The sequence below is a fragment of the Dermacentor variabilis genome, chromosome 1 (genome assembly GCF_050947875.1).
Source record: "Dermacentor variabilis isolate Ectoservices chromosome 1, ASM5094787v1, whole genome shotgun sequence".
Taxonomy (NCBI): Eukaryota; Metazoa; Arthropoda; class Arachnida; order Ixodida; family Ixodidae; genus Dermacentor; species Dermacentor variabilis.
In genome coordinates this window covers 121,503,625-121,575,156 of record NC_134568.1, presented here as the reverse complement: position 1 = coordinate 121,575,156, position 71,532 = coordinate 121,503,625, and the positions used below count along the sequence as shown (strand labels likewise).

Below are 71,532 nucleotides of genomic sequence, written 5' to 3'. Positions count from 1 at the left end.
GTCGTGAGCAGGCGTATAGCGCCACCGAGAAAGAGTGTGCGTGTCTCGTGTGGGCCGTTCAGAAATTGTCATGCTATCTAGCCGGCTCAAGGTTTATCATTGAGACGGATCACTGCCCTCTCCAATGGCTGCAGACCATCTCTCCCAAAAATGGCCGCCTCCTGCGCTGGAGCCTCGCTTTGCAACAATATTCCTTTGAGGTGCGTTACAAAAAGGGGAGTCTCAACGGTAACGCCGATGGCTTAAGTCGAAGCCCCTAACGTAGGAATCAGCCTCAAAATTGTTTGTTACTGATGTTTTTCTTCTTGAGGCAGGATTTTTAACATATTGCTTTTGTTTAGTGTTTCAAAGTGATGACATGCTTTCTAGTGCAATTTTCCAATTTGTGGACGCGTTCTGAATGCTGCTAGACTACTGTAAGGAACTAGGCAGTGGTATAGAAGGGGAAAGAGCCTGGCAGGGCTTAGTGAGGGTTGTGCCGTGCTTGCTGACTGAGCGGTTGAGTTTCGGCGTAGTTCTAGCGCTTGCCGGGAACGAGAACAAAAATGTGAACTCTCCCGAAGTCACTTTGCAGTGGCCTGTGCGAACCTGAACGAGAGAACGAGGCCTTCTCTGTGCGCTGCGCTCAAGAAACGTCGAGGGACGCCCGACTTCGGTTATGAGCATCATCGAGCGATATCCCTCCGGACAGCGGATGCAGTCCCCTGACCATCGGGATCTCCTTCCCCCGGCGGGGCGGTCTGTTACGTTTCGCCTACGACGCGCGTTATAGCCGGCGCGGATGCAACGGACGCTGGGGCTTCGTTCAAAGCGGCAGACATTTTGGCCCGTTCGGCGCCGCCGCTACGCCTCCCCGCCAAGCGTGTCCAGGCCTGTTCTAATGCCACGTGTCTTCATGTGCGTGTGTGTGTGTATGTGCATGTTGGTGCCCACGCTTGTCGAAGCGCGGCAGCCGGGGAGAGGAGCTCCCCCCAACTGTGAAGCGAGGGGGTCTGACCGGCGCCGACACGACGTATGAGCCACCTTCTCTTCCCATTGTGCCCCAGCGGCGCCGGCACGACGGCTGCGCCACCTTATCCCATTGTGCCCGAGCGGCACAGTCACGTGCTCGTCTATAGAGGGGTTCCTTCTTGCCCTCAACTGCGAGAGTATAAAAGCAGCTGCCCCCGGACGCCAAGAGGGGCTCCGATTTCTTCTGTTGAGTAACGTGCTCTCCCGTCTCTCTACTTCGGTCGACCTGACCGCCAACTCTTTGCGATGTTAGAATAAACAAGTTGTTTTGTTGTTACCAGTCGATTCATGCTTTGCCGGGACCTTCGGATGCTTCCAGTTGTGCCCCAGGCCGCCAGGCCAACGCTACCCTTGGGGCTTGCGACCCAGGTGCAACAACGGGCGTCAGCGCCGAGTTCCCAACAACTCGTGCCAGCGGTGCGAATACAACACCGTGCTTTAACTTCGCCGTGGATAAAAATAGTGTTCAAAACACTAGCACCTGAAGGAAGTTGTGGTAGAACCATCTGGTAGTCCGGAGAAGGCTTTTCCGTTGACCGGGAACCGCGGCCAAGGGCCGCTGTAACCGCTACTGGGGAGCAAGACATTCCGCGACCGTTCACTGCGGTGGCCGGAAGTGGAATCTAAGGCCAACGAGCCGACAACAGTTGCGGCGCGTTTACACCTACGTCATATCTTGACGAGCTGAAGAAAAAGAGGAGGACAACGACTACGATTATCCCGGCATTGGTAACACTCGGCCTGAGAGCGAAAAAAAAATGGAGGGCTCGTCCGGGATTTGAACCCGGGACCTCTCGCACCGTAAGCCAGAATCATACCCCTAGACCAACGAGTCCACAACAATTAACATTCGCGGCGCGTTTACACCTACGTCATATCTTGACGAGCTGAAGAAATGGAAGAGGACAACGACTATCCCGGCATTGGTAACACTCGGCCTGGGAGCGAAAGAAAATAGAGGGCTCGTCCGGGATTTGAACGCGGGACCTCTCGCACCTTAAGCGAGAACCATACCCTAAGACCAATGAGCCGACAACAGTTAACATTCGCGGCGCGTTTACGCCTACGTCATATCTTGACGAGCTGTAGAAAAAGAAGAGGACAACGACTACGATTATCCCGGCATTGGTAACACTCGGCCTGAGAGCGAAAAAAAAATAGAGGGCTCGTCCGGATTTGAACCCGGGACCTCTAAACTAAACGCGCGCTCAGTCTTGAGAAGAGGCATGCACGGCGTAATCACATAGATGTAATTGACGTAGATAATTGCGAACTAACCGACTGTGAGGACATAGCGCAAACGTTTTTCCAGCACTTCCAACAACTTTTTCCATCGAGCACTGTTGACGTAGATGCCTCTAGAGAGACGTTTTTGGGACGCATGCCGCAACTCTGCGACGAGACGAAGAACGGACTAGAGGCACCGATATCAGCACATCAAGTTGAAAAGGCAATTGATAATTTAAAACAGGAAAATCGCCCGGTCCGGATGGCATTTGTGCCGCTTTTTATAAACAGTTTAAATCAGAATTGTCACCTCTGCTCGCTGACGTCTTTAACGAAGCGTATGAAGTAAACGCATTGCCATATTCTTTCGGGGAAGCGCACACTGTGCTCATCCCTAAGACCGATGAGCCGGAGAAACTAAAACATGTAACATCGTACAGACCAATATCACTTACCAATAATGATCATAAGGTATTCATGAAGATAATTGCTGGCAGGTTACAATCAGTAATGGAAACCATTGTAGGTAGGCACCAAACATGCGGTATCAAGGGACGTACCATTAGCACAAATATACACATAATGAGATCAATTCTGGAATGTTGTGATGCATTAAGATCGCGAGTTGCTATTCTCCAACTTGATTTGGACAAAGCTTTTGACAATGCCATTTTAATTGCCATTCTGAAACATATAAATGTCGGGTCCATAATTACTGACGGGGTAGCCATGGCGTACCGGAACGGCACTACTAAGCTTATAATTTACAAGTCGCTGGGGGCCCCCATCAGCATTCAACGTTCCGTACGTCAGGGCTGCCCAGCCAGCCCACTTCTGTTCTGTATTTATCTAGAGTCTTTATGCTTGGCACTGATTGAAAACAAATGTATTCATGGGTTTACGATGCAAGCGTCAGAAGTCAAAGTCCTAGCCTATACCGATGACGTAGCCGTGTGTTGCAAAGACAAGGAGAGCGTTTGCAAACCATAAATGTTGTTAAAAACTTTGGCCAAATCACTGGAAGTAGAGTTAACTGGAGCAAGTACCTAGGTATTTGGCATGGGGAGTGGCCTAAGGCCCCCACTATATTTTTTCCAATGTCACATGGTCAACAACGCCAGCAAAATACTTGGGTGTGCCACTTGAAGCTTATAAACAGAGCGACGAATACTGGCAGTGCGAGCTCAAAAGTGCAAAAGAAAAGGCCGAAGCGTGGAAAGCTAAACACCTTTCGGTATTTGCCAGGGCTACTGTGTGTAACCTGTTTTTCGTAGCCAGGCTATGGTATGTTATGCAATTCATTTTCTGTAGTAGGGCCAATGTGCAGAAATTGCACAGAGTTTTTGCTGTGTTTGTATGGGGTTCCGGATGGGAGAGATGCAGCCGCAACAATTTGTTCAGAAGGGTGAAAGATGGAGGATTAGGGCTGGCCCGCTTGTTTGTGAGGCAGTTAGTTGGACGATTCTTTCTCTTCAGAAACAATGATGATCCATTTCTTCAAACAGTCTGCAAGGTTAGGCTAGCGCATTTGTTACCCGAGTTTATTGTATGCTCTCAAAGTATACCGGGGGCAGTGTTTGGTTTCTATAAGGAAATTGTGCTGAGTGTTCGTTTTCTTGCTGTATGGTTTTCCAAAGAATACTTATTTACGGTCACAAGAAAAAGGCTGCGCAATTATCTATTGGACAGCCTTTTTCCCCCACCTCTGTACCGAACTATATACAGTCGAGGCCCAGGCCAGAATGTCTTGAAACGCGTTAAAAAAATGCAGGTACCGCCTGGTATGAAAACTTTCTTTTTCAAACTACACACAGGTACTCTATCAGTTGCAACGTTTTTAGAAGAAAGGGGCTTTCACATGCCATGGAGCTCACATTGCTTCATATGCAAACAACCAGAGACACTAGACCATGTTTTTTTACACTGCTGGGCGGGAGTTTTCTTCTGTGATGTTCTACAGCGAACAATAAAGAAAGAATTTCCTCTTGACCCACAGGACATAAGATATCTACCGATAGATGACGAGGACGGAACACCTTTCGATCAGAGAATGTTAACTGGCCTCTACTGTATATGGCGAGCCCGCATGGCTGGCTTCTACTGCGATCCCGATGCAAGACCAGCCCGTGTTTTCTTTCGAGAACAAATAACATGTTTTTTTAATGTGCTTGCTACACAAGAGTGTCCTCCGCCTTAGATGGCCAGGATAGAACCCCTGGTTAATCTTAAAGAATTTTAAATGACGCCAGCCTAAATAAAACAGGCGGCTTTTACTTATTAATTTGTTGTAACGGATGAAAATTTCGTCTGTTTGTGTATATATGTTCATTATGTTCGCATTATTATGTACTGATGATTACCGGCAATAAAGAAAAAAAAAGATTATCCCGGCATTGGTAACACTCGGCCTGAGAGCGAAAAAAATATAGAGGGCTTGTCCGGGATTTGAACCCCGGACCTCTCGCACCCTGAGCGAGAATCATACCCCTAGACCAAGGAGCCTTTTTTTTTGTTTTCTTTCTTTCATGGTATTTATTAGAGTTGCATTCAACCATTCAACCAGACGTTCACCAGTTCTGTTTCTGAAAAAGAGCCTACTTTATTCAGCTTTTAGTTATCATGTCGACACTGAAGGTCGATATATATGTTGTGATTTTGTGTTGCAGGGTGTGCCATGGCGCATAGTCAACGTCTATGCATTTAATGACGCTGCAAAACGAACTCTTTTATTTGATACTGTGTCTAGTCTATTGGACTGTGATCGCTGCATTGTTTTAATGGGAGATTTCAATTGTGTATGTGATCCCAACGATCGAAGCGGCATTAACACTCAGCGGGACAGGAGTGGTGAAGTTTTGTCTAACATAATAGAAAATGCAGGGCTCGTTGATATAGGAGTGTCGGGACAGGGAGCTCGCTCTTATACAAGAATTCAAGGTCATTCCTACGCCCGCCTTGATCGGATTTATGTTTCTTCATCGCTCCTCTCTCGAGGACTATCCTGCATTACTATCCCCGTTTCATTCTCTGATCATTGTATGGTTATCGCAAACATTGGTGAAAAATTTGTAACTAATTTCCGACCACAGTGGGCACTCTGGAAGCTTAACTCTGAGCTCCTAAATGATCAGGAATTTATTAATCGCGTGCGCATGGCTCTAGCCAATTCTCTTTCTAGTGACTTGCCATTATTTGCTGCTTGGGAACTCTTTAAACAAGAGGTTCGTGCAGTGGCTATAGAAATTGGATCGGTGAAATCATTCTATAGAAAGAATGAAGAAAAAACGCTTCTTAAGAGCCTATGTAGCCTTTATGAGATTGAATGCGAAATGCCAGGCACTTACATTGTTGACATAGAAAACATTAAATGTGAGTTACAAAAGTATGACGCGCTACGTTACAGAGGTGCGCGAATTCGATCTCGAAACAGGCGTGCTCTGCAATCTGAGCAACCAACACGTGAAGCTTTACTTGACGAGCGACGTCACGGTATTTCCAAAGTAATTCCGGAAATATACTCCGAAGGTAGTCTTGTAACAAATACTAATGACATAATTTCTCAGTTCGAAACTTTCTACACTATGTTGTTTAGTGCTCCTCCGGACGATCACGATGCAAAAGTTTTAGAGAGTTTTGTATCTCTTGTCAAACCATTACAGGATGATGACTGTGCAGTGAGCAGTGGTAGCCTTACGATTCAAGAAATTGAGCTAGCTATTGATCAGCTGCCTTTGTCGAAAACACCCGGCCCCGATGGACTTTCATGTGAATTTTACAAAGCTTTCAAATCAATTATCAGCCCCATATTATTGCATATTTTTATTTTAAGTTTAGAGATTGACGCCCTTCCGCAGTCTTTTTGCAAAACCCACACAGTTTTAATTCCCAAAAGTTCAGATAAAGAGACACTGCGTTCCGTTGAAGGCTATCGACCAATCACATTGTCAAACGTGGATTACAAAATTTTTGCGAAAGTTCTATCTAATAGATTACAATTTGCGATGTCAATTCTAATTGGTTCCCATCAGACATGTGGAATCAGGGGCCGATCAATTCAAACCAACATACATATCGCCCGTACCCTTCTTCAATACTGTTATGGTTCCACTGAGCAGCTTGCAATGCTCCTGGTAGACCTTGCTAAAGCTTTTGATCGTGTCAGTCACTCCTATTTATTTTCCCTTCTGGAGCATGTCAATGTTGGCTCCATTGTGCTTAAAGGCGTTAGGCTTTGCTACACCTGTTGTACTACTCGTTTAGTTATTAATGGCCAACTCTCCGAACCCATTTCTATTTGCTCATCAGTAAAACAAGGCTGCCCGATGTCCCCACTACTATTCGCCCTTTACCTGGAACCGCTATGCTTAAGCGTAATTCAGTCGAGTAACATCCATGGCTTCAATATACTGGGTAATGAAGTTAAAGTCTTAGCTTATGCAGACGATCTAGCGTTCTTCTGCACGGATAAGTCCAGTGTTGAAAAAGTAGTATCGAAAATAGAAGAATTTGGCAGCGTATCAGGAGCGCGAATGAACTCCTCAAAAAGTTTAGGCTTATGGTTTGGCTCATGGTGCTATACACCAGAACAGTTTGCAGGCGTTAAGTGGACTGATGTCCCGCCAAAGTATCTTGGCGTGCCGCTAGACGCATATAAATTAAGCGCACACTATTGGAAAGAACGGGTTTCGGTACTGCAAAGTTACGCCCAGACATTCGTTCCACAACGACTTTCTATTTTTGGGAAAGCCGAAGCCTGCAATAAGTTCTTGGCAACAAAAATTTTCTATGTATTGCAAGTTATCCATTGTGCTAGGCTATACATCCAACGCTTTCACCGTATCTTTGCAACCTTCGTATGGTCTTCAACTTTTGAGCCCATGAGGCGCGATAATATCTTTAGGCCTGTTAGTGAAGGTGGGCTGGGCTTAGTACATCTTTATGTGCGGCAAATAGTGTCTCGTTTCTTCTATTTTCGCGATACTTCCCATCCTGTAATTCGTTCATACATGCAAGTCACACTTGTTAATGTGTTACCTGATTTAGTTGTTTCTTCAAGTTTTTCTTCGCGCTTATGCTTGTGGGGGTTCATGCAAGAAGTTTACTTGGCGGTTCGTTTCCTGACAGTTCGGTTTTCCACTGAATACTTGTATTCTGTGTCGGGCAAAACGTTGTACAAAGACTTACTATCCATGCTATTTCCGCCTCCACTTTACCGATCAATATGCATTAAATTGCCAGGCCACGATGTGCTAAAGCGAGTTCGCAAAATGTATTTATCCCCTTGCTGCAAAACATTCTTTTATAAAGTTCATAGTGAAACCATACCGGTTAAAACATGGCTACAAAAAAAAAAATAGACCAAGGAGCCTTTTTCATGTTTATTGCTAGTTCTCAACGCTTTCACATACTCGTACATTTTATGAGCAACACAACCAAAACCAACAAAATAAATAAAATATTCCACACTTCACGTAGAAAATGAAACATTCTGTAATAAAGCGGCCAGCACAACTTGGCTGACTTTGTCTATTAAAATTCTTTGAGGAATGCCAACGCTTCCATCCTCTTTAGCCACTCAGGTAAAACAAATTCTCCTTTTTTTACTTCAATAAAGCGTGAAATGTGTTCACGGAAATGCAGGCGCGCAGGCCGTGCGTCTGGGTCACAATAGAAGCCCTCCATTCGGGCTCGCCATATACATTAGAGGCCTGTGAGCATGATGAGCTCAAAAGGGACGCCGTCCTCATTATCTAATGGCAGAAATCTGATGCCGTACGGATCCAACGGTAAATCTTTCTTTATGGTTCTTTGGAGGACATCCCAAAACAACACCCCCTCCCAACAATGCAGGAACACATGGTCTACTGTTTCTGGTTTTTTGCAAATCAGACAGTTGGAACCCCACGGCATGTAAAAACCGCGTTCTTCCGAGAACGTTCTCACTGTCAAAGTGCCCGTGTGAAGCTTGAAGAAAAAAGATTTCACTCCTGGCTGCACGTCCATTCTCTTTACGCGTTCACGTCACTGTACAATTTCTTTCTTTTTACACTGAACAGATAGTCATTCGAGAACCGTATTGACAAAAAACGGACACTCGCTACTATCTCTTTTAAAAAAACCGAATACAGTACCAGGCATTATTTGACTGCTGATAACAAACTCTGGTAACGCATAACAAAGTCTCACTTGACACGCCGCTCTTAAGAACGGCTCGTTGACGTCACGAAAGAAAAAAAAATCTATTTAGAAGCTGTCGCACGAAAAGGTGTGCCCGACCCAAGCCCCCATCTTTCACTCGCCGAAAAAGATTCGTACGGCTGCAGCGGTCCCAGCTGGACGCCCAAATAAAGACAGCAAAAACTCGATGCAACTTCTGCACATACACTCGCGAACAATACAACACTTGCATAATATACCATAATTTACTAACAAAAAATAAATTGCACACTGTCGCTCTGGCGAAAATTGAGAGATGAGCACCTTTCCACCTCTCCGCCTTTTCTCGTGTTTCTTTTACGTTTTCTAGCCATAAATCATCAGTTTCCTTATAATTTTCAAGTAGAACGCCGAGGTACTTTACTGGTGTTTCAACCCATTTCACGTTAGCAAATCTGTTGGGGGCCGACGGCCACTCGCCATGCCAGAACCCCAGGCACTTTCCCCAATTCACGAGGCTCCCCGTCACTTCCCCAAACCTTCTTACTACCGCAATAGTCTCCAGAAGGCTATCTTTTTCCGTACAACACACAGCTATATCATCAGCATACGCCAAGAGCTTCACCTCCGACGCTTCTAATCGGAAACCATGAACCCGGTCATTTTCAATAATTGCTAGAAATAACGTTTCAATAGAAATACAAAATAAGAGCGGACTCGCTGGACACCCTTGACGTAGACTCCGCTGGACCTCAACTGGGCACCCCAATCTGTTGACTATGAGGCGCGTTTTGCAGTTTTGATACGCTATGGATATACTGTCCGTGATGATTGAGCCTAAATTAACATGTAACCATCGAGCCGACAACAGCTCACGTTCGCGGCGCGTTTACACCTACGTCATCTCTTGACGAGCTGTAGAAAAAGAAGAGGACAACGACTACGAATATCCAGGCATTGGTAACACTAGGCCTGAGAGCGAAAAAAAATAGAGGGCTCGTCCGGGATTTGAACCCGGGACCTCTCGCACCCTAAGCGAGAATCATACCCCTAGACCAACGAGCTTTTTTTTTTAATTCGCTGAATGGCACATCACGTGCAAAGAACAACAGAAGAACAAAAGTATTTACAGAAAAATGACACTGAAAAATGCTTAAAACATCAAACACGCTTTGGTTGTCGTGGGATGATTATAATGAAATGAGATCATTCAGAACGGGTAGCCATTCCGGCTGATCTTCGCCTGCACAATATACATCCCTGGTGTGAGCTATACTTTCTATGATGTATTCTCTGGCTGGGCGTGCGTTTACATCCGCATGCCTCACCGCCGTATGCGTCTTCCAAATTGCGTGCATACTCAACAACATGAACATATCATATGGTATGTCACTTTCACATCGAACCGGCAGAAAACGAATACCGTATGGTGTTACAGGGAGGTCTTTCTTTAAAGTTCGCTGAAGGATGTCCCAGTGAAATACGGCATTCCAACACTCCAAAAAGATGTGATCAATACTTTCCGGCTTACAGCACAAGAGGCAATTAGTACTCCATGGAACAAATAGGCCCTTTTCCTCTAGCCATGGTTTCACGGGCAACGTACCTGTATGTAGCTGAAAAAAAAGGTCTTGGCTGATGGCCGTACTACCATTCTTTTGATTCTTTTAAAGACATCTTTTCCGGGCCCGATTGCATACATGGTGCGATACAAGGGTTCTGGCATCATTACGTCGATAAGATCTTTATACAGCCGTTTTTTCTTAACTTCGCACAAGTACTGCAGAGAAAACGAACCTTTAATATACTGAACGCCGATACTACTTCGCGCAGATAACCACGTATACCCATTCGCCCTGCACAAGAAGTCGATACAATGAATTCAGGTAAATAACAGCATAATCTAACTTGTACCATGCTGCGCAAGAATGGATGACTCTGATCTCGTAGAAAAGTAAACCTCGACACCATCTGTCTTACAAAAAAATGGGCCAATCCCAGCCCACCAGCTCTAACTGATCGAAAAAGATTTGTACGACTCGTGCGTTCCCATTGGGATCCCCAAACAAAAGTGGCAAAGATTCTTTGTATCTTCTGAATGTTTAGCCTATTCATGCACAGCACCTGAAGCACGTACCTAACTTTCGCTGCTAAAAAGATATTGCAGACTGTTGACCGGGCGAATATCGAGAAGTTTTTCCCTCCCCACTTATGTATAATAATAATAATAATATTTGGGGTTTTACGTGCCAAAACCACTTTCTGATTATGAGGCACGCCGTAGTGGAGGACTCTGGAAATTTTGACCACCTGGGGTGCTTTAACGTGCACCTAAATCTAAGCACACGGGTGTTTTCGCATTTCACCCCCGTCGAAATGCGGCCGCCGCAGCCGGGATTCGATCCCGCGACCTCGTGCTCAGCAGCCCAACACCATAGCCACTGAGCAACCACGGCGGGTCCCACTTATTTACCTTCTCTCTCAGCGTTTCTGTTTCGTCCTTCCAATATTCATCTGGATCTTTATATCCCTCTAGTGGTACCCCGAGATACTTTGTGGGTACGTCCCTCCATTTCACATTTTCGAAAAAATCTGGCATTGCCTCCCAGTTGCCATGCCACAGACCTACACATTTATCCCAGTTATTGCACTACCGGACCAGTTGCAGTACTTGTCGACTACTCTCACAGTTTCGCTAATACTTTCTCTGTTTTCACAGAAGACGGCAATGTCATCAGCATAAGACAATAATTTGACCTCCGCCATCATAAGCTTAAAACCACGTACTTTGTTATTGTGAATTATGCTCAAACAAAAGGGCTCTAAGTAAATAGCAAACAATACAGGGGAAATTGGACACCCATGGCGAAAGCTCTTGGAAATATGAATACTTTCAGTGACTTTGTTAATGACAATGTTAGCCTCACAATTTTTGTATGACATTTTCACACCTTCTAAGATAACATTCCCGACATTTACATGTTCCAATACTGTAAAAAGTACGTCATGCACTACATGATCGAAAGCCTTTTTGAGGTCTAATTGTAACATCGCGATTTTCCTGTCCCATGCATCACAGTATTCGAGGATGCTCCTCGCTTTGTGAATGTTCGTTGCTATGGTTCTGCCCTTTATGCCGCACGTTTGGTGAGGTCCTACGATTAATTGTATTACAGTCTGCAGTCTTTTGGCTAGCACCTTCATGAACACCTTATAATCTACATTGGTGAGGCTTACAGGACGATAAGCACTCACCGATAAAACCTTCACTGGATCGTCGCTTTTGGGTATCAGTACAATATGTGTCCTTCTAAAGGATGGCGGTGCATCCTTTATTTCGTACGCCTCAGCGAAGAGCCGCGAAAGAGCCTTCGAGAGTTCATGCTTAAACGCCTTGTAAAAAGCAGCACCAAGTTCGTCTGGACCCGGCGTTTTCCCTTCATTTAGATCGTCTATTGCTCCTTCTATTTCAGTTAAGCCAATTGGCCTTTCAAGGCGTACTTTTGTTTCGTTATCTAATGTAGGCATTAGTGTCAAAAATTCACCGTGTAAAGAGGCCTCACGTTTACCGCTGCATCCCAGTAATCCTTTGTAATATTCGACAAACGCTTGTTGGATCATCAATTTGTCCCTTGTAATCTCTTCACCATACGTTATCTGCGTTATTGCCTTACGTGAAGCGTACCGCTTCTCCTCGCTGAAGGATCGTTTCGTCGGTGTTTCGCCGAGCCAGAGGTGTTCTGCGCGTGCGCGTATAACCGCGCCTCTGTATTTTTCTATATCCATTATTTCAAGCTGATTCTTTATTTTTCTTATTTCTTCATTGAAAGTGCCTGGCTGCGCGCTCTCGACTGTCAACAAGAATTCCAACTGACACTGTAGTTCCCTTTCTTTTCTTTTTCATTCTGGTGTAAAATGGAAGATCTCTCGATAGCGCTAATTTTTACTTCTTCCTTAAACCGCTCCCATGCATCAACAAATCTCCCCGACTCAAACAAGTGCATTTTTTTCTATAAGTGCTTCCACATTGTCTACAAAGACTATCATTAAGTAATTTGTTGTTGAGTTTCCACAACTTCCACGAAAAACTTGACCTACTTTTTTTCACGCCTATTGAAAACATTACGACACTGTGGTCAGAAAACACTACCGGTTTAACCTCGTAACTGTTGCAAAGTGGTACAAGCACATCTGCCACGTATGCTCTGTCTAAACGGGAGTGGAAATCACGTTGGAAATGTGTATAGAAAGTGCCACTTCAGTTTTGCAGTACATTTCCGACATCATCTAGGCCACACTCTTGCGTAATCGTAGATAAAAACAAAGCACTTTGATCCCGAACTGGCAATCCCTTGCTCCTATCTTCCTTCAGGCATACGCAGTTAAAATAACCGAGCAGTATCACTTTTCTTTCACATTTTAAATATGGTTCAACACTTGCAAAAAACCTAAGACGATCTTTAACGCTATTTGGTGCATATATACAAATGACGCGCCATTTCTGAAACGAAAACAGAAAATCACAAACGACAATTCGGCCGTTTTCACTAGTATAAACATATTCTTCCACAAGACCTAAAGAACTACGCAAAAAAAAAAGGCACATCTTCCAGAGGTTCCAAGGGAATGACATACGCAAACGTTGTACGAAGAACTAAAAGGTTCGACCATGCGATCCGTTTGATCCTGACTTTCAACCTTCGTCTCCTGAACAGCTATCAAATCAAGGTCATACTCGCGGAAGAGACGACTGACCTGATATTGCCTTCGTCTAGACCGTAGGCCCCGAACGTTCAATGTGGCAACCCGTAACGCGTTTTTAGATTGCGAAGTCCGCGTGTCAGTAGGAACGGATCGCATGGTTCCTACCTCACACATAGTCCCGGCGTCGCCGGTGCAAAACCTTGAAGGACTTGCGGGTATACACGCACACGGCGTGCGCCCGCCACACACGTCACATGATGCTGAAGCCATTCTAGCCGTGTCCTTTTGCGTCTATGGTTTTAAGGCCCTTCGTTGAAGCACAACCCTCGTTGCTACGAGGGTGGCTTCGCCAGCGGTCGGGTGCCCGCTCCGATGTTCGGTATGGGCTTAGTGCTGGGTCGCCTGCCCGTGGCCACCTTCGTCGCCGGCTCGTCTCCTGCCCCCTTGCCTGGTCGGCCGCCGTCACGAGCGACCTCTTCAATCGGTGGCTTTGTAGTTGCGCCCCTTACACCTGCACTCACGACATCCATGTCTTCTGGCTGGCTGTTTGACGCGCTGTTATGCTTTCCTTCGTCTTTGTCGTTTTCGTCCACCGGAGCACCGTTGCCCGCCTTGGTTGACTCGATACGACGCCCAACATCTCCGGCGCGGCCCACTTTCTTTTCTTTCTCCGTCGACGATTTAGAAAGGGGCGTGTACACGGGCCCCCCATTCTGCTGCTGGCCGCTTCTTCTGCGTCAACTTGGTCCATGATGTGCTCCGAGACACGGTCGGCTGTAATAGCACCTGCCACATTGGCATATGTCTGAGTGCATTCGTTGTCTTCATGACCATAGCGCCTGCACTGACCGCACCGGGGTATGCGACAGTCGCGTCTAATACGCCCCGTTCGGCGACACCGTAAGCACAGTGGCGCTTGGCCTGGCACAACCAGAAGTGTTGTCATACCACCCACTCGAAGCTGATGTGGTAGGTCCTCGATAGACACTCCGGTTTTCAGTTCCAGTGCTACGGTACGAGTCGAAGTTCCCTTGTCCGTGATACCATGGACGCGCCATCGCTCCTTCGATACTTGTGTCACCTTTCCGTAGACCGCAAACGCAGTGCGTACATCTTCATCCGGCACATAATGCAAAAGCCAATGTAGCTTCAGCCGAACGTCTTGCTTGTTTGGGTCGATAACGAGACATCGCCTCTCCTTTATCGTGATGTCACCAACCGCGAGCATCTTCTTCATTGCTTCCGCTGTACTGAAGGTCACCGCCCAGACGTGGTTCATCTGGAAAGCCCCCAAAGCAAGCACCTCCGGCAGCATTCCCAGACGAACCATCGTGTCACGGACGTCTTCCACACGATAAGGTCTTGCCCGGATGTCTTCGTGCAGAAAAACAGTATTTGTAACACACGCACCTTTAGGTAACTGTGGCAAAACGACTTCATATTCCTGGTTTTCTTCGGGAAAAATCCTGTTTCCACGACCCATATGGATCGCTGTATCCGCTCCACCGGAGCTCTTGGTGACACAACCTTTCGCTAGCGCGTCCGGAAGTGGAATCAGACCAACGAGCTTTTTTTTCTTTATTACCGTTTTCATGGTACATACAAAATATACACACTTTACAAATGGTAAAAGGGCCACCAGTCTTTGGTGTGCACGTGGCTTTAAGAACGCCCAAGTTTAGCAAGCTTGTTCAATAATCTAATCCATTCTGGTTTTTCGTTTTGAGCATCGTAGACTTCTTTTATGTAACACACACTTTCAATAAAATATTCACGAGTACTTCGAGCATGTACATCCACATGTCTAACGGCCATGCGCGTGCGCCACAGGCTGTGCAACCCTAATAACATAAACATGTAGTAAGGCACTCCTCCTTCGTTTTCCGTTGGGGAGAAAACGGATGCCATAGGGTGTTATCGGCAAGTGTTTCTCTATAGTTCGCTGCAGAATATCCCAGTGGAACAAGGCGTCCCAGCAGTCTATGAATATGTGTTCAATTGTTTCTTGCTTATGGCATAGTAAACAGTCTAGAGACCAGGGAATAAAAATACCTCTTTCCTGAAGCCATGGTTTTACTGGTAGTGTATTGGAATGTAGTTGAAAAAAGAAAGACTTTGCTGATGGCCTGACATGCATACGTTTTACCCCTTTCAGCACATTTCTTTCAGTAGCTAAACTGAACATCGATCTGTACAGCGGTACTGGTAGTACTACATCAATTAAATCTTTATACAAACGTCTTTTAGGAACGTGACTGAGGTATTCCATTGAAAAGCGTACCTTCAGATACCGAAATGCCCATATCACTTCCTTCAGAAATCCGCTCATAGGGCCATTGTTTACTACACAACTAGATATAATTAATTCAGGAAGAGCCGTAACTAGTCTCAGTTGCATCACATTAATGAGGAAAGGGTGTTTTTGGTCTCTAAGAAACGCAAAACGAAACACTATCTGTTTCAAGAACAGATGTGCCAGCCTAAGCCCTTCTGTTTGGACGGATCGAAATAGATTTGTTCGACTGGTTCGCTCCCACTTTGACCCCCATACGTACACTACCAGTACCCTATGCAAACGCTGCACGTGCAATCTAGTCATAGACAATGCTTGCAATACATAGCACACTTTTGCAACGGCGAATAAATTACAGACCGTCACGCGGGCAAACATTGAAAGACTACGGCCACCCCATTTGACTGTTGTTCCTTGCACTTTCTTTGTTTTGTCTTCCCAGAATCCCGCAGTCTCCTTGTAGTCCTCAAGCGGCACCCCAAGATACTTTGTCGGCGCAACGGTCCACTTCACATTCACAAAAATAGGTGGGGTGTTTTCCTATGTTCCATGCCATATTCCCAGGCACTTATCAAAGTTTATGACGCTACCCGTCATTTTACAGAACGATAAGACGTCCGTTACCGCGGTCGCGACACTTTCCTTATCGCTACAGAAGAAAGCAATATCATCCGCATATGTTAGCAGTTTTACTTCCGCTGACTGCAAACGAAAACCTATAATACTGTTGTTATAAATAATTTTTCTGCAGAATGGCTCAAGGTATAACGCAAATAATAAAGCACTTAAAGGGCACCCCTGGCGCACATTTGAGCGTACCTGAAAGCTCTCACTTACATCCTTAGTTATTATAAGATTAGCGGTACAGTTAGCATAACACATCCTAACTCCATCTAAAAGCATCAAACCAACATTTACATAATCAAGAACTGCGAAAAGGATATTGTGGGATACACGACCAAACGCTTTTTGTAGGTCAAGCTGCAGCATGCTACATGCTCGTCTCACGCATCGCAACATTCTAGAATGGTTCGTGCAACATCAATATTTGTGTAGATTGATGTACCTTTGATTCCGCCTGTCTGATGTGGTCCTACAATTCGTGTTATAACTCGCTGTAACCTCTTTGCCAAGATTTTAGTAAATATTTTATAATCAACGTTAGTCAATGCTATTGGGCGGTAAGGCCCTACTGACAGCTATTTCCCTGGTTCTTCCGTTTTGGGAATGAGCACTATATGCGAGCGGCCAAAGGACGGGGGTGCATATCTTCGTTTATATGCTTCAGCAATTACCTGATGCAAGATTACGCTCACATCTTTTTTGAAGGCCGTATAGAAGGCCGATCCCAACCCGTCAGGTCCAGGAGACTTCCCTCGAGCTAAATCGTCAATGACCTCTTCAACTTCTTTCTGGCTGATCGATTCTTCCAGACATTCGCGGTCAACATCATCTAGTTTTGTCATGCTGGCAAGGAACTCTCGTTCGAACTCTTCCCGGACATCGCAACTTCTTCGAAATAATTCGCTATAGTGCTCTAAAAACGCTCTCTCTATTTTTGCTTGTTCGTCAGTGACTTCATTCTTATAACTTATTTTCCGTATTGCGTTTTGCCTAGCGTAAGCCTTTCATCTGCAAAGGCTCGCTTTGTGGGCTTTCGCCGAGCCATAGCTTTTCGGCTCTTGCTCGGATAACCGCTCCTCTGTACTTATCTTCGTCGATAAGCTCCAGTTGGCTTTTAAGTTCATTGATCTGCTTTGTGAATGTACCAGGCCTATCGGCTTCCACTCTGTACATAAAATCCAATTCTCTTTGTATTTCTTTCTGGTTGTTCCTTTCTTCGTTTTTCATTACGCTCGCATTTTCTATTGCACAAATTTTTATTTTTTCTTTAAAAAGCTGCCACCGTTCTATCACGTCATCATGTCTCCCCAATAGCTGTTCGAACTTTTCCTTGACGCGCTCTACAAATGATGCATTATGCAGCAGCTTGTCATTAAATAGCCACATTTTCCAATTAAAGCGCGAGGCCTCTCTATGCGTACCAATTGTGACTGACACCAAACAATGGTCGCTGAATGACACATGTTTAACGGCATAACTATGGCACGCCGCTACTAAATGCAATGAAACGTATACCCTATCCAGTATCGCGTGGCTCGCACGCTGGTAGTGTGTAAAGACTGGCTCGACCAACGAGCCGACAACAATTCACGTTCACCGCGCGTTTACACCTACGTCATATATTGAAGAGCTGTAGAAAAAGAAGAGGACAACGACTACGAATATCCAGGCATTGGTAACACTCGGCCTGAGAGCGGAAAAAAAACCAGAGGGCTCGTCCGGGACTAGAACCCGGGACCTCTCGCACACTAAGCGAGAACCATACCCCTAGACCAACGAGCCGACAACAGCTCACATTCGCGGCGTGTTTACACCTACATCATCTTGAAGAGCTGTAGAAAAAGAAGAGGACAACAACTACGAATATGCAGGCATTGGTAACATTCGGCCTGAGAGCGGAAAAAAAAACTAGAGGGCTCGTCCGGGATTTGAACCCGGGACCTCTCGCACCCTAAGCGAGAACTACACCCCTAGACCAACGAGCCGACGACAGCTTCTTTTTTCTTTATTACCTGTTTTACACACAACGCACGTACAAAAAAGGTAACACGTTTGCTCTTAGTAGAACATTCCACGCGTTAGAGTTAAAAAAGAAAGAGGTAGTTGTACTTTGGTAAAAACACCGGCTGCATATTGGGTAATGCAGCTTGGTTATGGGAACCGAAGTGTGGCCAATTTGTCTAATATGGGTAGCCACGCTGGTGGCTCCCCTTTGACTTTATGTATGTCACGTAGGTGCAGGATGTTTTCCACGAAATATTCCTGAGCGGAACGAGGATGGAGAGCTTCAGGCCTTACATCCATTCTTGTCTTCCAGACGCTGTGCATGCAGAGCAACATTATTGTGTCGCACGGCACGTCTCCCGTCTCTTCAAAAGGAAGAAAGCGAATACCGAATGGTGTCAGAGGGAATTATTTTTTGATGGTTCTTTGTAGTATGTCCCACAAGAACATTGAGTCCCAACAATCTAGAAATACATGGTCTATAGTTTCCGGTTTATGGCATATACCGCAATCGATACTCCATGGTACAAACAAACCCAGCCATGGTTTTACGGGAAGCGTGCCGCTGTGCACAAGAAAGAAGAAAGATTTGGTAGACGGCCTGATAGACATTCTTTTTACGCGTTTCAAGACATTGCGTTCAGGCCGTAGAGCGTATGTTGAGCGGTATATAGGCACGGGGCACAAAATATCCACGAGGTCTTTATACAATTTCTTCCGGCCGGCAACAGACAAATATTCAAGTGAGAAATGGGCTTTGAGCCAACGAAAAGCGCTTACCACTTCGCGCATATATCCTTTCACCACTACTTGTGGTGTTCCACATGATGTAACGATGAACTCAAATAAGGCATTGTGTAGTTGGACGTGTATAACAGTTTGTATAAATGCATTCCTTTGGTCGCGTAGGAAAATAAACCTTGAGACTACTTGTCTTAAAAACAAATTACACAAACCAAGACCTCCGTTATTCACGGAATGAAATAAGTTTAGCCTGCTTGTACGTTCCCATCCCGATCCCCAAACAAACATTGCGAATATCCTGTGCAATTTTTGGACACACATCCTAGACATACATAATACTTGTAACATATAGAACACTTTAGCCACGAGGCATGAGTTACACACAGTTGCACGCGCAAACATTGAGAGGTTCCGTCCTCCCCAGTTTCTTGTTTGTTCGTTTGCCCGAGCAGTATCTGCTGTCCACTGCTCGGTCGGGTCGCGGTAATGTTCGAGTGGTACGCCGAGGTAAGTAGCAGGTGTCTCGCTGAAATTTATAGCGTCGAAAATTTCTGGCGTAGATTCCCATTCACCATGCCAAAAACCTAAGCATTTTTGCCAGCTTATTGCACTTCCTGTAAGGCTGCAGAAAGTTCTTGCGGTATACATAGCTTCCTGAATACTTTCCTTATCAGTGCAGAATACTGCGATATCGTCAGAATAGATAATACCTTTATTTCACGTGATAAGAGCCGGAAACCGCGTATCTTTTTATTCATTATTAGATTTACACACAGTGGTTCGAGGTAAATTGCAAATAGCAATGAACTGGCAGGGCATCCCTGTTTTACACCAGAATATGCTGTAATGCTTTCGGTTAATTTTTTATTAATAATTAGTTTCGAAGAACAGCCAGTGTAGGCCATTTTTACTCCATCATAAATGATGGTACCTACGTTGATGTGTTCTAAGAGGGAGAAAAGAATGCTGTGGGTTACCTTATCGAAAGCTTTTTCTAAGTCGAGTTGAATCATGGCTACACGTCCGTGCATTAGGCCACATAGTTCCAATATACTTCTGGTCACATGAATATTCGTGAGTATGGTTCTCCCTTTCATTCGACAAGTTTGATGTTCACCGACCAAGTTTGTAATCACGGACTGAAGTCGCTTAGCTATAACTTTCATAAAAAGCTTATAATCCGTATTAGTTAGACTTATGGGTCGGTATGCTTCGGGTGACAGTAATATTACAGGGTCTTTGGTCTTTGGTAGTAGTACGACATGGCTTCTTTTAAATGACGGAGGCATGATTTTGGATTCATAAGCTTCTTCTATAACTCTGAGGAGCGTTTTTGCCATTTGATGCTTAAAGAATTTATAAAAAGCGGCACCAAGCCCGTCGGGCCCCGGAGCTTTCCCTGTAGGCAAGTCATCTATCGCATTTTCCAGTTCACTAACACTTATTGGTCTTTCAAGTTGTGTTTTTACTTCATCTTCTAATCATGGCAATAATTTAAGAAAATGGGTGTCAAAGCCCTCTCGCACATTCGCCCTGCAGCCTAGCAAGTTTCTGAAACGTTGCACTAGCGCTCGTTCGATAACCTTTTGGTCTGTGGAAAGCGTACCTTGGTAGCGCAGCTCGGTTATTGCATTTCTCGTAGCGTAGCTTCTTTCGTCGCTTAACGCTCGCTTGACATGTGTTTCGCCCATCCAGAGCCGCTCGGCACGCGACCTTATCATCGCACCTTGATATTTTTCCGTATCAATAATCTCAAGTTGCCTTTTGACTTCTTTAACTTTGTTTGCAAGCAGGCGAGGAACAGTGCTTTCCGCATTCAAGAGGTAGTCTAGAGTACGCTGCAACTCGGTTTCTTTCTGTCTCGCCTTGTAGCGCACGACACTAGCTCTTTCGATTGCCCTCATCTTAACTTCACACTTAAAGTGCTCCCACAACTCGACAGGGCTGAGGAAGTCATTTTCCTGCATTTCTTTAATTTTTGCCGTTATTACTTCGATAAAGGTTTCATCTTGCAGGAGGCCATCATTGAATTTCCAGAGGTCCCAATCAAAGGTGCTCGTTTTACGCTTTGTGCCTATTGTAACAGTTACTAAGCTATGGTCGCTAAAGCTTACATGCTTAACGGCATATGTTGTGCAAAAAGATAAGAGGCTTGCTGTCAGATACACTCGGTCAAGTCGGGCGTGGCTTGTGCCTTGGAAATGCGTGAACTGAACTCGCTTTTCTCGCAGTACATCGCCTATATCAATTAGGTCGTATTCCTTAACGATTGCGAAAAGTTGCAATGCGCTCTTATCATGTATCGGTAGGTTCGGGGCGTTGTCTTCAGCCATGCATGCAAATTGAAATCTCCTAATAGTAACACATTTCTTTCGCATTTCAAGAAGGTTTCGACGTATCGGAAAAAATCTAAACGCTCACTAGCTTTGTTTGGTGCATAAATGCAAATAATTCGCCATAGTGCCTCTTTAACATAAAAGTCGCAAACTACTAACCGACCACTTTCAGAAGCGATGACAGACTGCTCTACAATTCCGACGGAGTTACGCAAGAAAATTGCGCACCCCCCTGATTTACCCACGGCGTGGCACACACAGAGATTATATCTTGACCGAAAGATTTCCACCATCTCATCAGTTTGTTCCTCGCTGTCAATTTTTGTTTCCTGGATAGCTAGAATATCGATATCATTTTCTAATAACAGGCGGCTCAGTTGAAGTTGCCGCCTTCGGGCACCGAAACCGCGTACGTTTAGTGTTGCAACACGAAGGGCTATTCCAGGATTAACGGCCATTGTAAGTAAAGTTTACACAAACCGACACAAGATACTGTTCAGATGAGTGGAAACTTACAACGCTAGACCAGTGACCACTGCTGTCTTTGCTGCTCTCGATGCAGCCCATCGCTTGGTTGAGTTGCCATCCGTGATTGTCCATTCTAGATGTAAGTCTTTCACCGGTCCCGCAACGAAGTGATTAGCCGAACCATGCTCCCGCTAATGCGGGGGCATAGACGGCGTTGGTTTCTTGTCTGGTGGCACGGTAGGTTTTGGCTTGAAGCTAGACCTACGGGTGGACGCTGTTTTGGAGGGAGGTTCTTCTGCACACTTTGAGTCAGAGCGCTGGTCGTCGCTGCTCGCTTTTCTCGAGGGCGCTTAGTAACTGCCGTAGCCGGCATTCCCATAGTGACGTCGGTGCACGTTTCTTCCTTCCTGCCTTCCCGTGTTTCGCTGGGCTCAGGCTCTTTGACAGTAGTTACGCTTACGGTATCGTTTGCAGGTGTAAGCTTTTGCGGTAGTTCCTCAGTGGCACTCTGAAGTTTCTGCGCTTCGTCTATATCGGGGGGCGTGGCCTCAGGCGTCTTGTCCTCGCAGGGATGTGTTTCGCTTGCTGCTGCTGTCTCTTCGGCGTCGACCTGATCAATCAGGTGTTCGTCTAATATCTCACTACGACCCGGCCCAGTGATGTTCGCGTAGCTACGCACGCATTGGGTCTCTTCGTGGCCGTAGCGGTGACACAGCCCACAGCGCGGCACGCGACATTCGCGACGTATATGGCCAGTACAATGACACAGGAGGCAAAGCGGAGGCCTTCCTGGCACGATGACTAGAGCATGATCCTCCCCTACTCGCACCTGGTGCGGCAGTTCTTCGACTGCCGTCCCTGCCTTCAAATGCAACGACACTAGGCGTGTATGTGACCCCTTGTCGTTGCAACCGGTAACACGCCATTTTTCTCTGGAGATTTCGGTCACGGTTCCGAATGGTGCCAGGGCTGCTTTGACGTCTACGTCGGGCGTGGTGTGGAGAGGCCAGTACAACTTCATTCTCACATCTTGGTTGCAGGGGTCTATCACAGCACAACGGTGGTCTTTCACGCTAAAAGCTTTGGAAGACAAAAGCTTCTTCTTGCCTTGAACGTCTTTGAAGGTGATGGCCCAGACGTGGTTCATTTGGTAGGCTCCGAGGGTAACCACTTCCGACATGAGCTGATGGCGGACTAGTGCATCGCGAAAATGCTCGACGCGATAAGGCCTTGCCTTCAAGTCACCGTGTAAGAACACATTAGTAAGTACAGTAGTTCCTGATGGCAGCTGTGGCAAAGCAAGTTGATAATCCTGTTGGGTCGTTTCCGAAAACCTGATTCCGCGGCCCGAACGGGCCGCAACAGCCGTTCCTGCGGAACTCTACATTGCACGACCGTACCGGACGGAAGCCGGTAGTAGAATCCCCGAGCCGACGACAGATTCGCGGCGCGTTTACACCTACGTCATATCTTGACGAGCTGAAGAAAAAGTAGAGGACAACGACTACGAATATCCAGGCATTGGTAACATTCGGCCTGAGAGTGAAAAAAAAAGTAGAGGGCTCGTCCGGGATTTGAACCCGGGACCTCTCGCAGCCTAAGCGAGAATCATACCCCTAGTCCAACGAGCCGACGACATCTCAGATTCGAGGCGCGTTTACACCTACGTCATATCTCGACGAGCTGAAGAAAAAGTAGAGGACAAAGACTACGAATATCCCGGCATTGGTAACACTCGGCCTAAGAGCGAAAAAAATAGAGGGCTCATCCGGGACTTGAACCCGGGACCTCTCGCACCCTAAGCGAGAATCATACCCCTAGACCAACGAGCCCACAACAGCTCACATTCGCGGCGCGTTTACACCTACGTCATATCTTGACGAGCTGAAGAAAAAGTAGAGGACTACGAATATCCAGGCATTGGTAACAATCGGCCTGAGAGCGAAAAAAAAAAAACTAGAGGGCTCGTCCGGGATTTGAACCCAGGACCGCTCGCCCCCTAAGCGAGAACCATACCCCTAGGCCAACGAGCCTTTTTTTTCTTCTTTATTGCCGGTAATCATCAGTACATAATAATGCGAACATAATGAACATATATACACAAACAGACGAAATTTTCATCCGTTACAACAAATTAATACGTAAAAGCCGCCTGTTTTATTTAGGCTGGCGTCATTTAAAATTCTTGAATATTAACCAGGGGTTCTATCCTGGCCACCCAAGGCGGAGGGCACTCATGTGTAGCAAGCACATCGAGAAAGCGTGTTATTTGTTCTCGAAAGAAAACACGGGCTGGTCTTGCATTGGGATCGCAGTAGAAGCCAGCCATGCGGGCTCGCCATATACAGTAGAGGCCAGTTAACATTATCTGATCGAAAGGTGTTCCGCCCTCGTCATCTATCGGTAGATATCTTATGCCCTGTGGGTCAAGAGGAAATTCTTTCTTTATCGTTCGCTGTAGAACATCCCAGAAGCAAACTCCCGCCCAGCAGTGTAAAAAAACATGGTCTATTGTCTCTGGTTGTTTGCATATGAAGCAATGTGAGCTCCATGGCATATGAAAGCCCCTTTCTTCTAAAAACGTTGCAACTGAGAGAGTACCTGTGTGTAGTTTGAAAAAGAAAGTTTTTCATACCAGGCGGTACCTGCATTTTTTTAACGCGTTTCAAGACATTCTGGCCTGGGCCTCGACTGTATATAGTTCGGTACAGAGGTGGGGGAAAAAGGCTGTCCAATAGATCATTGCGCAGCCTTTTTCTTGTGACCGTAAATAAGTATTCTTTTGAAAACCGTACAGCAAGGAAACGAACTCTCTGCACAATTTCCTTATAGAAACCAAACACTGCCCCCGGTATACTTTGAGAGCATACAAAAAACTCGGGTAACAAATGCGCTAGCCTAACCTTGCAGACTGTTTGAAGAAATGGATCATCATTGTTTCTGAAGAGAAAGAATCGTCCAACTAACTGCCTCACAAACAAGTGGGCCAGCCCTAATCGTCCATCTTTCACCCTTCTGAACAAATTGTTGCGGCTGCATCTCTCCCATCCGGAACCCCAGACAAACACAGCAAAAACTGTGCAATTTCTGCACATTGGCCCTGCTACAGAAAGTGAATTGCATAACATACCATAGCTTGGCTACGAAAAACAGGTTGCACACAGTAGCCCTGGCAAATACCGAAAGGTGTTTAGCTTTCCACGCTTCGGCCTTGTCTTTTGCACTTTTGAGCTCGCACTGCCAGTATTCGTCGCTCTGTTTATAAGCTTCAAGTAGCACACCCAAGTATTTTGCTGGCGCTGTTGACCATGTGACATTGCCAAATATAGCGGGGGCCTTAGGCCACTCCGCATACCAAATACCTAGGCACTTGCTCCAGTTAACTCTACTTCCAGTGATTTGACCAAAGTTTTTAACAACATTTATGGTTTGCAAAACGCTCTCCTTGTCTTTGCAACACACGGCTACGTCATCCGCATAGGCTAGGACTTTGACTTCTGACGCTTGCATTGTAAACCCATGAATACATTTGTTTTCAATCAGTGCCAAGCATAAAGAGTCTAGACAAATACAGAACAGAAGTGGGCTGGCTGGGCAGCCCTGACGTACGGAACATTGAATGCTGATGGGGGCCCCCAGTGACTTGTTAATTATAAGCTTAGTAGGGCCGTTCCGTTACGCCATGGCTACCCCGTCAGTGATTATGGACCCGACATTTATATGTTTCAGAATGGCAAGTAAAATGGCATGCGCAACACAGTCAAAAGCTTTCTCCAAATCAAGTTGGAGAATAGCAACTCGCGATCTTAATGCATCACAACATTCCGGAATTGATCTCATTATGTGTATATTTGTGCTAATGGTACGTCCCTTGATACCGCATGTTTGGTGCCTACCTACAATTGTTTCCATTACTGATTGTAACCTGCCAGCAATTATCTTCATGAATACCTTATAATCATTATTGGTAAGTGATATTGGTCTGTACGATGTTACATGTCTTAGTTTCTCCGGCTCATTGGTCTTAGGGATGAGCACCCAGTGTGCGCTTCCCCGAAAGAATATGGCAATGCGTTTACTTCATACGCTTCGTTAAAGACGTCAGCGAGCAGAGGTGACAATTCTGATTTAAACTGTTTATAAAAAGCGGCACAAATGCCATCCTGACCGGACGATTTTCCTGTTTTTAAATTATCAATTGCCTTTTCAACTTCATGTGCTGATATCGGTGCCTCTAGTCCGTTCTTCGTCTCGTCGCAGAGTTGCGGCATGCGTCCCAAAAAACGTCTCTCTAAAGGCATCTACGTCAACAGTGCTCGATGCAAAAAGTTGTTGAAAGTGCTGGAAAAACGTTTGCGCTATGTCCTCACAGTCGGTTATTTCGTGATTATCTATTTCAAGTACATCTACGTGGTTACGCAGTGCGTGCTTCTTTTCAAGACCGAGCGCACGTTTAGTTGGAGCCTCATCTGCTGTGAATGCCTCTGCCCTTGGGCGTATAATCGCTCCTCGATATCGTTCTTCGTCGCATAGCTCCAATTTCGCTTTTATGCTGCGCAAATCGTCTTTGTATGCGCCCGGTTGGCTGCACTCTAAGGCCGTTAATTTTTCCAACACCGTCCTTAGTTCTTTTAATGCGATAGCGTTAAGGAGCTCGTGTCGCAGAAAAGCCGGTGTTTGTGTCGGCGTCGGCGTCCGTGGCGTTGGCCGTGAGCGATAAATCACGGCAGGCACTTCATAAATAAAATGCAACTTCCAAGATGGGCTGGGTGGGAATCGAACCAGGGTCTCCGGAGTGTGAGGCGGAGACGTTACCACTGAGCCACGAGTTCGATGCTTCAAAGCGGTACAAAAGCGCCTCTAGTGAACGCGGTGTTGCCTTAGAAACCAGCTGTTTCTAAGGCTCAGGCGTGCGTCGCTTGCTCAGGCGCACATTTCGTTGTCGCGCCGAACGCTGCGTTGCTCGACGCTCACCGCGTCCGATGCGGGGCGCGTAGTCGCTGCGCCGTAGCCCATTGTCTTACACCCCTTGGCGGGTCGACGGGAACGCTGTCGCGTTCCACTCTTGAAGGCGAAGCTTAAGGGTCCTCCAATTTTTTCTTTAGCTTTGTCTTCATACTTTATTTGACAGGAGCGATCGATTGCGGCTAGTTTAATTCGTTGTTTAAAGTTTTCCCACTTTTCTGTGACTTGCGCAACGTTGTTATTTTCTAGTTCCTTAAAATGATCCTGTACATTGCTGAGAAAAACCTTATCCTTTAACAATTTGGAATTCATTTTCAACATTTCCCACGTGAATGTGTTGCGTTTTCCTTTACGTCCAACAGATGTCTTGACCAGACAATGATCAGTAAATGAAAGAGGCACGACGCCGTAGCTTTGACATTGGGGTATTACGTCTAGTGAAATGTATATCCTGTCTAGGCGAGCGTGACTATTGCCCTGAAAGTGTGTATATTGAACCTTGCGTGTTCCAACCAGGTTGTCTGCCACGTCATCTAAGTCGCACTCAGCTAATAATTCGGTAAGGACATGACAGCTTTTGTCATTTTTTTCTCCGGCCTGTTCTATCTCGATTTGTTAGTACACAATTAAAATCCCCCATAATAATCATTTTTCTATTCAGGCAAATGTGCGACCTTAAAGTTTCAAAAAAGATAGTGCGCTCTTCACAAACATTGGGTGCATATACACACAAAACACGCCAGGAATCATCACCAACAGTAAAGTCAGCATGCACTAATCTGCCTAAAGGGCACGAATAATAATCTTCAATAGATAGCCCCAGACAGTTTCCTAATAAATAAAATAACGCCCGCTGACGTTCCTTTAGCATGGCTCACTACCGCGTAATACAATGACGTGAACCTTAGCACCATGCTCCGGGTCTCCTTCTCCCCTTCGACCTTTGTCTCCTGCACGGCCAGAACATCGAGGTCTTGGTCCACCATCGTCCGGTACACTTGGCTTTGTTTACGCTTGGCGGCCAGACCTCTCACGTTTAGAGTGCCTAAGCTAAGCGTAGGGTTGGTTGCCATTGCTAATACGGGAAGTAAGAGAGGCCCGGAGCACGGTGCTCACCACAACGTCTAGCCAGCGGCTAGACGCCTCCGGGACTGTCCGGTGTGGTCCGCAGACGGCTGTGGCTTGTCGCCGGCCTTCCTACCACGGTGAATGTTTGGAGAGGGCTTGAAGCTGCTCCTTCTCACCAAAGATATCTTTGCAGGCGGCCCGTCGGCGTGGTTCTTTGCAGCTATTTTCCCGTCGGTAGCATCTAGCGGCCTCTTAAAGGTAGCGTTGCCGCTCGTATCAATAGGGTCGATGCTTGGGGGCGGATCCCCACGTTCTGCCTCGCCTACGGCTTGATTAACTACTACGCAGTTTTCCTTGCCTTCCTGATGCTTTTCTGTAGGACCCATCGTGGCCCCGTCTTTTTTTCGGGGGTAACGAACACACCTTTCGTTGCCTCCGATGTCCCTTCCGCATTGTTGGCGCTGTCCTTGCCACCAGCCTCCTTGGCGGCGTCCTCGGCTTCAGCAGCATCCATCGTCATCTGCGCGACGACCTCGTTCGCTGGTGGCCCCACAGCTGCAGCGTATGTACGCACGCACTGATCTTCGGAGTGTCCAAAGCTACGACATCGAGCGCAACGCGGCACCTTGCACTCACGACGGACGTGTCCGACAACCTTGCATCGTAGGCACTGCATCGGCCGTCCAGGCGCTACGACAAGGGTCAGTTCACCGGCAACTCGGATTTGGTGCGGGAGGTCATCTACTTTCATCCCGCTCTTCAACTTCAGCAGAATGGTCCGAGATGTTGAGTCTTTGTCGCCTACTCCTCTGACCCGCCATCGTTCTCTCGTCACTTCCACGACCTTGCCAAAGGCCGCCAGCGCTGCCTTTATATCTTCGTCAGCCACCCATTACAGCAGTCAATGAAATGGGAGGCGTACCTGTTGGTCTTGAGGGTCGACGATTACGCAGCGACGCCCCTTCACGTTGAGCTCTCTCAACGCCAGCATCCTTTTCGTTGCCTCGCCACTGGAGAAGGTGACTGCCCATACGTGGTTGATCTGGTAGGCTCCTAGGGCCACGACCTGCGGCAGCAATCCAGTCGGGGCGAGCGCATCCCGAAAGTCTTCGACCCTATAGGGCCTCGCTCGCACGTCGCCATGCAAAAACACGGTGTTTTTTACGACAGATCCCTTGGGCAGTGGTGGCAAAATAATCTGGTATCCCGCTTCCTCGTTATCGTCGATAAGCCTGTTACCGCGGCCGGTGGCCGCAAAAGCCGCTCCCTCGGAGCTCATGATCCACACGTCCGTACAGCTCGGCTGCCGGAAGCAGAATGATCAACGAGCCGACAACAATTCACGTTCACCGCGCGTTTACACCTACGTCATATCTTGAAGAGCTGTAGAAAAAGTAGAGGACAACGACTACGAATATCCAGGCATTGGTAACACTCGGCCTGAGAGCGAAAAAAAAACTAGAGGGCTCGTCCGGGATTTGAACCCGGGACCTCTCGCACCCTAAGCGAGAATCATACCCCTAGACCATCGAGCCCTACCTTTTTCTTTATTTCCAGCTTGGCTACAAGCTTCAAAAGAGTTTGTGATCATAGATCACACTCGTTTTATATGTGTCAATGTATCAAGCATTGACACCACAGCTTCATCACAGTCATTCGTCTTGTACACGTCACGTACCTTCGCAACCATTTCCACAAAATATTCATACACAGATCGGCCTTTAACGTCACAATGTCTGTATGCCAACAGACTACGCCAGACTGCGTGCATTACAAGTAAAAAGATGACATCCATCTTTCAAAATCGTGTTCAGGTGGTAAAAAACGAATGCCATGTGGATTGAGGGGTAGGTCTATCTTTAACGTTCTCTGTAATATATCCCAAAAGAATATGGCATTATAACAATCAATGAAAACATGTTCGATCGTTTCAGCTTTGTTGCACAGAAAGCATCGGCTTCCCCATGGCACATAAATTCCTCTTTCCTCCAACCACGTTTTAACAGGCAAGGTTCCCGTGTGAAGCTTGAAGAAGAATGTTTTAACGTTTGCCGGTATCCACATATTTTTAACCCTTTTAAGTACGTCTTGCCCAGGCCCTTCTCGAAACATTAACCGATACAATGGAACAGGGAACACACTTTCAATGAGATCCTTCATAAGACGCTTTCTTTTTACATTGGAGAGGTACTCAAGAGAGTATCGCGCCCTAAGGAAACGATAGGACGTTACAACTTCGCACAAGAACCTTGAAATTGTGTAATGAGGGCCAATGGCTGAAGAAACAAAAAAATCAGGCATAGACACTGCTAACATGGTTTGAAAAAAACTGCACAAAAACGGGTCTCTCTCGTCCCTTATCAATATGAAACGTGATACAACTTGCTGAAGAAACAAGTGGCACACCGACAGACCACCTTTCTTTACTCGACGAAACAAATTTGTCCTTGATGTTTGCTCCCACGTAGAACACCAGATAAACGTGGCAAAGATTCGGTGAAATTTTTGAATGTGCTTACGTGTACAATACAGTGCCTGCAGGAGATACATAATTTTTGCAGCGAGAAAAACGTTACAAATAGTGGCACGTGCAAAAATTGACAATTCGAGGCCACCCCATGCTTCGGCCATCGCACGCATTTCATCCGTTTTTTCGAGCCAGAGTGACTCGTTCTCACGATATCCATCCAAAGGCACCCCTAGGTAAGTGCTAGGTGTCGTGAGCCACCGGATATTTTCAAAAACACCGGGCGTGGCACTCCAGTGGCCATGCCAGAGACCAATGCACTTTTGCTTATTGATTTTACTACCGCTTTTCTCGCAAAACCTATCAGTAATTCTTAATAATGCGCTAACACTCTCCCTATCTGTAGCAAATAGGGCAACGTCATCGGCATAAGCTAGAACACGTACTTCACAGAACTGTATCTTAAAACCCCTAATTTCTGTACTATTAACTATTTTTCTACAGAGCGGCTCCAAAAATAAAGCAAAAAGTAAAGGAGAGGGCTATTGAGCAACTAGGCTCGGGCAAATCTCCTGGTCCGGATGGGATTACCGCGACATTTTACAAGGCGTTCAAGATGAATATGGCAACAGCATTGCATGAAGTATTTTCAGAGGCACTCGAGCGGGGGTCTTTACCTCCATCGTTCAATCGTTCCGTTCGACAACCCTGTCGAACGGAAGAGAGTACTTGTATGCGTTGTGAAAGTTCACCATTAACAATTAAATTGGTACCTGAGCTTTGATATGCCATTTTGATGCCTTTACAGATGATGGAACCAAGTCCTACATAATTAATTAATAAAAAGAGAACACTATGTGGTACCATGTCAAAAGCCTTAGCTAGATCTATTTGCAGCATCGCTACCTTGAGGAGAGCGCTATCGCAATATTCTAAAATGCTTCTAGCTGTATGAATATTTGTAAATATTTTCCTACCTCTGATGTCGCATGTCTGATGCGGCCCAACTAACTTCCGTATACCTCCCTGCAGCCTTGCTGCAAGAAATTTCATGAAAACCTTGTAGTCTACATTTGTCAACGTGATTGGCCTGTATCCTGTTACCTTAAGTAACACATTTCTATCTTTGCCTTTTGGGATTAGTACTGTGTGCGCACGATTGAACGATGGAGGTAAAGACCCCCGCTCGAGTGCCTCTGAAAATACTTCATGCAATGCTGTTGCCATATTCGTCTTGAACGCCTTGCAAAATGTCGCGGTAATCCCATCCGGACCAGGAGATTTGCCCGAGCCTAGTTGCTCAATAGCCCTCTCAATCTCTTCGATACTAATATTCATTTCTAATAAATTCGTTTCCTCTTTGCCTAGCGTCGGCATTTCTGCCAAAAAGTCATCCTCGTAGCCCGGCACCTTTGGATCACGACAAGCAAACAACTCTCTATAGTAACTTTCAAATGCCGTCATGATAACTTTCTGTTCTTTGGATATCTTACCATTATATACTATTTCCAATATTTCATTTTCTCGAGCGTACGCCTTTTCATCTGACAAAGCTCGCTTTGTTGGTACTTCTCCCGCGAAATATTTTTCAGCACGTGCACGTATAATTGCACCTCTGTATTTATCCTCCTCTAAGCTTTCTAGTTTTCTTTTAATGACTTGCAGTTCTTGCGTTACAAAAGCCACAACAGCTCACATTCGCGGCGCGTTTACACCTACCTGATATCTTGATGAGCTGAAGAAAAAGAAGAGGACAACGACTTCGAATATCCCGGCATTGGTAACATTCGGCCTGAGAGCGAAAAAAAAAAAACTAGAGGGCTCGTCCGGGATTTGAACCCGGGACCTCTCGCACCCTAAGCGAGAATCATACCCCTAGACCAACGAGCCTTTTTTTTTCAAACATGAATAATAAAAGGAAACACTTGGATCACGTCTTGATCCGGTGTGCTCACATTAAAATTTCTTCAAGTTACACAATTCGTCCAAGAGAGGTAGCCAGTCAGAGGCTCTGGTTGCGCTTTATACAGTGCGCGTATATAATCCACGTTTACAATGAAATTTTCCCTGACAGGACGTGCGTGAAGGTCGGCATTGCGAACCGCCATTCTAGTCTGCCAGATGCTGTGATGTGCTATCAGCATGAACATGTCGTACGGGACGCCGTCTTCATTGTCCACACTCAGAAAACGAATGCCATAACTCGTGATGGGTAGGTCCCTTTTCAATGTGCGCTGCAGAATGTCCCAATGGAATACGGCGTCCCAGCAGTAAAGAAATACGTGTTCTACCGTTTCGGGCGTCTTACAAAGTAGACAGTTTGTCGTCCATGGAACGTAGAGTCCCTTATCAGCTAACCATTGCTTTACTGGGAGCGTTCCAGAATGAAGTTTAAAGAAGAAAGTTTTTGTTCCCGGTTTTACGTTCATCTTTTTAACCCTTCTTAGCACGTCCTGTCCGGGTCCGACATTGAATAAGGTTCTGTACCGCGGTGTTGGCAACAAACAGTCGACAAGGTCTTTGTAAAGTGTTTTCCGTTTTACAGAGGACAAATACTCCAGTGAAAAGCGCACTTTCAGAAATTGAAAAGAATGCACTACTTCACGCAAGAATCCAGTCACATAATGGTACATATTGTTATTCGATGACACAACAAATTCTAGAACGTGTGAACACAGCCTTAATTTTATTACCGTTTGTAAAAAGCCATTTCTTTGGTCGCGGAGAAAAATAAAACGAGACACAACTTGCCTAATAAATAAATGACACAAACCCAATCCACCGTTTCGGACCGGTAAGAATAAATTTGAGCGACTTGTTCGTTCCAAGGTTGATCTCCACACAAACATGGCGAAAATCCTGTGAAATTTCTGTACATTCACCCGCGACATACAAAGGACTTGGAACACATACCGTATTTTGGCTATTAAAAACAGTTTGCATACATTCGCCCGTGCAAAAATAGAGAGCTCCCGTCCACCCCAGGCGTTTGTTTTTTGCCTGATTGTTTCTGCTTCGTCCTTCCAGTACTCGTTGTCACGATAAACCTCGAGTGGCACCCCTAGGTAATTCAGTGGGCGGGTTTCCCATCTTACATTTACGTATACATCAGGCTTCATATCCCAATTACCATACCAAAACGCAGTTGTTTTATCCCAGTTAATCATGCTACCTGTCATGGAACAAAATTGTTTGGCTGTATGAACAACTTCACGTATGCTATGCCTATCTTGACAGAGTACGGCCACATCGTCGGCATATGCAAGGATCTTCACTTCAGTACTCTGTAATCTAAATCCGTGCACGTTTGAATTTTGGATAATTGATAAGCAAAAGGGTTCTAGGTATATGGCAAAAAGTAAGGCTGAGGCCGGGGATCCTTGTCTGATAGAACTGAGTATGTCAATTTCTTCACTCAGCGTCCTATTGACTACCAGGCGTGTTACACACTGCGAGTACGCCATCTTTAATCCATCAAGAAACACAGTTCCAACTTGCACATGTTCTAACACGTTGAACAACAATTCATGGCAGACACGGTCAAAAGCTTTTTGTAAGTCTAATTGCATCATTGCTATTCGGTATCCAAAGTCATCGCAAATCTCTAAGATACTTCTTACTACATGTATATTTGTCGTAATGCTATGACCTTTTATGCCACATGTCTGGTGCGGTCCTACAATGTTTTGAACGACATTCTGCATTCTTTTGGCCAACACCTTCATGAAAATTTTGTAATCCGTATTTAAGAGGCTAATGGGGCGATATGACGTCACAGACTGAAGTTTGATGTCATCGCCCGATTTGGGGATTAAAACAGTGTGCGCTTCAGTGAAAGACCGTGGTAGCTTCTTTTTATACCCCTCTTCGATAACTTCGAACAGCGCGCTGGCAATCTTTTCTTTAAACGTTTTATAGAAATCTGCTCCGATTCCATCTGGGCCAGGTGTCTTTCCAGTGCTTAAGTCATCGATAGCTTTTTTAATCTCCTGTATACTGATAGGGGCCTCCAAACTTTTTTTAGTTTCGTCGTCAAGCTTGGGCACTAAAGAAAGGAAATCTTCACTAAATCCACTCGCCATCGGAATACGTTTTCCAAGCAAATCGCGATAGTGTTCAGCAAACGCGTTCATTATCTGACTTTTTTCTTTCGTCAGTCTGCCATTGTACATTATTTCCTTAACTTCTTTTCTTTGTGCATATTGCTTTTCGTCACTTAGTGCCCGCTTTGTCGGTGTTTCGCCCATCCAAAGCTTTTCTGTTCTTGACCTAATAATAGCACCTCTGTACTTTTCTTTATCTAAAAGTTCCAGCTTGTTTTTGGTATTTTTTATTTCTGCAGTGAACGAGCCCGGTTTCACACTCTCTCCCTTTAATACTGCTTGCAGTTGCGACTGCAATTTCTTCTCGTCTTGTTCTCAAAATTAAGGATAGTCGTACGTTCTATAGCACTCAATTTAACATCTTGTTTAAAAACTTCCCACCTCGTTTCCCAGTCGTCTTTTCCAACTTCATACAGCATCGTTAACGCTTCACTTGCTTTTCTAGAAAAAATTTTATCTTTCATGATGCTATTTAATTTCTAGAGGTGCCAGTTGAACTTATACATTTTTTCCTTTGTCCCAAGCGTGAATTTTACCAAACAGTGGTCGCTAAAAGACACTGGTATAACAACGTATTCGTCACAACACATCACAAGGTCAAGCGGGATGTAGGCTCTATCCAAACGCGCGTGACTTTGTCCCTGAAAATGTGTGAACTCAACCCCGCCATTATACATGCAGAGAGCCACATCTATTCTATTCTCTGCAATCAATTCCGTCAATAACATGGCGCTTTGATCGCGCAAATTTACACGTTTAGAGCGGTCCTCAATCGCGCACACACAGTTGAAGTCACCAATTAATATCACATATTTACTACAATCAAGGAAACCGCCAATCTCTTCAAAGAATGCTTTCCTTTCGTTGTCACGATTTGGGGCGTACAAGGAAATCACGCGCCATTCAAAATTCATTAAGGACAAATCACAAACCACGAAGCGTCCGCTCTCACTGCTTCTTATACTTGTCTCAACTGCGCCCATCGATCTTTTTATAAAAATTGCACACCCTCCCGATAAACCATCAGCATGTGACACACAAACATTATACGTTGTGCTGAAAGGCGCAACCATTCGATCAGTTTCGTCCTCCCTGTGTACTTTTGTTTCTTGCACGGCGATCACGTCTAAATCATGTTCCGCAAATAGCCTACTTAATTGCTATTGGCGTCTTCTAGACGAAAGCCCGCGCACATTTAGAGTGGCGAAACAAACTGCTCTCTCAAGTCTAACAGCCATCTTTATCTTTAAAAGGGATGCGCTCACCAAACAGTCTGTGCCCCGATATTGGGGTACACCCTCGGTGCGTTAGCCGTGCTGTCAAGTGGGCAGCTTAGCCGCCCTCTTCTCCCCCTCCGTAACGTTTGGCTTTGGGGTGGGCCGCAGCCGGCGACTGGTGAACGCTTTCGTCGGCGGTTCACTGCTGTTGGCGTCCTTTGTCGCTGCACCGGCGTCGTCTCGTGGTCTCTTTCCCAGCGCACTGCTGTCTTCTGCTTCACGGCAATCCATGGCGTCCACTTCGGCACTCTTGTGGTGAACTCCCGCTGTCTCTTTATTTCCACTTGTGCTGTTGGCACCACCCTCGATGAATTCCGAGCTCTGTATCTTGGCTTTTGTGTCTGCTGTAATTTCTACCTGTACAGTGGCTGTCAAATTTTCCGCGGTAGTATTTTCCGATTGCTTACTTTCTTTGGTGCTGGTGCCTTGTACTCCTGATGTTGTTGCAGAATGCAGACATTCTTCTGCTTCCGCTTCGTCCATGGTGAGCTCGGATTTCTCCTTGCTCAACGTGGCCATGGCAGCTGTCGCATACGTCCTCGAGCAGTTTTCTACGGCGTGTCCAAAGCGTTTGCAGACGTTGCACCGCGGCACGCGGCAGTCCTTTCTTATGTGGCCAATCTGTTGGCAGCGCAAGCACGTTGGCGCTCTTCCGGGCGCTACGACAAGGGCTAGCTCACCTCCGACGCGCAGCTGATGTGGTATATCATCCAACGTAACGTCAGCCTTCAGTCGCACCACAACTGTGCGTGTCATGGTGTTCTGTTGGCTGTAGCCGTCAAGGCGCCATTTATCCAGTCCTATTTCCAAGACTGTTCCGTAGGGGTTCAGGGCGTTTCGCACGTCTTCTTCGCGTACATGGTAGAGCAGCCAGTGAAGCTTCAGACGGACGTCGCGGTGACTTGGATCAATTACGATACATCTCCGACTCTTGACCGTCAATTCCGGTTCGGCCAAAAACTTCTTGGCGCCTTCAGCAGTCTTGCAGGTAACCGTCCACACATGATTCATTTGATATGCGCCGAGCGGAAGAACGTCGGTGGGCGGAACACGTTGAAACAGTGGCTCACGAAAATCTTCTGCGCGATATGGTCTACCTTTTACATCAGCATGTAGAAAAACGGTATTTTGAACAACGTACCCAGTTGGCAGTGGGGGCAAAATGATTGCATAGTCCTGGTAACATTCGGCCTGAGAGCGAAAAAAAAAACTAGAGGGCTCGTCCGGGATTTGAACCCGGGACCTCTCGCACCCTAAGCGAGAACCATACCCCTATACCAACGAGCCTTTTTTTTTTCTTTATTTCCGAAGTTCACATGAGGAACAATAAGTCACAAACAATAAAACACTTCAGCCACACTTTAGCTGAGGCGAGCAAAGTTAAAATTTCCTCAAACTCACAAGGTCATCAAGGAGTATTACCCACTGAGGTGGGTCTTGCTGTGCCCGGATACATTCCCGAAGGTAAGCAGCGCTCTCAATAAAGTTTTCACGTGCACTGCGCGTATTAACATCTGCATGCCTTACTTGCATTCGTGTTTTCCACAAGCTGTGGAGGCCAAGGAGCATGAACAAATCATATGGTACATCTTCGTGATCAACCGGTAAAAACCTGATACCATAAGGGTCTAGTGGTAACTCTTTCTTTATAGTTCTGTGTAGGACGTCCCAGTGGAATATCGCGTCCCAGCAGCCCAGAAAAACATGTTCGACTGTCTCTGGCCTCTTACATAAAAGACAGTTCGTTGTCCAAGGGACAAAGATTCCCTTTTCTTGAAGCCACGTTTTGACAGGTAATGTATTAGAGTGTAACGTGAAAAAGAATGTTTTCACGCCTGGCCTAACTGGCATCTTCTTCACTCGCTTTAAGATATTCTGCCCTGGGCCTCCACGATAAGGCGCACGGTACAATGGCACCGGCAGCATGATATCCACAAGATCTTTGTGCAGCTTTTTCTTGGGAACACTGTGCAAATAGTCTGGGGAAAAACGCACTTCTAACAACTTACAAGAAAGCACAACCTCGCGCAAAAATCCGGTTACAGCACCGCACATGTTTTCACCAGAGGACACTATGTTTCTTGGGAGTAGCCGCTGCAATCGGACCTGTATAACCATTCTTAAGAAGGTGTCATTTTGATCACGAAAGAAAATAAGGCGTGATACCACTTGACGCAAGAACAAATGAACCAGTCCAAGGCCTCCACTCTTCGCTGAAAGAAACAGGTTTGTTCTCCTCGTTTTTTCCCAGGTCGAAGTCCAAAGAGAGACGGCAAATATACGATGCAATTTTTGAATAGAAGTCCGCGAAGCACACAGCACATTCATGAGGTACCATATTTTTGAAATGAGAAAAACATTGCAGACAAAGGCACGTGAGAAGATTGACAGATTCCTTCCTTGCCACGCTCCCGCTTTCTCTCTCGCCCTTGACATCTCTTCGTTCCAAAGTGGGATGGGATCGCGATAACGTTCTAGGGGCACGCCAAGGTATCGCGTTGGCATGGGAGACCATTGCAGCCGTGAGAAAAATTGCGGTGTAATATCCCATTCCCCGTGCCAAAATCCAGAGCTTCTTTCCCAGTTTACTTGACATCCGGTCTGGTTACAAAACCTTTCCGGAATATTTCTAAGTTCACAAATGCTTTCTCTGTTCGTGCAAAATACCGCTATGTCGTCCGCATACGCAAGAAGTTTAACCTGAGCAGATTGCATCTTGAAACCTGTGACGTAATCACAGTTGATAATGGCCAGACATTAAGGCTCTAGATACGCTGCAAAAAGCAGGGGAGAGAGCGGTCAACCTTGCCTCACCGAAGAACGCACTCTGAGGCGCTCAGTAAGGTTACCATTAACTATAATGCGTGTCATACAATTTGCGTGCGCCATTTTTACTCCTATTACACTACCCAGGTTAACATGCTCTAGAATGGAGAAAAGAATGTCATGTGAAACGCGGTCGAACGCTTTAGCCAAGTCCAGCTGTATCATAGCTACCTGGCTTTCAAGCACGTCAACACATTCCAGTACGGTTCTGGCCACATGTATATTTGTTGCAATGCTGCGACCTCTGATGCCACAGGTTTGGTGCGGCCCTAATAATTTGTCGATTACACTCTGAAGTCGCCTGGCTAGTACCTTCATGTACACCTTGTAGTCGACATTAGTGAGGCTGATAGGTCTGTAGGAACTCACTAACATTCGTTTCTCCGGATCATCAGACATGGGAATAAGTGCAATGTGTGAAATACCAAAGGAGAATGGAACTTTTTTGCGTTCATAGGCTTCTGTTATCACTTGTAACAAGAACTGAGAAACATAATGTTTAAAGGTTTTATAGAAGGCAGCGTTCAGCCCATCTGGCCCCGGCGCTTTTCCAGACGGAAGATCATCTATTGCTTTCTTGATTTCTTCCAAAGTAATAGGCAATTCAAGACGCTCTCTTACATCATTGTCGAGTGTTGGCATTAGTCGTAGGAAATCCCCTTCGAACCCTTGCGCATGCTCGCGCCTATTGCTAAAAAGTTCAGCAAAGTATTCCGTAATAGCGCGCTGAATCTCACTAGGGTGGCTTGTAATGTGCCCCTCGTATCTTACTTGCCTGATTTCCTTCTGGCAAGCGTACCGCTTTTCATCTGATAGCGCCCACTTTGTAGGCGCTTCGCCTGCCCACAAGTTATCGGTCCTTGAGCGTATTATTGCTGCTCTGTACCTTTCAGTGTCAATTGTTTCGATCTGACACTTCACGTCTTTTATTTCTTTACTAAAATTTCCTGGCTTATTGGTTTCCATCCTAACCAAGCACTCGAGTTGTTCGCGAAGTTCCTTTTCTTTTTCTTTCTGTTTATACCGAATTGCGCTACTTTTTTCTATCGCTTTAAGCTTCACTCGTTCTTTGAAACTTTCCCATTCAACGGCAAAGCAGTCCGCTTGCTCAGCTAGGACACCGTCAAGATCGCTTTTAATTTCCTTGACAAATCCTTCATCGTCTAAAATTTTCTCATTTAGTTTCCAAAGGTACCAATTAAAGCGTGATTTCCTTCCCTTCGTTCCAAAAGTCGCGCTCACAAGGCAATGATCACTAAACGACACAGGTTTTACATCATAGGCTTTGCATAGTGGCACGAGATCAGCAGAAACATACCGCCTATCTAATCTTGCGTGACTGTCGCGTTGAAAGTGTGTGTAATCAGGTCGTGTTCCAGCCGAAAACACACTTCCAACGTTCTTCAATAAATAATCGTGCACAAATTCAATCAACAGTTCCGCGCTCTTACCCCTCACTGGTCTACACTTCACTCGGTCAGTAGCAGCACATACGCAGTTAAAGTCTCCCAATACAAGCAACACCTTGTCACAATTCAAGTACGGCTCAATGGAATAAAAAAAACATATACGTTCACTTTCAACATTGGGGGCATAAACACATACAACGTGCCAGTGTAAGTTTGAAAAAGAAAAAAATCAAGAACCAAGAGGCGGCCACTTTCACATGCAAATACAGACTCCACACTTATACCTAATGTTTTGCGAATGAAGAGAAAGCATCCACCCCATGTCCCAACGGAGTGACACACACTCACTTCAAGGTTGGCGCGGAAAGGGGGCACCATGCGGTCAGCATGTTTTTGCGACTCTATCTTTGATTCTTGCACAGCTATTAGGTCAAGGTCATTATCAATAAGCAGGCGATTAAGCTGACATTGCCGCCATCGTGCTCCCAGCCCTCTAACATTCAAAGTTGCTACACGCAATGGGGCTCTTAGCGGAACTACCATACGTTTACGTAATAAAAAGGGGCGCGATCCGCATGGTGCCTACCTCTGTCGACCATGTGATTCTCCCGACTGATGTTCCGCAATGATGTTCGGGGAGTCGTCCGGCCACCCAAAGGGTTGTCTGGTGTTTGTCTCGAAGTGGTCCGAGGCACTTCCTCGTCGCATCCTCCACTTTGCATGCGCGCAAACTCGAAATGTCAGCCAAAAACACTGTGTCGGTCGATACACAACCGACGCTGATATTCCACAGAACACAGAAAAAAATTACGGAGGCAGTTTACCTGCCTGCCGTAACTCGGCCAAAAGGTTTGGCCGCGGCTTCGACGATGAACGTCGACTTCCTGTCGTTTTTGGAGGCGGCTCCCCACTGCTACTACCACCAGGCTGCAGGTTCTCTCCGGCGCTCTCTTCGCGGGACCGTTTTCCAGCGATTAGGGCAGCCGCTTCATTGTCAGCGTCCATGGCGTCGGCAATGCGAGGCTCCACGCGGTCCGGGGTTTTCAGCGAAACTTTCGTATCGGCCACCGCACTGTGACCGCTGTCGCTTTTGGGGCCACGCTGCGCTAGCTGAGATGCCACCACTGCAGGAGACGTCAACGTTGTCGTTGTCTTCTGCTTAACCAGAGGCGTAAACGAAGGCCCATCTTTCGTCTCCGTTTTCCCAGTTGTCCTCGCTGCCTCTTCTGCGTCCACTTCATCCATCAAATGCTCCGAGGCATCTTCACTGGTTCCAGGGCCGGCGATGCTCGCATAAGTACGGGGGCACTCACCGTCTTCGTGACCGAAACGTCGACAAGCTCCGCATCGCGGGACCTTACACTCCCGACGAATGTGTCCCGTACCTCGGCAGCGAAGACATAACGGAGGCCTTCTAGGCACAACGACGAGTGCCAACTCATCCCCAACGTTAAGCTGGTGCGGCAAGTCGTCCAGTTTAACGCCAGCATTCAATTTCAGCGTGACCATCCTGCTCGTTGAGCCTTCCTCTGACACGCCGTGCACACGCCAGCGCTCCCGGGCCACCTCGGAGACCTTTCCGTACGGTGCGAGCGCGACACGCACGTCCTCATCCGGCACGGTGTGAAGCAGCCAATGGAGCTTGAGACGTACAGGTGCCCCCAGAATAATTCGGAACGCCGGACACGCAGCTGCTCGTCGGCGGAGCGCGCCGGCGGATAAATACAGGCAAGGTCTGCGCATGCGCAGTCTCCCTAGCGAGCAAGTTTCGCTCCCTAGTGTTTCTAGATTGGCGTTGTCTTGCTCCAAAAAGGTAGCGCTAGGTGCCCTTTAGCATTGTGCAGGGGGGGCTGGGCGAATGAATGTCTGTAGCGCAGCATGCACCATAATCTATAAATAAAGGCTTGTGGACGCCGTGTAGCGTATTCTCGCCATGGTCTGCATCCCGTGTGGGAGATAATAGCAATGCTTTGCGTGATTACGTGCTAGTGAGGCGGCTTGGCTACAACGACCTCGCTGCCCTATTTTTTCAACCGTGTTAGCCTGTCCTGCGAAGTATTAGTTCTTATTAAATTATCTCCCGCTCCGTGGTACTAATGGCTTCGTAAAACGAGGACAATTTCCACTTATACATGACCCCTCTTAAAGGGTGTGTCTGCGATAGTAGCAATAAAAGAGTTTACAAAATGAAATAACGCGGCACGTTCCTCAAGGCCAGTTTCATGTATAGGAGGCCACCTCATTCCTTTTCCTCGTGGGAGGCCGCTCTTCGGGCCACTTGCTCGCATGACCAGCTCTGGCTGGTGGACCGTGCTTGCCTAGAGATGTCCGCCAGGGGGCTCCCGGACGTCTAGGGGCCCAACCACATTTAAATAGATCCAGTAAAGTTTTATCCATCCATCCATCCATTCGAAGGGCACTGTAATGAACTCTTCACGACTCCAGTCATTTATTGGCGCACCACATTACGTGGTTCGCATATATTGTGCGCCAATCAATCACGGAAACTGGATCATTGGAAGCGAGTATTCTTACGTATTGATCGCGTGTCGGCGTTTGTTGGTGTAGATATTCATTTTCATACTCATTTTCTTTTTGCTCAGAGGGGATATACAATGATAATCAAGGGTAGGCTGTTTGAGCTGAATGAAAAAAATGTAGTAAGGAGAACATAGTAAATATAAATAACAGGAAGAACACTGGGTTAATTTTTTCCACATAAAACAAAAAGAATCGAAACGTAACTTTGTTTCGTCTAAAGCGCTTGGCATGTTCTGCTATCAACATCTCGCGATGTCCACGCGAAGCGCAGCTTGTAGGCAGCGTGGAATTCACTCGCAGAGCGCATCTACGAAGTCCCTCCTCTCACCAAAGCCCTTCCACTCGCGCGTTATGGCGAGCCAGAGCTCGTCGGCACTTGCCCCTCCAAGATTCAGCTTGGATAAACTTTCCTTCATCGTGCCCCACACGTTCATAACATTGAAGTCTGCACCTTTCGGAGGCAAGTAAAGAACGCGAACACCACATTTTTAAGAAGTTTTTCCACAGCTCTGGCCATGTGCACCGGCTCAGGTCTTGTTGGAACAAGTAGCAGCCATCTTTAGATGGCCCGTCAAGAGCGTATGGCAATATGTGGAAGTCCTGAATTTCGCTGTAAACTTCAGCTGTGAACAATGGGGACAGCCGGATTATCGGACCGAGGCCCTCTTTGCTAATTGCTCCCCAAACGTTGAGGGCAGAGTGGCCGCTGTTGTAGATCTCGGAAACATACTCAGGCTCATATCTACACGAAAAGGAGGCAATGGATAATGGTCTTTTCAGATGAAAGACCTCTTGCGCGTCCGAAGAATTTGTGCTTAAAAGGTCAGAATGAAAAGGAAAATACCTGCAGTTGTATGGTCTCCATACCCGGCGCTCTTAATCCCATCTAGATGAAAATGTCAATTCATCTGAGAATATGACTTCCTTCCATTCTTCACAGTCGTCCAGCGCTCATATGCCCTGCCAAACTCAAGGCGCCGGCGTTCTTGGCACTCCGTAATGTGTGGCTTTTGTGCCGCGACAAATCCACGAAGACCAGCCTCTCGCATGGGCCTTCTAATTGTTTCCTCACCGGCTTGCAGGTTGAGGGCTGTCTTGATCTGGCGGGCGCTCTAAAAAGGATCGGCAACGGCTGCAGCAACAATCAGAAGGTCGGACTCTTGCAACATGCATCGGTGTCGACCCGATCGCACTGCATCTTTGAGTCGGCCATCTTCATCCCTGTATGCTTGGATTATTCGGTTGATCGCACTTATAGACTTTCCTGTGAGGCGGCATATCTCACGTTGAGGTATACCTTGTGAACTAAGCTTAATTATATTTCTCCGCACATTCATCGGCGCTCTTTTCGGCATGTTGCCTCGATTGGAAAAGGGCGGAATTCGCGTAACTGTCATTGTTTAAATATGTTCGTATCCCTTTATCAATCGAGCCGCCGATTTCATCACGGTTGCATCAGACGCAAACGCCGCCCTTTGCCAGCGCTAGTCACGGTCACCTACCATAAATATTTTGAGCAAATGATAAATACGGCCCACATGAAAAATGAAAAACAAAGGCGCCCAAGCACCCGACCATGCAGACACGAGCGCTTATGCTCCAACGCGAGTGCATGCGCAGACACAGCTTGTCACGGACACCATCGGCCCAGCCCCCTTGACAAAACGTTAAGGGGCACCTAGGGCTACCGTTTTGGAGCAACGCAACCCAAACTAGATGCAATAGGGAGCCAACCCTGCTCGCTAGGGAGACCGCGCACGCGCAGACCATGGTACTACTTTTTTCCACGGGCGCGCTCCGTCGGCGAGCGGCCGCGTGTGTTGCGTTCCGAATTATTCTGAGAGCGCCTGTACGTCCTGGTTCGCCGGGTCAATAACCGTGCAGCGGCGTTCTTTGACGCGCAGCTCACCGGCGCCTGCAATCTTCTTAACGGCATCCGCATCCTTCAGCGTAATGGTCCAGACATGGCTCATCCGATACGCCCCCAGGGCGATAACATCAGAGAGCAGCGACTGCCTAGCCAACGCGTCTCGAAACTCTTCCACTCGGTAGGGGCGGGCCCTGATATCCGCGTGCAAAAAACAGTATTTAAAACTAAACGCCCGGTTGGGAGACTTGGCAGAACAACCTGGTAGTCGTTTTCCATTTCCATAGCCCTGTTACCGCGACCAGAACTGGCCGCTGAAGCCGCTCCAACGGAGCCCGTCATCATACGTCCGTCACGCTTGGTGGCCGGAAGCAGAATCCCCCTAGACCAACGAGCCCACAACAGCTCACATTCGCGGCGCGTTTACACCTACGTCATATCTTGACGAGCTGAAAAAAAGAAGAGGACAACGACTACGAATATCCAGGCATTGGTAACATTCGGCCTGAGAGCAAAAAAAAAAAAAGACTAGAGGGCTCGTCCGGGATTTTAACCCGGGACCTCTCGCACCCTAAGTGAAAATCACACCCCTAGAAACGAGCCGACGAATATCCAGGCATTGGTAACACTCGGCCTGAGAGCGAAAAAAAAACCAGAGGGCTCGTCCGGGATTTGAACCCGGGACCTCTCGCACCCTAAGCGAGAATCATACCCCTAGACCAACGAGCCGACAACACTTTTTTTTTCTTTATTGCCTTTTCACAAATGAAAACAAAAAGGTCAAATACACGACATGTACATATGCTAAAGAACACCAGCCACAGCTCGGCCAGTGTAAGGCGTTTAAAAGGGCTGCACAGAAGCCAACTGGTCTAGTACCGGTAGCCATTCCGGGGGTTCACATACTGCTCTGAACAAGTCCCGTGTGTATATAATACTCTCAACAAAATAGTGTCTTGCTGAGTGAGCCTGTGTATGAGCATGCTTGATATCCATTCTCGTCTTCCATACGCTATGCATGCAAAGCAGCATTAGCATATCACTCGGCACTTCCCCTGTTTTTGCACGTGGAAGAAACCGGATTCCAAAAGGGCTTATCGGCAACTCTTCTTTAAGTGTTCTTTGTAGGACGTCCCACAGAAATACGGCGTCATGGCAGTCAAGAAAAATATGCTCTATTGTTTCCGGCTTATTACAGATTAAGCAGTTTACCGACCGAGGTACAAAAAGACCTTTACTTTGTAACCATGGCTTTACAGGGAGAGTGTCGGTATGTATTTGAAAAAAGAATGTTTTAACAGAGGGTCTCACTGGCATTTTTTTAACACGCTTTAGCACATCGCGCTCAGGACCTAGCCTGTAGGCAGCTCGGTAAACCGGTAATGGTAAAAATACATCGAGAATATCAGAATACAAACGCTTTTTCGTGACATCACACAAGTATTCATGTGAAAACCTTGCCTTGAGCAGGCGTACAGAAGTAATCACTGCACGCAAATAAGGACTGAGCGGTCCAGCTTCCAAAGAAACAGATGATACGACAAAGTCATATAGATAATCCTGCAATCGTGCTTGGATCGCAGTTCTCAAAAACACATCAGTTTGCTCTCGCACAAAGAAGAATGTGCTCACCAGCTGCTTGAAAAATAGATGTGAGAGCCCTAGCCCACCATTTTTCACCTTACGAAACAAATTGCACCAGCTTGTGCGTTCCCACTGCGATTCCCAAATAAAGGTCGCAAACACTCTGTGTATTTTCTGAAACGAAGTTCTTGCCATGGTCGTCACTTGCAACACGTAGAACACTTTTGCAATTAAAAAAAATATTACAAACGGAAGCTCTTGCAAATATTGAAAAGTTATGGCCACCCCATTTATCGGTAGCACTTTTGACGCGTTTATTTTCCTCAGACCAATATTCCTCAGCATTGCGGTAGTTTTTTAGCTGGACACCGAGGTGCTTTCCGGGAGAGACGGTCAAATTCATATTACAGTACACCGCGGGTGTGCTCTGCCAGTTGCCATGCCAAAATCCAAGGCATTTCGGCCAACTGATCACGCTACCAGTTGCTGTGCAGAACGCCTTAGCAACACTGACAACTTCCTGCACGCTTCTTGCATCAGTGCAAAACACGGCTATGTCGTCCGCGTAGGCTAAGACCTTAATTTCACTGCTCAAAAACGCTTAGCCTCGTATACATGGTGTTGCAAACAAACGTAAACAAAAAGGCTCCAAGTACATCGCAAAAAGCAGAGGGGACAACGCACATCCTTGTTTCACGCTCGACCGTACAGGAATTGACATACTTAATTCTTTGTTGATCACTAATTTGGCTGTGCAATCGTGATACACCATTTTAACACCTTCGGTAATTACAGATCCAACATTTACGTGCTCCAGCAATAAAAACAGAACTTCATGTACCACTTTGTCGAACGCTTTATGTAAGTCTAGCTGAATCATAGCCACGCGATCATGCACTGCGTCACAACATTCCAGAATACTTCTTGCTATGTGTATGTTTGTAAAAATTGTTCTATCTTTATTGCCACCGGTGAGATGCGGGCCAGCAAGGGACTTATTAACGTTTTGGAGCCTTCTAGCTAACACCTTCATGTATATTTTATAATCTGTATTGGTCAAACTAATGGGACGGTAGGACTCAACTGAAAGTAATCTTGCAGGATCGTCAGTTTTGGGGATCATTACTACGTGCGCTGTCCTGAACGAGAGAGGCGCTTGCTTTTCTTCATAGCATTCAGCTATCACTCGGTATAAAGCCACTGCCATTTCTGCCTTAAAAAATCTATATATGGCAGCACCCAGTCCATCTGGCCCAGGTGACTTGCCATTACCCAAGTCATCGATTGCCGCTTCAATTTCGGCCACGGTAATTTCAGATTCCATTTATTCTCTAACCGTGTCCTCTAACCTTGGCATAAGGGCCAGAAAGTGGGTTTTGAAGTACTCGGAGTCATAAATTCTTCCTCCTAGAATTTCGGTATAAAATTCAACAAAAGCAAGTTTTATCTCTTGACTTTGTCGTGTAATTTTGTTGCGATATCGAATTTCATTAATCTCCTTATTTGCAGCATGTTTCTTTTCTTCACTAAGCACACGCTTAGTGGGCGTTTCGCCCAGCCACAACTTTTCAGTGCGCGCCCTTATCATTGCGCCGCGGTACTTATCTTCGTCGATCAACTCGAGTTTTGCTTTCACCTCTCGTATTTCTTTTTTAAACGCTCCAGACACTTCATGTTCTACCCCTAACATGTACACCAGCTCACTGTGTAACTGTTTCTCTTGTTGCCTTTCTTTGTGACGCAATAAACATGCTCTATCGATGGCAGCAATTTTAATGTCGCATTTAAACTGCTCCCACACTTATATGAAACTGTTGGTTTCCGTATGCAGGGTATTTGAAAGATACTCATTGGCTCTCGTGACAAACAATTCATCTTGCAGCAGTTTTTCATTGAACTTCCACAGGAACCAATTAAACTTGACACTCTTTCGTTTTTCGCCAATCGTAATCGAGACCAAACTATGATCGCTAAAACTGAGATATTGTGTTTCATAAGAGGAACACAGTGGTACAAACTTCGCCTATGTATATTCTATCAAGCCTCGCATGGGAATTACCTTGAAAGTGCGTATACCGTGCTTGGCCATCTCGCGTCATTGCATAACCAATGTCCCCAAGCTCTCTCTCAATTACTGTCGCGTTCAACAGCTCAGCGCTTCTATCGCGTACTTTGAGGCTCTTCGTTTTATCTTCAGCTGTACCGACGCAATTGAAATCCCCAAGAAACACAACATGTCGTTCTGTTTTCAAAAACCTTTCAGCATACTTAAAAAAAATCACGTTCATGAATTTTGTTCGGTGCGTAGATGCACACAGCGCGCCACAGTAGTCCAGCAAAATAAAATCACATGCGACAAGTCTCCCACTTTCGCAGGTGGACACTTTTTCAACAACCGATATGCTATTGCGAATAAAAATGACGCAGCCTCCTGACCGTCGAACAGCATGGCACACACATACTCTGTATCTAGAGCGAAAAACTTCAACCACTTGTTCTGTTTGCTCCTCGCTCTCAATTTTTGTTTCTTGTACAGCCAGAAGGTCAACGTCATTCTCTAAAAGCATGCGACTAATCTGGCATTGCCGCCTGCGCGAACACATTCCTCGCACATTCAATGTCGCAACGAGTAGGCTAGATTTAAAGTTAGCCGCCATCTCATGGGGTTGCTTGGCCAAGTGTCCTACTCACATCGAAACTGTGGGGTTCTTGTGGTCATCGTTGAAGGCCACTGGAACGGGTCCTCCGCTAGGGCGGATGCCTTTTAGGGGCCACCCTACTGCCAGGCGGCACGTTCGGCTTCGGTTTAAGCAAAGATCGCCGCGTAGTCGATGCTATCGTTGGGGGTTCGCCGGTGCCTGACGCAGCAGTTATTCCTGTATTGCCAGTGTCTTCGTGAGCACGCTTTGCAGCGATGCTTCCGGCCATGAGCATCTCGACGTCCGTTGCTTCCTGGCCGACTTCTTGCGGCAGTGACGATGACGCGCTTGCTGCCTTCAAGCCTGCGTCACATGTTGCAGTTTCTGGCTTCGTTTCCGGGGCTGCAGCGAAGGGCTCACCCCCCAGGTTCGCTTCCTGGACAGCTCCTGGGGAGGGTTCAAGGGGCTTTGCAGGAGTCTTCGCCACGTCGTTGTCCTCCCTGCTAGCTTCTTCGGCATCTGCGGCGTCCATCAGATGTTCTGATACTACGTCCCTTTGGAGTGGGCCTGTAACGCTGGCATAAGAGCGCACACATTGGGAATCATCGCGGCCGAAGCGACGACAGACCCCACATCGTGGAACGCGGCACTCTCGCCGGATGTGTCCGATGCCACGGCATCGGAGGCAGAGCGGCGCTCTGCCAGGAACGAAGACGAGCGCCATATCCTCAGCAACACGCAGTTGGTGTGGTAGGTCGTCCACAGTGAGGCCCACATTTAATTTCAGCTTCACCGAGCGGGCGGTTGATCCTTTGTCGATGCAGCCCTTGACCTTCCACTTGTCTCTGCTGATTTTCGTCACTTTTCCAAACGGCGCCAAAGCCACTCGCACGTCTTCGTCCGGTACGCCATGAAGCAGCCAGTATAGCTTCAGTCGGACACCTTGGTCCCGCGGGTCGATGACCATGCAGCGGTGGTCTTTAACGTTGAACGCTTCAGCTCCTAATATCTTCCTCTTGCCTTCCTCGTCCTTAAACGTCGCTGCCCACAGGTGATTCATTTGGTATGCCCCGAGGGCAACCATTTCCGGCAGCAACGAAAGACGTGCAAGGCTATCTCGGACATGCTCCACTCGATACGGCCTGGCTTTCACATCGGCATGCAAAAAAAACGGTGTTTAAAATAGAAGCACCTGTGGGCAGATGAGGCAGAACAACCTGGTAGTCTTCAGCCGGCTTTTCAGTACACCTGATACCACGGCCCACACGGGCCGCTGAAACCGCCCCTACGAGGGAGCACACGTTAGCACGTCCGTACGCTGTGAAGGCCGGAAGTAGAATCGAACGAGCCGACAACACTTTTTTTCTTTATTGCCTGATCTTCGGTACAAACCTTTTCACAAGAGACAACGATCACCGTAACGAAAACCAAAGTACAATATACATTTGCTGTGTGCGCTCGTATTCAACCAGTATCGTACTGACTTAGTCTAATCGAAATTCGCGCAAATCCACCAACGGCTCTACTCTTGGGAGCCACTCGGGTATTTCCTCAGTCGCTTTATGGAGAGCGACAAACCAGTGCATCTGTTCTCTGAAATACATCCGTGCAGGCCGCGCATCTTTATCAACATGGTATCCCGCCATTCTCGCGCGCCAAATACAGTGGAGGCCTATGAGCATAATTAGATCAAAAGGCACCCCATACTCATTATCTATGCTTAAGTAACGAATTCCATACGGGTCTAGTGGAAATTCTTTCCTTAGGGCCCTCTGCAATACATCCCAGAAGAACACGCCTTCCCAACAGTTTAAAAAAAATATGATCTATTGTCTCTGGCTGCTTGAAAATTAAACAGTGCGTTCCCCACGGTAAAAAAAAAACTCCCTTTCCCTCCAAAAACTTCTTAACTGGTAACGTTCCAGTGCGTAATTTAAAAAAGAAGGTTTTTGTTCCTGGCGGAACCTGCATTTTCTTCACTCTTTTTAAAACATCGCTGCTTGGACCTCCACCGTACAAGGACCTGTACAACGGCACTGGGAAAAGAATGTCGCACAAAGCACAATACAGTTTCTTTTTGACAACACCGGACAGGTAATCATTCGAAAAGCGCACTGAAAGAAATCTGACACTCGATACGACTTCTTTGTAAAAACCTCGTATCCCTCCCGAAAACTCTTCGGTTGAAAAAACATATTCTGGCAGCCGTCTACTGAGCCTCATTTGGCATATCGTGCGCAAGAAAGGGTCTGTTATGTCCCTAAAGAACAAAAACCGGTTTACGAGCTGCCGTACAAAGAGGTGGCCCAATCCCCGCCCCCCGTCTTTCACCCGCCGGAACAAGTTGGTCCGGCTACAGCGCTCCCATTTCGACGCCCAGACAAAGACGGCGAAAATCCTGTGTAGTTTCTGAAAATTTGACCGTGAACAGTGAACCTGCATTACGTACCAAAGCGTGCTGATAAAGAAAAGGTTGCAAACGGTGGCTCTGGCAAAAACAGAAATGTTAGCGCCTTTCCACTTCTCAGATCTCTCCCGCGTCTCCTTGACCTGCCCTTTCCAGTACTGCTCGCTATCACGATAAGAATCGAGCGGGACGCCCAAATACTTGCCCGGGGTCGTCACCCATTGTACGTTGGCGAAATGATCTGGATCGGACGCAGGATCATGAGCTCCGCTGGAGCGGCGTTTGCGGCCCTTGCCGGCCGCGGAAACATGAGCAGCGTCGAAGACGAAAAGGACTATGAGATCGTGCTCGTGCTGCCTACTCTGCCCACCGGTCGTGTTGTTTTAAACACGTTGTTCTTGCACGGCGACGTGCGGGTGAGGCCCTACAGGGTCGAAGATTTCCGAGACGCCCTCGCCAGCGCTGGTGTGCTCCCCGAGGTCGTGGCGCTGGGAGCGTACCAGATCAATCATGTGTGCGCGGTGACGTTAAACAGCGCGGAAGCCACAAGGAAACTGGCTGCTTTCAAGGAGCTGCAAGTTAAAGGCCGCCGCTGCATTGTTATTGACCCTGAGGACCAGCATGTTAAACTACGCCTGCATTGGATGCTCCACGGAGTGCATGAAGACATCCGGACTGCTTTTGCGGCGTTCGGGAACGTAACCGAGGTGACGCGGGAGCGTTGGCGTGTCCAAGGCATGAGAGAGAAGGGCTCAACCACGAGAACCGTGCTGCTCAAGCTCAAGCCGGGAATGAAGGTGGACGACCTGCCCCACCAAGTTCGAGTCGCCGGTGAGTTCGCCCTTGTGGTGGTACCCGGGCGGCCGATGCAGTGCCTGCGCTGCCATGGTACGGGCCATGTTCGCCGTGACTGCAAGGTGCCCAGGTGCTCGAAGTGCAGACGCTACGGACACGCGGACGCTGACTGCGTCCGTACCTACGCGTCGGCTACCGGGCTGGGAAAGACGCACGAGAACGCGGAACTCATGGACGTCATTGAAGCCGAGGATGCAGCGAGGGGAACGGACGAGGCAGGCAAGCAGACGGGGCCACTCGACTCGTCAGCGTCTACCGGCGGTGACGCCCTCACTGGGGAAGATTCAGCGAGCCAACTACCAGCGGACGACTTGCCTAGGTCAAACGAGACAACCGAAAATGATGGGGAGAAAGCTCCGGAGCCCAAGGTCGTCGAGCCCAAGGGCCCGAGCGAGCTGCATCCGGACAAGAGTGGGGCCCGCACGCCGACCAGCGTCTCCGCTGCGGCGAAGCGTTCCCACGCCCAAACCAGCGCTGACGGTGACCAGACGGCGACGCCTGGAGCCGAGGAGCCCCCGGCAAAGGCGCCTCAAGCCCGGCAGTCATCTTTTCGGCCGCGCCCTAACGTTCCGGTAGACAAGCGCGCCGGAAATTCGGAGTCCCTAGGACACGCTCATGTTCTTCCGCCGGACCGCACTGGCGGCGATGGCAGCGTCTAGCCTTGTGCTAGACGCGAGAGGTAAGCACCATATTGCCGGTCTCTTCCCCTTTTGTTGAAATGGCTCCAGCGTGTCCGTTGAAAGTCGCTTCTTTAAATGTTGGAGGACTGGCAGGGAAAAGAAAGCAAGGCCAGCTGTACCGGCTTATAATGGGGCACGACATTGACGTGCTAGCCGTGCAGGAGACGAAAGTCGATGGTGAAGAAGAGACCAGCGTTGTGGTGCGGCGTTTCACGTCTAGGTTTTCTGCCGTAGTTAGTCATGTGGTGGGCACATCCGCTGGCTGTGTCCTTTCTGTTAAGAAGTTGCCGGGACTAGAGGTGCATGCAATTTATTCGTGTGTGTCGGGCCGGTGTGTTGTCGTCAATTTTTCGTTCAACAACAACGAGCGGCGTACTGTGTGCTTGTACGCGTCCAATAAGGTGGATGAAAGGGCTCAGTTTTTTGACCACATTGAAGAGCGTCTATGCAAGGGAAGACAGCTCATAGTAATGGGCGATTTCAACTGTGTCCTCAGTGCGTGGGATAAAACAAGCGTTCGTGGGTTTAGATACAAAAGCACGGAAGTGTTGTCGCGAATTGTAGAGAACTGGGACGTTGAGGATGTGGCAGAGTGCCTGGAAGGAGCGCGTGCTCTGAAGTACGCACGGTTTGAGGGCTCTAGTCACTCACGGCTCGACCGCATTTATGCGACTGTTGACATCCTTCCGGAATGTAACAGTTACGAAGTAGAGCCAGTGTTATTTTCTGACCATTGTTTAGTTCAGTGCTTCATAGGAATTCCAAAGCGAGGTAACGCTTTCTCATGGGAAACGTGGAAATTAAATAACAAGCTTCTTCAGGATGAACCGTTTAACCGAATAGTAAGAGAAGAAATAAGGAAAATAGACCCCAGTAAAAACCTTCACGTATGGCAACAGTGGGAGCTGAGTATGGAAACCCTAAAGATAAAGGCTATAGAGAGGGCTACCTGTATTCGTTACGGAGAGAAACAAAAAGAGACCGAGTTAAAGACGCTTCTTCATAAACTGCTCAGGCAGGAATCTCAGGCACCGGGCAAATGGATAGAAGACATAAGAAAAGTGAAGCAACAGTTAGAGCAACTCGAAGAGCAACGCCATCGGGGAGCCCTGGTGAGGGCAAGGGCTGAAGACACAGCTGCAGGTGAAGCGCCTTCGAAACGAGCGCTAGGGTTAGAAAAAGCATGCGCTGAAAGGAACCACATCGACGGAATAGAAAGGCGCGGGACCTTATCAACAGACACAGACGACATCAAAGCAGCTTTTCATGAGCATTACCAGGCGTTATTCTCGTACCACAAAGTAGACGCTACCACATTTGGGAATGAGTTTTTGCGTGCTATACCCCGACTGGACGACTAAAGAAAACAAAGAGTGGAACTAGAGATAACAGAATGCGAAGTTGAACAGGCCATAGACAACTTAAACCCCGGAAAATCACCTGGACGAGCCGACAACACTTCATGGTAGCGGAGCGTTTACACCTCCGTTATATCTTGATGAGCTGCAGAAAAAGAAGAGGACAACGACTATCCAGGCATTGGTAACACTCGGGCTGAGAGCGAAATAGAAATGGAGGGCTCGTCCGGGATTTGAATCCGGGACCTCTCGCACCCTAAGCGAGAATCATACCCATAGACCAACGAGCCTTTTTTTTCTTTATTGCCTGTTTTGAGAAATGTACATATAGTGATATGCAAGGCACCAATTCAATCTCTGAATTCAACAAATGCCGTGATGTCAAAAAAAGAAGCCGCTGAACATTGAAATGTAGGGCTTGGTTAAAAATGCTTGATCGTTGCTAGCTGATCAAGGATAGGCAGCCAGTGTGATGGCTCTGTTTGGGTTTTTATCACATCGCGCACATAAATAATATTTTCAACGAAATAGTCCCCGGCTGGTCTTGGATTCGCCTCCTCATTTCTTGCAGCCACCCTAGTCTTCCACACGCTGTGCATACAGAGGAGCATCACCATATCAGACGGCACGCCCTCTAGGTCAGTCAATGGCAAGAACTTAATACCAAAATTGGTTAACGGTAATTCCTTCTTAATTGTTCGCTGCAGAATGTCCCACAGAAATACTGAATCCCAGCAGTCTATGAATATGTGCTCTATTGTTTCAGGCTTTTGGCAAATGTTGCAGTTAACGCCCCAAGGAAGGAAGAATCCTTTCTCTTGGAGCCACGGCTTGACATGGAGCGTACCAGTGTGCAAACAAAAGAAAATGATTTAGTGGTCGCCTTCACAGGCATCTTTTTCACCCGGTTGAATACGTCCTTCTCGCGTCCTAAGTTATACAGAGCTCGGTACACAGGCACTGGGCACATAATATCTAATAAGTCTTTATACAATCGTTTTGGTTTTGCAGTATGCAAGTAATCTGCGGAAAAATGGGCACTGAGGAGGCGATAAGCATTCACCACCTCTGACCAGAAGCCTTTAATCGCTTCCTTAGGTCCAGCATGTGACGTCACAGTGTAATCGGGCAAGGCATCACACAATCGCCATTGAATTACGGACCGCAAAAAACCATCTCTTTCGTCTCGTAGAAAAGCGCATCTAGAAACTACCTGCTTCAGGAATAAATGAGATAGGCCCAAACCCCCTTTGCGCAAGGGATGGAGCAAATTTAAACGACTTGTGCGCTCCCATGACGATCCCCATACATAAACAGCAAAAATTAGGTGCAACTTCTGCATGCATACTCTGGACATACATAGAACTTGCAGTAAGTAGAACACCTTTGCTACCAGAAACAAATTACACAAAGTTGCACGTCCGAACATAGGCAGGTTGTGACCACCCCACTTCACCGTCTGTGCTTTGACTCGTTGTATTTCACCTACCCAATGCGTTTTTGCATCGCGGTAGTGTTCCAATGGGACTCCTCTGAATGAATTTGATGTTTTCCACATAAGCAGGCGTACTTTCCCATTCTCCGTGCCAAAACCCAATGCTTTTCTGCCAGCTTATGGCACTAACAGTAAGGTTGCAGAACATTTTTGCATCTTTCACTGCCTCAACAATGCTGTCTTGGTCGCCACAAAAGATCGCTATGTTGTCAGCATATGACAGGATTTTAACTTCGTGCATATGAAGTCGGAATCCATTGACCTTCTCGTTGTGCAACACCTTGAAACAGAATGGCTCTAGAAATATGGCGAAAAGCAAGGGCGAGGCCGGACATCCCTGACGCACACTCGACCGAACCGGTATACTAGTACTCAGCTTCTTGTTAATTATGAGCCTTGCACTGCAGTCTGCGTATGCCGTCCGCACCCCTTCTTGAAGAACTTTTCTGATGTTGATGTGTTCGAGCAGAGCGAACAATATTCTGTGGGCAACCTTATCGAAGGCTTTCTCGAGGTCTAACTGTACCATTGCCACGTGTCCGAGGGTTACGTCACAGCGCTCGAGAACGCTTCTCGCTGTGTGGATGTTTGTTAATATCGTTCTCCCCTTAACACCACATGTTTGATGCGGGCCAACAACAGATGTAATAACTGACTGAAGCCTTTTGGCCAGGACCTTCATGTACACCTTACAATCAACGTTCGTGAGGTTAATTGGTCGATATGCTTCCACCGACTGCAACTTGGCAGGCTCATCAGTCTTTGGTATCAGGACGATATGGCTGGAACTGAAAGATGGAGGCAGTCGTTTAACTTCGTACGCTTCAGTTATGATGGTGTAGAGTATTTCTGCCATTTGACGCTTGAAAAACTTGTAGAAGCTAGGCCCTAGGCCGTCGGGTCCCGGAGCCTTTGTCTCACTAAGCTCATCGATTGCTCGTTCTAACTCTTCTATACTTATAGGTCTCTCGAGTTCCGTCTTTACTTCGTCTTGCAGTACTAGCACGAGTGGCAAAAGACGTGTCTTGAACTCCTCAGTTATTTCTACTCTACTGTTAAACAATTTAGAATACCTTTCTTCGAAAGCGCTTTAAATGGTTTCTTGATCACGTGAAAGAACGCCATGATAGCAAATTTCTTTAATTTGTTTCTTTGTCGCATATCTCTTCTCGTCTCCGAGTGCCCGTTTCGTCGGGGCTTCATCTAACCAGATGCGCTCGGCGCGTGATCTTATCACCGCTGCCTCGTATCTTTCAGTCTGAATTGCTTCCAGCTGCTCTTTTGTTTTTTTTATTTCAGTTGCAAAATGCCCAGGGACTGCGCTTTCAACATCTAGAAGATACTTCAGCGTACTGTTTAGTTCTTTTTCTTGTTGTTTAGCCTGACGGCTTAATACACACGCCCTTTGAATTGCTATATTTTTAACCTCGCTTTTAAATTGATCCCACGCATATAACCAATGTTTAGGTTCTCTCGCGCGCAATTCTTTAATTTTTTCCTTTACTTCGTCCACGAATCTTTCGTCCTGTCGCAACTTTTCATTGAGCTTCCACAGCTGCCAATTAAAACGGTACTCCTTCACTTTCGAACCGATTGTGAACATCATTAAAGTATGGTCACTAAAGCTAACAAGTTTAACCGTGTACTGATTACAAGTCGGTACCAATTCCGCGGACACATACGCCCTATCGAGCCTTGCGTGACTCCGCCCTTGAAAATGAGTGAACATTACTTGGTTTTCACGTAGTACATCACCCACAGCAACAAGGTCATACTCTTGAACGGTGGATCGGAGCATTTCTGCACTCTTGTAGTTCATGAACACATCTTTAGAGGTGTCCTCGGGCAAATATACACAATTAAAATCACGTAATAAAAGAATTCTCCTATCACAATTTATGAGGGTGGCCATATATTCAAAAAACACTTTTCGCTCGCCTGCTTTTTTGGGGGCGTAAATACAGATAATTCTCCAGTCTACTTCATTGCAAGATAGGTCATACATAACTACTCGGCCATTATCGAGCGCTACTACAGTCTCCTCAATAATACCGACAGTGTTACGCAGAAAAATAACACATCCTCCAGACTTCCCGTTAGCATGACTAACACAAACATTGTAATTTAATTTAAACATTTCGACCATTCTATCCGTCTGTTCCTCACCTTCAATTTTCGTTTCCTGAACTGCAAGAATATCAATGTCATGGTCAATTAACAGCCTTTTAAGCTGAGCTTGCCGCTTTCTCGTCGACAGGCCACGCACATTGAGTGTCCCTATTTTGAAGCCGTGTTTAGAAAGCTGAGGGACAGACGGACTAGCTGGCGCCTGATGCAAGTTTACTGCTAACGGACTTACAGCCCTGTACTGGACGACATCGTTAAATGGCTCCACCACACTGGTCGAAGCCCTCACGTCTTCCTTGTCGGCACACATCATGGAAACTGCAACCTACACGTCCACCCTCAGTTCATTCGTTCTTCACCACCAACCAGCGGGCCCCCTATGAGAGGGGCACTGCTGGCGGTGTCCTCTTGTCCGGTGGCACGTTCGGTTTGGGCTTCAGCGAAAGCCGCTGAGAGGTGGTAGTCTTGGCAGGCGGTCCTTCAGCTGCCCTCCGGTCTTCTCCTTTTCCAGCATTTCCAACGCTTTCGTCTCGTGGTCGTTTTGAGACAGCGGTTGAGTGGCCGCAATTCATCGCCTCTACGCTGCCCCCGACGATTCCAGGGCTGTTGTCCATGGTGTCCTCGGCGGTTCCCAGCACAGCTTCGCCTTCTTTGCAGCTTTCTGTCGCCTGCTTCTGTGCCATCTTGTCTTCTTTGCTGGCTTCCTCGTGCTGCTCTTTGTCATGGCTCGTAGCGGCTGGCGCCTCGTCAGAGTTAGCCTGGACCCCGCCCTCCCCAGCTGTGTCCTCTGCGTCAGCTTGGTCTATTAGATGCTCGTTTATCACGTCGCTCTTGCCAAACCCTGTCACATTCGCGTATCTTCGCACGCACTGGGTATCTTCGTGGCCAAAGCGACGACAGATCCCGCAGCGTGGAACGCGGCACTCGCGCCGTATATGACCGGTACCGCGACACCGGAGGCAGAGCGGTGCTCTGCCAGGCACCAACACGAGTGCGTGGTCCTTGCAGACACGTAGCTGATGCGGAAGATCTTCTGTGGTGAGGCCAGGTTTCAAGCATAAGGACATGAGTCGTGTGTGCGACCCTTTGTCACTGCATCCGGCTACACGCCACTTTTCCTTTGACATCTCGGTCACTGTTCCGAAGGGTGCCAGCGCCGCTCGCACGTCCTCATCTGGTGTTGTGTGCAGCAGCCAGTAGAGCTTCATGCGTACGTCTTGGTTGCGTGGGTCAATCACCAAACATCGCTCCCCCTTTACAGTTAACGCTACCGTAGACACCAACTTCTGCTTTCCTTTTTCATCTTTGAAGGTGATAGCCCATACGTGATTCATTTGATAGGCTCCTAAAGCCAACTCTTCCGGCATCAACTGCAGACGAGCTAGCGCGTCTCGAAAATGTTCTACGCGATAGGGCCTCGCCTTGACATCCCCGTGCAAAAAGACGGTATTAGAGACGGCCGTACCTTTCGGCAATTGCGGCAAAATAATCTGGTACTCCTGTGTAGCAGCATCCATAAACCTGATAGCGCGGCCCTTTTGGGCCGCAAACACCGCCCTTGCGGGAGCCGAAATTCCTCGTCCGCACGCTGTGGTGGCCGGAAGTGCACCAACGAGCCTTTTGTTTCCTTTATTACCCGCCGTGGTTGCTCAGTGGCTATGGTGTTGGGCTGCTGAGCACGAGGTCGCGGGATCGAATCCCGGCCACAGCGGCCGCATTTCGATGGGGGCGAAATACGAAAACACCCGTGTACTTAGATTTAGGTGCACGTTAAAGAACCCCAGGTGGTCAAAATTTCCCGAGTCCTCCACTACGGCGTGCCTCATAATCAGAAAGTGGTTTTGGCACGTAAAACCCCAAATATTACTGTTTTCTTTATTGCCGACTTCCACGTTCTAAATCAAGGTTTACAAAGGATAAAATTTGTGAGCCAAACTTGGGCCAACACGGCACTGAAATCTTTTCAACAACGCTAATTCATCAAATACAGAGATCCATTGCGGTGAATCAGGCAGCGCTTTCAAAGCATCTCTCATCCACACAACATTCTCAATTAAATTTTGCCGAACCGGTCGAACAACAATGTCTCCTCTTTTCCCCATTGCGTGGAGGCTCAGGATCATAAGATCGTATACGGGACATCCTCGGTGTTATCAATCGGTAAGAAGCGTATTCCATATGGGTCCAGGGCTAAGTGTTTTTTCAATGTTCTCTGCAGAACATCCCAGAGAAAGATGGCGTCTCAGCAGTCTAGGAATGCATGTTATATTGTTTCCGGTTTTTTACATAATAAGCAGTCGGTGCTCCAGGGGATAAAAATACCCTTTTCATGAAGCCATGGCTTAACGGGAAGTGTGTTTGTGTGTAATATGAATAATAAAGATTTAGCTGACGGCCGTATTGGCATTTTTTTTTCACTCTCTTTAGAACGTCTTGTCCTGGGCCTCCACGGTGTGGAAGACGTTACAAAAGGTGCAGGGCACATTGTGTCCACGAGATCTCTGTAAAGTTTTTTCTTTGTAACAGTTGGCAGGTATTGCTGTGAAAAACATACATTAAACATCCTATATGAACATATCACTCACGCAGGTAACCAATCACGGCTCCTGGCATATTGTGAACAGTCGAAACAATGAATCCTGGAATTTGTCTACACAGCCGTACCTGTATCACCGTCCGGAGAAAAGGATCGTTTTGATCCCGTGAAAACACAAAGCGAGACACGACTTGTCGCAGAAACAAATGAGCTAGACCAAGCCCACCTTTCTTGACAGGGAGGAACAAGTTCGTTCGACTCATCCTCTCCCAGGTATATATAGAGGCCCAACGTTCATAACGTACCATATCTTAGAAACTAAAAAGTGGTTGCAGACAGTGGCTCGAGAAAACATTGACAATTGCTTTCCTCTCCACCCGTCAGCCTTTTCCTTTGCTTTCGAAACTTGATCGAGCCAGTACGATTCAGTTTCACGGTAACTTCTGAGAAGAACAGCCAAGTATTGCGTTGGTAACGACGACCACTTCCATCGATAAAGGGTCTCCGCTGTGTCCTTCCAACTTGCTTGGATTGCCAGATTATTTTGCCTCGGCTACCTACAGGACGCATCGTTTTAAACACAGTTTTTTTACACGGCGACGCTCGTGTTCTCCTGTTCCGCGTAGAAGATTTCCGGGACGTGCTTCAAGCTGTTGGTATGCTCTCTGGCGTTGTCGCCCTTGGAACGTACCAGATCAACCATGTATGGGCGGTAACGATGAAGACAGCCGAGGCTGCTCAAAAGCTGGCGGTACTAAAGGAGCTGCAGGTGAAAGGGCGTCGCTGCCTGGTCATAGACCCCAAGGAACAACGGGTGAAGCTTCGTCTCCACTGGCTTCGGCATAGGGTGGATGACGAAGATGTGAGGACCACGCTGGCCTCCTTTGGCAAAGTGACGGAAATGACCCGCGAGCTCTGGCGAGTGGATGACGTTTCCGACAAGGGCTCGACGACCCGAACAGTGCTGCTGCAGTTGAAAACTGGGCTGAAAGTTGACGACCTGCTCCACCAGATCCGTGTCGCCGGCGAGCTTGCGCTGGTGGTAGCCCCTGGTCGTCCCATGCAGTGCCCGCGCTGCCGGGGCTCTGGCCATGTTCGTCGAGAATGTAAGGTTCCCCGTTGATCCCGGTGCAGGTTTTTCGGACACAACGACGCGGACTGTGTACGTTCTTACGCAGTAGCCGCGGGCTCGGAGCAGAGCGAGGCGTCGTCATCAGAATTTATGATGGACGTGACCGAGGCGGAGGAAGCGGCCAAGGAAGCTGGAAACGGCAACTGTAAGGGTAACTGGAAGGCAGCGGCATGGTCTTTCAAGAGACGTTAGCCTCAGTAGGTCAACGTAGGCGTCGTTTCGGCGGCATACAGAAATGGCGATACCCTGTGTGGCTGAGGTGCCGAAAAAGGTATCCTGGCGTCTGGGACTTTAGAATGTTCGGTGAGGGTGTTTTAAAAACAAATATAATAAAAACAGACGAAAAGGGGGGAAACGAAACCGGAATAACAAATAGGAGGGTGATATTAGTAGAAGCGGGCAGGGGCAGGTGTACATGGGCAGAGGGGTCGTGCAGCTGATATAAACGTAAAAACATGAACGAGTATATTAAGTTGAGTAGTAGGCAGGACAAAATTGTAAATGGAACAATAGGTGAGGTTAAGAATTAAGGTTAGAGAGAGAGAGAAACAACTTTACTGGTCCATTATGAAATGAAACGCGTTAAGGGTCTGATGGAGTGGCTCCCTCTTCGCGGGCTCCATATACTTCCAGGGCCGCCTGGCCCCTGTGGATCAGTCGGAGGTGGTCTTCCAGGGCGGGGCTGGACAGCATGATCTCCCATCGCTCGTAAAGGGTGGGGATAGCAGGGGGGTTAGTTATGGGTATAGTTGGGGGTGGTCTCTGGAAAAATTGCACTCCCCTATGATGTGCCGAAGGGTGCCTAATGCATTGCAGTGAGGACATGTGTTCTTGTATCTCTCTGGGTATATTTTGTTCTGGAGGCAGGGGTGGGGAAAGGATCCTGCCTGGATTTGCCTGTATATTGTTTGTTCGGCTCGGGTCCAGGAGTGGTGGGGGTGCGGAAATGTCCTCCTGCCTTCCCTGTAATATTTGACTATATCTCTGAAATTTGTGATGGGTTGCCATCCCCTTGCCTCCTCCTCCTCCTTGGCCCGGGAGTTGAGCGCTCGGGCCTGTTGATGAGCACATTCATTGCCCTCAACTGAGGAGTGAGCCGGGAACCAAACTAATTCGATTGCTTGTTTAAGAGGCGTAGCTTTACCAAGGATTTTTAGTGCCGCAAGGGACACCCAGCCGGATCTGTAGTTCCTGTATGCAGCTTGTGAGTCCGTGACGATTTTGGTGACGTTAGGTTGCAGGAGTGCGAGAGCTTTCGCTGCTTCTTCTGCTTCCTCCGAAGACGGAGTGTAGATTGATGGGCAGGTGGCCAGCTTTTCTAGCCCGGTGACCACGACTGTTGCCCTCGTGGAGCGTTTGGATAGAGAGGCGTCTGTATATAGAACATTGTCGTCTTCCTCCAGGGTTCTGGAGAGGGCTCTTGCCCGGGCGTCGCGTCGCCCGGCATGCCTTGTGGGGTTCATGTTGCGTGGTAGTGGTTTGCATTCCAGCTTCTAACTCAACTTTTCAGGTAATTGGCCGTGGCGGCTGTAGTGCGATTCTTGCCATCCTAGCTTGCGGAGGACGCTTCTGCCGGCCTTGGTCTGGCTAAGGCGTACCCTTTCATTGGATAGGTGGGCTTCTACGAGCTCGGCTACTGTGTTGTGGACTCCCATTTGAAGTAATTTTGTCGTGGATGAATTTATGGGAATACCCAGGGCCTGCTTTGTGGCTTTCCTGATTTTTGCGTCAAGTTGTAAGACGTCCTTCTTGAGGAGCTGCAGGTACGGCGCTGCGTAGACGATTAGTGAGATAACAAAGGCCTCAACGAGGCGCGAGGTGTCCGATTCCTTCAGACCCCTCCGCCTGTTGGCCACTCGTCTGATCATGTTCAAGATTTGGTCTGACGTGAGCTTGATTTTTCTAATCATGGCTGTTGCCTTTCCGTCTGCCTGGATCAGGAGGCCCAGGATCCTGAGTTGAGGTACCGGGAGGATCCGGTTCCCTTCCAAAGTGAATTCTATGTTTTCTGCTTGTTTCCTTGATGCACGTGGTCTGACAATGGTCAGCTCCAATTTTTGAGACGAACAGCAAAGGCCACATGTCTTCACATAGCTGTTGATTGTGTCAGCCGCTTTTTGGAGCGTGTTTTCCATCCCGCCATGCGACCCTGCCCTCGCAGTCAAGAGGGTGATGTCGTCGGCATATAATGCGTGGTCCAGACCATCTATTGATTCGAGGAGCTTGGGCAACGGCAGGAGAGCCATGTTAAATAGGAGGGGGGAAAGGACCGAACCTTGCGGCGTTCCTCTATCCCCCAGGGAGATCGGTTGGGATGTCCCCTCTCCTATTCTGATCCTTGCCGTTCGGTTACGAAGAAAGTCTTGGATGTAGTTGTAAGTTTTCACTCCACAACCCGTGTTGCGCAGGTTGCGGAGGACACTTTCATGTGTGACATTATGAAAGGCACCTGTGAGGTCTAGCGCTAGTATCGCTCGCGGCGCCTGCTTTGTTGCTCGCTTAATTACCACTTCGCTCAGTTGTACGAGAACATCCTGGGTGCCCAGGTGTTGCCTAAAGCCATACATTGTCTCTGGCATCTGATCGGTGGCATCAAGATGTCGCTGCAACCTCTTAAGTAGCATACGTTCCATGACCTTCCCCACGCAGGACGTGAGGGATATCGGTCGCATGTTGTCGATGTGAGGTGTCTTCCCAGGCTTGGGTATGAAGCGGACTTCTGCCTCTTTCCATTCGTGTGGAAGTTTGCCAGACTCCCTAACCCGGTTCATATACTCGAGCAGCTGTCTGCGGGCCTTGTGCTGGAGGTTGTTAAGTAACTTGTAGGTAATGGTATCGGGTCCCGGCGCGGTGCCCCTGTTGCTCTCGGAGATTGCCGAGATCAACTCGGTGTCAGTGAATGGTTTGTCTAACGCTTCATTGGTAGGTCCTGCGTTCTGGTAGGTGCGATATCACCCTCCTCCGTTTTCAGGTACTTGGCCTTCAGGTCGTTGATGAGTTTGTCGGCACCCTCAGTATAATTGTCGAGGGTGCGCGTGAGGCTTCGATTTGTGGCGCTCTTGCTGCCGAGAGGATCGATCAGGTGACGAAGGAGGCACCACGTCTTCCTAGGTAGAAAGGGTGCCCTTCAGTCCATCACACACGCTCAGCCAGTTCTCTCTGCACAGCTTGGACGCGTATTCAGCGGCGTGCTTTTTGAGATCATGGATGCGTTTGCGAAGTTTCTTGTGTCGTCGTTTCTTCCAGCGTCTGGTCAGGCTGTGTCGTGCTTCCCAAAGGTGGGCAAGCTTTGCGTCAACACAGGGTGTCTGCAGTGTGGTCGCAATTTTCTGGGTGTATTTTTCTACCAGCTCGAGTTGTTCCTTAGCCCATTCCCCATACGGTTTGGTGCTGTTCCTGTCCTCGTCTTCATCGGCTGCTTGCCTTTTTCGAAGTTTGTCCCAGTCAGTTATCTTTGTTGTTCCCATTCTGGCCTTGAACGTTGGCCCCCTGATCGTAATATTGAGGATATCGTGGTCCGACCTTAGGTTCACGCCTGTGTTCTGCCACGACACGCCCAAGGTTCCACTCAGGAGGGTAAGGTCTGGAGTGGTGTCCCGGGTCGTACTTGGGCCCATGCGGGTGGGAGTGTCTGGTTCGTTGAGTAGGGCTAATGTGTGCTGATCCATGAGGTTCGCCAGCACCCTGCCTCTCTTGGAGCAAAATTTGTAGGCCCATATTGTGTGAGGCGCATTGAAATCTAATATCTTCTAATCTAGGCCCCTCGCTACACCCGAGGCTGCCGCGAGGGGCCTGCTAAGCTCGCGAGAATCATCGGTCGATAACGCTGCCACGTATTGGTTGCCGAGACAATCAACGGTGGCAAGGCAAATACCTTGCGGTAGAATTTGCTTTGCCAATCCAAAGTTACAGACAGGCATTCGAGTGCGGTTCCCAGTAATATTAAGTATACTGTGAGGCACTGTAACGTCATACCTTATTGGAATGTCGGGCAGAGGAGTGACGAGGTACTCGCCATCAGGAACTGGTGGGAAAGACAACAGTTCAATGTAGGCTATTGACTTTGGCTGCAGGCGAAGAAAACCGGTGGGACGTAAGCGGCTGTGGGGTGCGTCAGAAGGTTCTGCGAGCATCGGCAACTCAAGGCGAAGGGTACCGGAAGAGCACTCAATAAGAGCAGAATGTGCGGAGAGAAAATCGAGGCCGAGAATGAGGTCGTGGGGGCAATGAGCAATTACGGTGAAGAGGACAGGAGTGTGGCGGCCGGCGATGCTGACGCGTGCCGTACAAATGCCGATGATAGGCACAGTACCGCCATCCGCAATGCGTACGACGCGGGCCGACGCTGGGGTGAGGAGCTTTTTGAGTCGTCGTCGGAAGGCAGCACTCATAATTGAAAGATGTGCTCCTGTATCGATGAGTGCCGTGACAGGATAGCCGTCAACGTCAACGTCAAGAAGGTTTCGGTTCGTGGGTAACCTGAGCAGAGGATTTGAGGGCAGGGTCGATAATGCAGCTTCACCTCCAGAAGCTGCAGTGCCTAGTTTTCCGGCTGGATCCGGGAGGTGATAGGCGGCGAAGGGAAGCGACGGCGTTGGGGCGAACGAGACTGATGGCGTCGAGGTGAGGGCGAGCGGCTGTACCGAAGGTTCGGAGCAGGAGCATCAGCGGCAGTGGATTCATGGCGGCTGGTATAGGGAACGGAAGCTCCAAAGGTGCGGGAATAAGCGGCGGTGTATGTCCTAGGAGTTGGTGGCCATCGGTTGCGGCAGTGACGAGCGACGTGGCCGATGCGACAGCAGTGGAAGCAGATGGGCCGGTCATCAGGGGTACGCCAATCGGACGGGTTGCGGCGAGATGTGGCGGAAAAGGACTGCCGAGGACGAGGAGGGCCGCTAGAGAACTGGGAAACGCTGGGTTGAGACGTGGAACACACAGAGTTCAGACCCATGTTCTGAAATTCCTGTCGGACGACGGCCTGGATCATCGCAATGGTGGTTGCTGGCGGATCGGGAGGCGTCGTGGAGAAAGCTGGCGAACAGGTGGCCTCTAGTTCGCGGCGAACAATACTGGTGACGTCGTCACAGGTGGTGGTCTGACGTGGTCGACCCTCACATGTCGACGTAGCAGCAGTGTTGGGTAGCCGTGTGATGTGGTGTGTAATACGGCGGCTCTTAGCTTGCTCAAGGCGACGGCATTCTTTGATGATGGCGTCGATAGTCGAGACGTTGCCGAAAACAAGCAAATTGAAAGCGTCGTCGGCGATGCCTTTTGGAATATGTGACACTTTATCGGCTTCGGACATACCATCGTCAGCTTTGCGGCATAGAGCTAAGACGTCGAGGATGTAGGAAACGTACGGCTCCGTAGATGACTGTACACGAGACGCAAGAGCCTTTCTCGCGGAAGCCTTGCGCCCAATGGGGTCGCCGAACAGTTCCCGTAGCTTCTCTTTGAAAATGTCCCAACTGGTTATCTCGTCGTCATGCGCTTGGTGCCACACGCGTGGGGTGCCGCCGAGATAAAAGATGACATTGGCGAGCATAATCGTTGGGTCCCACCTGTTATTAGCACTGGCGTGTTCAAAGAGTTTGATCCAGTCGTCAACATCCTGGCCCTCCAGGCCAGAGAACACACCTGGGTCGCGATGTGGGGTGACCGTGACGATTGGAGCAGTGGGACATGCCGAAGCCGTTGCAGAGGTGGGCGCGTCACCGGGAGGCATGGTGACAAGCTCGGTGTGCCGACCACTTCTGAGTTCCGTGGTGGGGACGGGGATCGCTGACCTCCACCAGAATGTTGCGTGTGGAAAGACACAGGCAGAAGAGGCTATTTACAGGCTATTTACACTGGAGCCAGGCAGCCAGGCTGACACTTGCTCGCGCCTAGCGCACCGACCAACTTCGTCGTTGTTCTCGCGGCGGCTCGTTTCTAGAGCATCGCTTGAGCATATCGTAATAATATCAATAGGGGTCGGCTGCCCGCCTCTCCCTTGCTGTCGAGTAATGTACCCTCAATGTCCAGGTTCTTCTTGGAGGGCCGACAGTATGCGTTAAGTATAAAAATGTTGTCTTTGCTTCCTATGCCTCTGCTGTGAATTTCCAAGAGAACGTGTTCACACCCTCTCTGGCTGGTAATGTGCTGCGTCGCAGCTATGTGGCTTTGGACTATAGGATCGCTGTGCTTTCCTCACTGGGATCGGTGTATGTGACGTACCCAGCGAGTTTTGGTCGCGAGTTCGTTTCTTGTATTGCAAGGATATCCGGTTTGTGTTCCGCATTATCTATGTATTGCTGTAATTCGCCTATTTTGTCCTTAATTCCTCTACAGTTCCATCGGGCTAAAATCGTTGTATCTTCCTTGCTATTTTTAGGCCGGGCCGCCATCTTGGCTCAGGTTGGTAGTCGTGAGACTACTCCCCATGCACGGTTTCCCATACGGGGCTCCCTTTTTAGCTTTTTGAGTGGTTAGTATGAGCTGGTTGACATTAGCTTCTAGCGCGTCGAACTTGGCCATCTTGGACGTTATCAAGCCGATTTGGCTGGCAAGCTGTGTGACCATCTCGGTGAGGGCTTGAATGGGCTTTGGAGAGAGAGAGAAACAACTTTATTGAGCCGAGCTCGACATCTTAGACACCGTCGACGGAAGTGGTTCCCTCTTCAAGGGACCCATATGCTTCCCTAGCCGCCTGGCCCCTGGAGATCAGGACGAGCTGGTCTTCCAGGGCGGTGCTGGTTAGCAAGGTCTCCCATCGCTCGGTAAGGGTGGATGAGGGATGGGGTAGGGTAGCGGGGCAGGTAAGAGGTGGGGGGATCGCCTTGATGAAATCGCATACTCCAATGACGTGTTGGAGCGTGCCTAACTGAGTTTTGCAGAATTACAATCCTCCTCGTACCTTTCCGGGTACATCTTGTTTTGAAGGTAAGGGTGCGGGAAGGATTCTGCCTGTATTTGCCTGTAGATCGCTTGCTGTTCTCTGCTAAGCGATTTGTGAGGATCGGGGTAATGGCGCCTCTCCGTCTTATAATGGTTCGTAATGTCTGTAACTAAATATGGACTGTGGCTCACCTTCCCCAACCCGGTGTTCCATCTCTCGGGCGAACTGGTGGGCAAGTTCGTTGCCCTCCAGCCCAGTGTGAGCCGGTGTCCATATAAACTCAACTTTCCTTTCAGGTACGTCGCGTTTACTTTTGAGAATATCTAGTGTCGCAAGAGACACCCACCCCTTTCTGTAGTTGTCTTGGCCCACGCCGGTTCCTCAGATGGACTCGATTCAATTTTATCTGCCTCCATTGCTGTTACCGGGGGCTAGCGTCCCTCTTGGCAATTTTGCGTTTTGTGACATCCTCGCTGCTTTTCGATTTTTCTAATGCCTCCATGCGCGCAAGAAGCGCGCTGATTTTCTCATTTTGCTTAACTACAAGCGCTTTGAGTTGCATGCATTCCTCACAATCTTTCTTGGGAGTCTGGGGAAGGGGAGGGAAATCTTTGTGGCTAAGAGCGATAGGAGATCTAACTGCCCAGCCCAGCTGTTTAGCGGCGTTCCTTGACGGTGTCTGGCTCCGGGTCTTCGACCTTGAGCGCGACTCCCGGCGGCGCCCGCTGCAGCTGCTGCCGGCCACGTCATCCGGCGACGACGCTCTCAAGCCCGGCTTTGAGGCGCAGCTGCTGCTCCGCCCTCGTCCGCCTTTACGCGAAAGAGAGTGATTCCGATGCCCTGACGTAGCTGCTCCCTCCCGACGTGGCGGTTTGGAGGCTTCTGCAGACGTGTAGTTGGTATCTTTCCGCTCCCACCGGCGTTTCCGTACCACGTACGGGATCTTGAAGCGAGCTCTGCACACCTTGTCTGCGGTCAAATGTTCTCCTCCACAGACGTCACACTTGGGGGTACACTTGTGCTGTTCATCGGGATTTCGGGCACCACATCCCCGGAAGATCTGGTCTGCTGGATTAGGGCAAACATACATGCGGTGACCCAGGTGACCACACTGATAGCAGATATCTATCTGTTTTCTGTATAACGAGAATTTGGCGAGCAGGCCCCCGTAACGAACGTAGTTCGGCACTTTGGGTCCATTGAAAGCGATCACCACAGACGTCGTGTTAGCGATGCGGTTGGCCTCTGCAGCAGTGGGATTATATTCGTTGACGAAGTTCTCGTTGATTTCTTGAACGGTGTCTCCGAGGGAGTCGCCTCGTATGACTCCCTTGGTCATGCCATGGGTGCCCGATACGTAGGCGCTGACCTCGTGCTCATTTTCTTGGACGACGATCTTGGGGACTCCAACTCCAGGTCGGGTGACTCCAGGTCGGCCAACTTCCATATGGCCGACCTTGCTGATATTCAGACCCCCGCGTGGTCTCACCACGATCTTGGTATCGTCTCGGGGCAATGGAGGCATGCGCGCTCTCTTGCTTAACGTATCTTTGGCGTTCCCGGGTCTATGACCGGCACCGGAGGGTTTTGATTGAAGTGCATTGGGTAGACCTAGGTCTCGCTGACGTGGTCGGGACTTGCGATCACCGGCGATGCGCCAGCCCAGGGCCCTGGTTACTTCTTCGGGGTGAATATCCTCCCCCTCTATTTCAACACCCATGGGAGTGGCCATGATGCAGGTAGAGTTCGGAATAATGTGCGTTCCAGCTGCGACCGCCCGTCAGCCGCGGCGGCTAGGCCAAGCGGTCGGCGGAGCAAGGCTAGGCTTAGCGACGACTCGCCTTGGGTAGGCACAGAATTGTCCCCAAAGACCCAAAAAATGGTCCCCTACCTCAAAGGCAGGTATCCTCGTGGTCCTGATGACTACACGGAACACTTGGTGCAAGAATTTTTGTAGCAGAAGGTGATAGTCCGGCACAGTCATCGAAAAACTGCGAAGCCGATGTGAAGCGCGTCCCACCGGTTATGCGCCTGCTGGTGGCACTATGTGTTTTGTGCCTCGGTTGGTGATATGAGAATTTCATATTTAAGTTACCGCTTTTAAAGATTCTAAGTTGCCACGTGCCAAATTACTTCCCATCTTGTGTAGGAATTTAAACTTGTGTATGAGGTATAATTCTCTATATTAATTTGTTTGGATTATGTAGAGCCTTGCTTTGTCGAATATATGGCCATGTTCATTGTAGGGGCTGGCTATATACTACTTTAGGTAATTTGTGTTTTGTATCTGCGCGGTGACCGTTGAGTGTTGTATGAATTTGTTGTGCATTCTCACTTATGTATTGTTTGCTACAAGCGGCACATTCTAGACAGTACACTACGTTGCTTGATGTGCAGGTGAAACTCGAAGTTACGTTGTGTGAGTGATTCGATGCTGTACTTTTTACTGTAGTAGTAGATTTAGTATGTTTGCTTGTAGAGCACCTGGGGTGGCCCCAGGGACCGGTTCCCAACTTTGTCTTTGTCCTCAGTTTGGCATCCACAAGAATATCCTTAAAATTAGTGTTGAGTCTGTAGGTTACTCTGGTTGGGTCGGGAAAATCTTATTAAGTTTCTGGTTGCCGGTGAGAATTGGGTAGTATTCACTGGGAATGTTGTTCACGTTTGGGAGTGCATTTGAGAATTTAGTAGTAAGAAGAGGCGTTGTCGTTCTTGCGATCCTAGGGTGAGGCTTGAGGACCTCGGCTCGATCAAGTTTGGTTGCATTGGTGTAGGCGTTTTGAAGCGCACTGTTTGGGTGGTTCCTGTTTCACAGGGTTTCGTTAAGGTGATTGAGTCTATCTACGTAGTCTTGATTTTCAGCGCAAATGAGACGTAGTCCTGTGGCTTAGCCTTTAAAGATGCCTTGTTTGCAATGTCTGGGATGGTGGCTCGTATATTCTAGGTACTGTTCTTTGTCGAAAGGTTGCCTATACAGCGTTGTCTTTAGTGCGCCATTGTCAATGTATAATGCTGCGCCCAGGAAGTTTATGCGCTCCGTTGAAGGTTGTGATGTGAATTTTATTGTTGGGTGAAAAGAATGCAGAAATGCTGCATATTTATCTAGACTGTCTTGGCCATGTCCCCATATTATGAATATGTATTCTATGTATCTAGGTATGTGTGGGCCTTGTCAGTGCAGTGCGATAGGAAATCTGTTTCTAGAATCCCCATATATATGTTCGCGTAGGCTTGTGCAAAAGGCGCACGCATACTTGTCCCATGTACTTGTAGGTAGTAACTCTCCTCAAATTCGAAGTAGTTATGTGTTAGAACTAATTCAAGGAGAGACAAGTAGACTTCAATAGAGCGTTGTGCACTGTGTTTAGACAGCGTTTGTTTTATCGAAGATAAACAATAGGGGATTGGAATGTTGCTGTACAGGGCCGTGACGTCTAGTGTTGCGAGAATTATGTTCTGGGGTAGTGTGCCTTTAGTATTAAGGTCCTTCGTAATTCTCAGCAGGTGGGCCTATCTTTTACAAATGACGGAAGAGCTTTTGGCAAGTCACCAAGGAAGTGGTTAACGAATGTGGAGATGCTCTCTGTCGGGGTGGTGTTGTTTGATACTATGGGGCGACCTGGGATACTAGTGGTGTGTAGCGCAGTAGATGGAATTTTATTAATTTTTGGAAGGAGGTAGACGCGCCCAGCGGTTTTGTTGCTTGGCTTAAGAAATTTGTATTCTGATGGTGTTATCAACTCATCAGCCAA

General features: G+C 47.8%; 10 non-coding genes across 10 annotated transcripts; all 10 read right to left on the bottom strand.

Moving 5' to 3' along the window:
• Positions 1-1,770: 1,770 nt before the first annotated feature.
• TRNAR-ACG (transfer RNA arginine (anticodon ACG)) lies at positions 1,771-1,846 on the bottom strand. The gene has a single exon. It is a non-coding gene; the product is annotated as a tRNA-Arg (tRNA).
• Positions 1,847-9,387: 7,541 nt separating this feature from the next.
• Positions 9,388-9,459, bottom strand: TRNAP-AGG (transfer RNA proline (anticodon AGG)). The gene has a single exon. It is a non-coding gene; the product is annotated as a tRNA-Pro (tRNA).
• An 8,266-nt stretch (positions 9,460-17,725) lies between these two features.
• On the bottom strand, positions 17,726-17,797 carry TRNAT-AGU (transfer RNA threonine (anticodon AGU)). Its single transcript has one exon. It is a non-coding gene; the product is annotated as a tRNA-Thr (tRNA).
• Positions 17,798-23,126: 5,329 nt separating this feature from the next.
• TRNAP-AGG (transfer RNA proline (anticodon AGG)) lies at positions 23,127-23,198 on the bottom strand. The gene has a single exon. It is a non-coding gene; the product is annotated as a tRNA-Pro (tRNA).
• A 129-nt stretch (positions 23,199-23,327) lies between these two features.
• On the bottom strand, positions 23,328-23,399 carry TRNAP-AGG (transfer RNA proline (anticodon AGG)). Its single transcript has one exon. It is a non-coding gene; the product is annotated as a tRNA-Pro (tRNA).
• Positions 23,400-23,528: 129 nt separating this feature from the next.
• TRNAP-AGG (transfer RNA proline (anticodon AGG)) lies at positions 23,529-23,600 on the bottom strand. The gene has a single exon. It is a non-coding gene; the product is annotated as a tRNA-Pro (tRNA).
• Positions 23,601-29,063: 5,463 nt separating this feature from the next.
• Positions 29,064-29,135, bottom strand: TRNAP-AGG (transfer RNA proline (anticodon AGG)). Its single transcript has one exon. It is a non-coding gene; the product is annotated as a tRNA-Pro (tRNA).
• Positions 29,136-31,885: 2,750 nt separating this feature from the next.
• TRNAP-AGG (transfer RNA proline (anticodon AGG)) lies at positions 31,886-31,957 on the bottom strand. Its single transcript has one exon. It is a non-coding gene; the product is annotated as a tRNA-Pro (tRNA).
• Positions 31,958-36,662: 4,705 nt separating this feature from the next.
• Positions 36,663-36,734, bottom strand: TRNAP-AGG (transfer RNA proline (anticodon AGG)). Its single transcript has one exon. It is a non-coding gene; the product is annotated as a tRNA-Pro (tRNA).
• An 8,013-nt stretch (positions 36,735-44,747) lies between these two features.
• On the bottom strand, positions 44,748-44,819 carry TRNAP-AGG (transfer RNA proline (anticodon AGG)). Its single transcript has one exon. It is a non-coding gene; the product is annotated as a tRNA-Pro (tRNA).
• Between the last annotated feature and the right edge of the window lie 26,713 nt (positions 44,820-71,532).